This window comes from Equus przewalskii, chromosome 4, assembly GCF_037783145.1.
Source record: "Equus przewalskii isolate Varuska chromosome 4, EquPr2, whole genome shotgun sequence".
Classification (NCBI taxonomy): domain Eukaryota; kingdom Metazoa; phylum Chordata; class Mammalia; order Perissodactyla; family Equidae; genus Equus; species Equus przewalskii.
Window position 1 is genome coordinate 11,093,827 of NC_091834.1, and position 65,492 is coordinate 11,159,318.

Consider the following 65,492-nt stretch of genomic DNA (forward strand, 5'->3'; position numbering starts at 1 on the left):
CAGAAGCCCCCAGCCATCAAGAAGACTTTGGAGTCACTTAGGCCCAAGTACTGTGTCCGGCCCTCAGGGCTCGACAGCCCCTTCAGCTGGTGTGTGAGGTCCCTTGTGAGCAGCGCTTCCTGGCAGGCAGCTCTTGCCTCACGGGTCCTTCAGGTGCTGAGCTGTCAATGGACCATCGGCCCGGTCTCTCCTGCAGCAGCCCTGGGAGGCCACGATGCAAAAAAGGAGGACACGAGCTGCATATTTCAGAAAAGATCTCTGGTGTGCAAGCAAGGAATAGGGTCCCCCAAGGCCCAAATGAAGGAGGTGTCCCCATGTACGGTAGGCGGCGAAGGCTCCTGGCTTCCCCTGGAGCAGCTCCAGACGCTGGCCTGTGAATGGTCGGATGGGCCTGACTCTGCCAAGCAAAGCAAGAGAAAGGGATGCCGGGCATCGGGGGAGCTGGGGGGTGTGCTGGTGCCGGCAGGCGGAGGCTCCCCTTCCTCCCTTCAGTGCAGCCTGCCTCTGTGAGTCTCCTGACAGCTCAGGTGATCACAGTATGCCGCACGTGGCACTGGATACCTTAGCCCCACTTCCTCGCGGTAGCCAGTGACCTCCCTTCTCTGAGCCTCAATCTTGTCCTTTACAACAAGGATTAATTTGGGTAACGTGAGTGGCCCAGCCTGTAGTGGGCCCCCAACAGTTAGTACTTGAGTCCATTTGGGTCTCTAGGTTAGATTGGAATCTTGCAGTGTTGTCTGGAAGTTCTTCCTTGAAGCTAGCCTAAGTCCTAAATATTGTTGCTTTTCCAGAGTGCTCCATTTGGCCAGTTGGAAGGAAGAGTCAGAATTTTTTTTTTTTTTTTTTTTTGGTGAGGAAGATTAGTCCTGAGCTAACATCTGTGCCAGTCTTCCTGTGTTTTGTATGTGGGACACAGCCACAGCACGGCTTGACAAGTGGTGCTAGGTCGGCACCAGGGATCCAAAACCACAAACCCCGGGCCGCTGAAGCTGAGCACATGAACTTAACTGCTACGCCACTGAGCCAGCCCCTAGAATATTTTCACAGCCAGTGACAGAAAACCCAAAGTGGCTTAAACAAGCAAAGAAACAGAGCAGGAGAGAATGATTTATGAACTAAGAAGTCTAAAGTCAGATAGCTTCAGGCAAGGTTGTACCTGGGTGCTCTGTGCCATCAGCAGGAATCATCTCTCTCAGCTTCTTGGCTTGGCTCACTCCCCTCTGTGCTGGTGTCCTTCTGGGGTGGGATTTCCGTCACAGGCTGGTCTCATCACCCCTCAGCAGCCCAACAGACATAGAACCTCTCTTCTCCAGGATTCCAACCCTAACGGCTCCACGTTTCCTTGGTGGGAGATGGCATGGTGCCTGGGAGAGCAGGGCCAAGGGTCCAGCAGCCAGACTCCTTTGGACCTGATTTCCTGGGTGAGCCTGCTCATGTGGGCTTCCCACATGCCACTGTTTCTCTCTACAAAGGCTTCACGGCCACACTTCTTCCCTCCCCGGCCCCCTTTCCAAGCCCCACTTCACTCGTACCCGAGAGGAGTGGGACTTCCTGTGGGAAGACAGGATTTGCAGTCCACTCCCAGCTTCATGGCCTGCCTTTTGCATCCCATTATCATTTATTCAGTCCACAAATGTCCACTGTGCACCTACTGTGTGCTCTCTGAGTTTTCAGGCCTGTTACTTGTTCCAGGTAGTGGGCATCGCCCAGGAGCCTTCCGAAGGAAATGAGTTTTGTCCGAAAGCCAGCTTCTAGTCCCTCTCTGCCCCTCGCTGTGTGACCTGAGGGAACTCCTTCCCCTCTCTGGGCTTCTCCTTTCTCAACTGCAAAGCCAGGTGCTGGGGAAAATGAGGCCCTGGACTCCCTCAGCTCTGACACACTGTGGCTCCATTTTAGAGCGTGTCTCCAGCTGTGAGGCAGCCTGTGAGCCACAGGGACAGTGACCACGACGCTCCAAAGGCGGGCTGGGCTGAGATGAGGCCACAGTCACACAGTTGTGCATCTGAGTCCTTCCCCTTTGTGTCCATCTGGGGTACTCAGGGCAGAGGAGGATCGGGGCTTTCTGAGCCTGTGAGGCCCCTGGGCTCTGAGCTTCTGTGAGCTGCCCAACGTTGCTGCTGCGACAGAAAATCTCTTTTGGGGTGTTGGTGACTCCCAAGCCCACCCAGCTGGGATGGTCAAGCTGTGGACTCTGAAAGGGAAGGGCAGGGAGGCCACGTGGATGGGAGGAGCGGATGATGCAGAGATCCCACAGGACCCATCCATCGTCCGCCTCTTCCTCCCCGCCCACCCCCTCCTTTCTCTGTCTCAGCTGAAACTGGTCATCTCCCTGGAGGAACACAGACCCTGAGGTGTTGGCGGGGGGTCCCTCTGAGCACGCCCAGTGGGGAGGACTTCCTTTTGCTTCTGGTTAATCCAGTTTCTCTTCGTTCTTTGAGCATCTGGGGACATGAATGAATTCCCCTGGTCACTCTGTCACTCATTTGTCAGTTCACTCAGCGCTCATTGCCTTATTAATCCATTTGTTCTCTCCTTTGTTTAGTTCATGCTTTTTTTGGTTGTTTTTTAAGCAAGAGGGGGAGATTTATTAGAATACAGGGAACCCCAGAACAAACAGAATAGGCTCACTGGTCTGCCCAAAGGACCAGAGCCAGCAGCTGGTAAGACGAGAAATCAAGCCTGCTCCGTTCCTTCCCCCACCCTGGGGCCACGTAGCCACTCGTCTCTGCTCCCCTTTGCACATCACTGGATCCTCTTACCTTTTAAACCTGCTGGTTTCTCCCCATTTCCACTGCCATGACCCTAGTCTAAAGGACAGACCTTTTTTTCGGCTTGGAAAATTGAAAGGGCCTCCGAATTTTTCTCCCCAAATCCCCTCTTACCCATTTCCAATCTGTTGTTCTCCTCACGACAGCCAGAGTGACTTGCCACAAATGGAGAATGTATTCGGTGGTTTTCCTTGCTCCTAGGATAGTCAGCAGAATCGTAAGCGAGGTGTGGGCCTGGAGGACGGCTCGCCCACCCTCAGGGCCCTTTTAGTGGCTCCTCCCTCCCTGGAGGATTAGGCGGCCCTGCTTCTTGTTGCTCTCAGGCACAGCAAAGGGGCCGAGGAACAGCAAAGAACTGGCGTGGCTTTTCTTCTAGGTTGCAGAAGTAACCCTCCTGAAACACCGCCTAATCTGTTCTTCTCTTCTGCAGTGGGGCAGCGGAGGAGTTAAGAATTGGAGCTGCGTAATCAAAAGGCCGGCTCCATGGTATACTAGTTATATAATCTTATCCAAGAGATTTAACTTCCCCAGACCTCAGCTTCTCTTCTTCATAATGGGAGCAGCAATGGTACCTACTTCATATGGTATCATTTTTGGCAAGTGAGATAATACATAGTTCATACGTGGCGCAGTGCCCAGCAACATAGCTAGAGAAGCTAAAAGTTAATTGTTCAATTCTTGTTATTATTACATTCTATAAGCAAACTGCACATTTTTTGTAATATAAAAGATTATTTAATGAAATATTCTGTGAAAGTGTTGTGCCTTATTAATTTTCCAGGAATATCTTAAAAACATATTACATACAATAAGCTACTAGAGATTTAAAAATTAATAATGAAATCCTGCAGTAGTAGGATGAAATGAAATCTGATAGTAGTCTTTATTTTTGAAAATCTTTTAAAGTTCTATATATGTGTGAGTTTGTGTATTTGTCATTACAAAATAGCAAGAGAATTTTCAGAAATGAAAACATCCCTGAACCCAGAACCCAGACCAAAATCCAGAACCTGAGGAACATTTCAAGGCTGTCCATGGGCCCCAACACACATTGATGTCCAATATGATAGACAGTTTTGTATGTTTTTAAAAAAACTATATAGAAGTGAAATCACTCCATTTTTATCTTTTTGGGTCTGGATTATTTTGCTCTATAGTATGTATGTGCGATTCCTCCATGCTGTTGCATGTGGTGACAGTTCATTCTCGTGGCTGTGGAGCATCTCAATGAACATACTACAGATTATTTTTCAGATTCCGAGTAATGCTACCCTATCATTTTTCTACAATCTTGGCTGTACGCATTCACTCATTTCTAGTTGATACAAGAGTAGGAATGGAATTTGAGGGCCTGTGTACTAGATACTGCAACCCAGTTTTCCAAAGTTGAATGTCAATTCTGACTCCTACTGTCCACGTGGGAGCTGTAGTCAATCTACATTCAGACAAGTAGGTGATATTAAAATTGGGAATCTTTTTTATCTTTGCTACTCTTTAGATGAGTCATGGTACTGTGGTGAGGTCGTAGTTTTTCATTACCTGCGTACTAATAAAGCATATAACCATTTCTGTGAAGTCTTTTTTAAGTCTGAATGCAGAATGGGAGGCCAGTTACACAAGCTGTGTTTACAAGTATTTCATCTTCCATGACTCACTCTCTAGCTGATGTCATTATTGCCATTGAGGTCAAATCAACCTAAAAACACTGCAATTCTTTTGTATGAAGAACAGTTATTTCTAAAATTATCTCCAATAGTAGGGATAAGGGTACACAGCAGTAGAATCATGGATGTATAGAGAGAGAAGGTTGAAACTGGAAAGGACTTTAGGGATAATCAATTGTGACGCCCTCTTTTATGCAGGAGGGTCTGAGGTCTAGTGAGCAAGAGCGAGTTGATAAATATCATGGAGATTTAGACTTGCTTTGGGTACATGGTTCATAGCATATTTCTGTAGACAAATTTCCGGAGAGGTTAAAGTTGCTGCCTCTGGTTCTATATAGGACTCACACTTATTGCATCGTTGAGCTTTACTATTATTGTACTCTAACAAATGTAGTTATGCAGCCTATCACTAGGATGTATCTGTCTGTTCACTGTGTTACGCATATGCCCAAATCTACCATCGCTATATTATTATTATCTTTAGGGGTTTCAGTGCAAGGCTGAAGGAAAGGAGTCCAGCTACAGAAAAATGCCAATTATATCAACTCACTTCACATGGTCATCGCTAATACCATATTTGGACAATAATATTTTCATCAGTCCCTGATGAATGTGTGAGAAAAGCGTGACATAGAGATACAGACAGGGAAAGAAAATGGTGAGGAATTAATTAAATGAGCTAGAATAGACCAAAGCCTTTTGATGTTTTCCCTATTTCTGTAGAATCCCAATATGAAAGGGTTACTTCACCCATCTTCCCCAAGTTCCTATTTAAGTGATGAAGGTACTGTGCGATATTCCCAGTGAGTGATTTTTCAACTTCTAGTTGCATAAATTCAGAGAGATGAAGCCTACAATTAATCAAATTAGTTTCTTCCATTTTCAGACATACATTTCTTGACCTTATGACACCTCATTTATTAGGTTTAAAAATCCATTTTTTTTTTAAAGATTTTATTATTTCCTTTTTCTCCCCAAGCCCCCCGGTACATAGTTGTATATTCTTCGTTGTGGGTTCTTCTAGTTGTGGCATGTGGGACGCTGCCTCAGCGTGGTCTGATGAGCAGTGCCATGTCCGCGCCCAGGATTCGAACCAATGAAACACTGGGCTGCCTGCAGCAGAGCGCGTGAACTTAACCACTCGGCCACGGGGCCAGCCCCTAAAAATCCCTTTTTTTAAATTCCCTTCTTGGTAGGTTGAACTCATTAGGCGTGGTTAAAGGGGCCCATATGCAGATCAAACCAATCTTTACACAACATTACTGTCATATGTCATATGGAAGGAAGATGGCATGTTTATAACTTCTGACTTAGTGGCAATTCACTGACCCTCCAATTTGTTTGGACTTTAATATATTTCCAACAATGTTTTCTGCCATGTTGCTGCTTTTAAGAAAGATTAGCAAAAGAGTATGGGTAAATTAAGAAAATATGGTACAGGTGGAAACCCTTAAAACTTTTTTCCAAAAAAAAGCATTAACCATTGATTTTTTCCACCAAGACATTTTCCTTTACTCTGTCACGGTATTCCACAAATGTCACCTTGAAAAGCAGAGGAACCTCTTGAGGTTTACTTCCATTCTGAAATTCTTTCACCAAGGATATTTACAATTACTTAAGGGGTACAATTCTAATAGACAATTAAGAACATCATTGAATTTTGTATGGTCCTTCAACTATACAGTCATGTGCACATTTTGTCAACAAGCCACTTCCAATGGTTGACATCAGACAACTGGAGCAGAGCCAGATGAAGCAGAGCACATCAAGAAAGTACGCAGATGAAGGCTTTTTACTCCCCATGTCATTAATATATCATTATAGATTTATTACCTTAGTATCCAAAACCATCTTATGCACTTTCTTAAAAGCTATTAAGTATATATACAAGGCAAATATTATATCCTCATTTAATTATGTTTTGACAGATATCTGATAAACATTCAAAATGTTATGGGGTGTGTGGTTTTTATTATTTGCTTGCTTTTCCATTCTGTATCCCAGATACGATGCAAGCACTGGGATGACAGGAATGAAACGCTCAGTCCCCGAGTAAAGAATGTTCACAGTCTCCTTGGGATCGATGATTCAATCAACAGAGTGAAAGAGAAAATGATGGCTTAAGAACAGCGTCACTCATAAACAACAAGGAAAGGGGTTAGGACTGTGCAGGGGGAAGAAGGGAAGGACATCTCAGTGGAAACAACTGAGCTCAGAATCTGAGCACAAGGATGTACTTTACCAGGAGACTTCTGTTTTGCTCTCTGTCCTTCCCGCGTTGGGCTTCGTATTCTCTAAGAAGGCATTGTCTGCCCACCTCAGGACCCCTCATTCTCTTCCTCTCTGTCTAGAATTCTCGCCTCTCCCCACCATCCACTGTACCCCTATTCATTGTTTATTTCTGAAACTGAATTTCAAAGATTCTTTTCATCTCTGCACTCTAGGTTTACACATTTTGCTTGAACTGAGAGTATCTTGCCTTTTTACTTCAGGGTGATTTGGAGTTTATTATGAATTATCTGTAAGATTAGTTAACTAGTCACGCTCATTTCCATTCATTAGTATACATTCATCAGGAATCATTAGTATACAAACTACTGGATTCACCATGAAATGCAAAGCACCTAGAAGGACAAAAAGGACATTCTAAACTCTAACAGCTCTTAGAATAATGAAATTAATGCATAAAATAAACATCAAACAAACGAAAAGTTGGCACACTAAGATGGAGATTGGAAAGTTTTCCAAAAATAGAGAGAACCTTATTTAAAATGGAGATATACACTGAAATATAGTATATTTAGGAAATTCCAAAATATTGGTACCATTCTGGCTTAGTAAAATACTTATTTTATTAATTAAGGTAGTTGAGATGACTTTGCACTATAATAAACAATCTGAGACACCCAAGAGTATGTTTGTGTGTATACATATATAAACACATATTTGCTTACACTATATACATATTTACTTAAACCAAATCTAGTTTTCAGTTTCTGCAGGGCCGTTTGACATCTTGTTCTGTAGCTATAAATCAGAGGGTTTCATGTGGGAACCACAAGGGTGTAACACAACGAGTTCACTTGTCTTGATCCAGGGTGTAGGAAGGACTTGCCCTGAAATACATGAAGAGTGTAGTTCCTTGGGAAATTGCCACAGCAGTTAAGTGGGAGACGCAGGTAGAGAACACTTTGAGCCTCCCCTCAGCAGTGTGGATCTTCAAGAAGGATAGGATAATACAACAATAGGAGACAAGAACTCCTGAAATGGTACTCAGTTCAGTGAAGCCAATAATGGTGCATATCACTAACTCATTGATCTGTGTATCTGAGTAAGAGAGTGATAGAGGAGGAGAGATATGACAAAAGAAATGGCTCATCTCATTTGACCCAGAGAAACCCAAGCAGAATGTTAATGTGGTGTGTATCAAAGCATCTGCCATTCCCACCAGATAAACCCCAGCCACGAGCAGGAAGCACACTCTGCTGCACATGTTGACTGTACAACAATGGGCTTCTAATGTCCTTGTACCAATCAAAGGCCACCATTGCCAGCAGTAGACACTCAGAATCTGAAAAGATAGGGAAGATAAAAAATTGCAGAGCCAAGCCAAAGAAGGGGACTGACTTGCTCTTGGCAAAGAGGTCCACCAGCATCTTGGGCCCAATTGCTGAGGTATAGCAGAGGTCACAGAAGAGAGGTGACTGAGGAAAAAGTACATCGGTGTGTGCAACTGGGAATCCACTTTAATTAAAACAATCATTTCCAGATTTTCCAGAAGATTAATAAGATAAACAACTAGAAATGTGGTAAATAGGTTCACTTCAGTCTCAGGGTTATTGGTAGTTCCAAAGAGAAAGAATTCGGTCCAGGAGGAGCAATCTTCACTGTCCATCTTTTTTATTCTTGTTGTAAACTCTCACAAAAATGATCAAGACAATGATAGCTCAGCATTGAGGCTTCTGGGATATCCAAAAATATTATCTGTAAGACATAAAATGATTTGTTTCTGTAAATTGTCTTCTTTACCCATAGAAAATAGCCCAAGTGCCACTTTTAAAGAGGCATTATTGTTTTGTGAAAAAACTAAAAATATGAGGGATTGGAAGTTGGTAAACTTTAATTCTAAATCTATTTTTCGCTCCTGAGATATGTGACTCATCTTGGCCTCTGTTGCCCACTGTCAGGCAGTAGATCTGAAGGAACTGAAAGCTCATTCTACATCCAAAATAATAGGAAAGAGACAATAAAGTTAGACAAGGCCAGAAGATACAGGACTAACAGAAGTTTGACACAAAGAACCACATTTATCGCATTATTCAAGAAACATGTTGTGGGGAGGGCCAAATGGTAAAGGGGGTCATTGGCACAGCGATGGATGGAAGCTAGACTTTTGGTGGCAAACACGTTGCAGTCTATACAGAAGTCGATATACCGTGATGGACACCTCAAATCTATATAATGTTATAGACCAATGTTACTGCAACTAAAAAAAAAAAAGAAGAGACGAATTAACAAGTAGCAATGCCTTCTCTGGCAGTAATTCACCATTTTGGCTGTAGATAGAATTAATGGGGACTTTAATAAAAAAACACTAATTCCCAGATCACACCATATGTGCTCTGGGTATATCCCATAAAAAACGCTCTAAAAATCTGTCCAGATGATTCTATTACCCAACTGTTATTTGTAGCCACTGAGATAAAGAAACACAGTGAGCTATTATCAAGCTTCCATATTAGAGGCAGACATTGTAAGCAGTTACTTTTCTATATAAGCCTCAGCACAGGACAGCTTAAAATCTCGTTTTCTAGACTTGAAACTGGAGTTTGGGGAGATTAAGTAACTTTAGCAAGATCACAGACTAGTCAGCAGTAGAATGGGATTTGAGCATATATCACTCTGATTGAGAAGCCCTGAGTGCTTTTCAAATTTACGACACCCTGTCGTGTTGGAGACATTTCAAATATCAGTAAGAGGACCCTTCTTGATTTCTAGTAACCATATCAGATGAGTCAATAATCTTTTCTACTTAGCAGACTCATCGCTCATTTGTTCATTTGGTATCAAATGATATCAAATATTTACCATAAAATAGGAACCAGGAGAGATATTGAAGATGTTCTCCAGAAACTCAAAGCCCTAGAAGGGATTCAGAAGAGCACACAAATATTTTACTAATATATTGTGTGACTTACAATTCTGATTATGACAGAGTTGGCATAGACTCACCCTCACATCCTAAGCAATTATAGAATTTCATCAGGGTCATAAATCAACTGTTCTGAGGCATTAGGCGATGGACAGAATGGGGAGATAATCCTTGAAAGAAAGGGAGCACGTGAGGTGAGTTTCATATTTATATGTCTACCTAGGGACATTCCCCAAATATGCAGAAAGTCAGAGTTCCAACACACAGCTGAAGTTTCACTGCATGGAAGAAACAGCGGAGTTCAGGGCTGTTAAGGTAAGTGCAATCTGCAGGGCAGGGGACCTTAGAGAAAAAGTACCTGAAATTTTCTTGGGGTCACCCCTGTTGCTCTTGACCAACCCCTAAGTGGCACGCGGGCAGGTGAGAATGCACAGGGTCTAGCAGAAAATACACGAGGGGCTGAAAGCTGAACAGAGATTCCAGAGGCTGCAGCGACCTGGGGATGTGTGGGATTTTGAACTAACCAGGGTGAAAATAACTTGAAGGATAACAGGGACATTCAGTTGAGATTCCAGAAAGGCGTCATCCTAGGAATAATGTCCACAACATATTGGTAAAGGCTGTGCCTTAGTAGAAAGGAGAAAACTAATACAGACTTTCCCTAACAAAGCCAAAAACAAATCTCTGACAGGATCAAAATGATCTGCTAATAATCTAACTGCTTTTCTTTAAAAAAAAAAATACAGGCGCACATACACACACACAGTGTAGAGATCTACACAGTCATGCACCACATAATGATGGTCTGGTCGATGACAGACTGTGTATATGATGGCGGCCCCATAAGATTAGTACTTAGTGGACTAATAATAGCCTAAGTGTGTAGTAGGCTATACCATCGAGGTTTGTGTAAGTGCACTCTATGATAGTCACACAATGATGAAATCACCTAATGATGCATTTCTCAGAATGTATCCCCATCCTTGAGTGACACATGACTGTGCAGTATATGTCTGTGTATATATATGCACACACAGATAGATGCATATGCAGTATATGTGTATATATATATACACACAGTGTAGAAGAAAGAATATTTTCAAGATATCATATACAAAATATAACATATAATTTTAAAAAGTAGACATGAACAGTTCTGGGAAAATGTAATCCATAATAGAGAAAAAGTCAATAGCTAAAGATAGATGTATGAGCCAGACAGTGGAATTAGTATACAAGGATTTTAAAATGTTGAAGAATTGAGAAAAATTTAACTAGGTAAACATAAACTTAAAACTAATCAAATGGGAATTCTAAAATTAACGATAAAATACTTGAAATAAAAAATCCATTGGATGGGGCCTGGCCCAGTGGCATAGTGGTTAAGCATGCCCCTTCTGCTTCGGTGGCCCAGGGTTCGCCAGTTCGGATCCCAGGTGTGGACATGGCATCACTTGGAAGCCATGCTGTGGCAGGCGTCCCACATATAAAGTAGAGGAAGATGGGCATGGATGTTAGCTCAGGGCCAGTCTTCCCCAGCAAAAAGAGGAGGATTGGCAGCAGATGTTAGCTTAGGGCTAATCTTCCTCAAAAAAAAAAAAGCCATTGGATGCATTTAAAAGCAGATTATATACAGCAAAGTTGAGATAAGTGAAAGCAAACATGGATCAAAAAACTGATGCAAAGAGAGAGAAAAAAGAACAACAAAATAGAACTGTGGGAAAATATCAATATTCTACCATATATGTAATTGTAGTCACAAAAAAGAAGAGAGAAAACGCAGCAGAGAAAACATATGAAGAGATAATGAGTAAAAATAGTCCACGTTTGATGAAAGACATTAAGCCACAGATTCAGAAATTTTAGAAAGCTGCAAACGGAATAAAGAAAAACAAAACAAAACCTAGTACATCACAGACAAACTGTTGAAATTCAAGGTATTACAAAGATAAAGACACCAAATAACAGATGTAGGTTTGCTTCATCAGAAGACATAAAAATCCAAAATTGTACTCATCCAACAGCATAGATTCAAAATAAATGAAGAAAAATTGGCATACCTTAAAAGAGGAATAAAAACAAGTGGCTATAGTGGGTGGAGAGGAAGGATGAATAGGAAAGCACAGAGGGTTTTTAGGGCAGTGAAAATACTCTGATCCTATTATGATGAATATGTCATTACACATTTGTCCAAACCCATAGAATGTACAATACCAAGAGTGGACGCTAATGTAAATGATAGAATTTGGGTAATTATGATATGTCAAAGTACATTAATCAATTGTAATAAATATACCACTCTGGTGAGAGATGTTGATAATGGGGGAAAGCTATGCATTTGTGGGGGCAGGAGGTATATGGGAAACCTCTGTACCTCCCTCTTAATTTTTCTGTGAACTTTTAAAAAAAATTAAATCTGCAAAAGAAGACAAATGTTGAAGAAATGCAAGATGGTGATCACCTCCACATAACTTACTTCTGGGGTTAATTTTTTTTCTCCTTATTTGTATGTTTTCGCCAATAAAATTGAAAAAGAAAACCAACAGACAAAACTAAGAAACAGATGTGATCAATGTAAGCTAATGCTATCAAAATATCTGTCATTGAATAATGTGTCTAAAGGAGCAAATATTTGGGGGCCGGCCCCACAGCCAAGTGATTTAAGTTCCTCTTGCTCCGCTTCAGCGGCCCAGGGTTCACGGGTTCAGATCCTGGGTGCAGACCTGCTCCACCATCAGCCATGCTGTGGCGGCGACCCACATACAAAGTAGAGGAAGACTAGCACATATATTAGCTCAGGGCTAACCTTTCTCCAACAAAAAAGAGGAGGATTGGCAACAAATGTTGGCTCAGGGTAAAATCTTCCTTACGAAAATTTAAAAAAATAATAAAAGAGCAAATATTTGGAACTCTTGACAAGTGGCCAAGGAATTGGCTTAGAGACTTAAGATACACATTCCAGAATGACACTGATGGAATCAAATAAAAAGGAGCCAGTACTTTCTGAGCTGTTTAAAGTCGATTTTTGCTCCTGCTGCTGTAAACTGGAAGATGGATGAGAATGGAGATGGTGAGAATTTGTCATTTATAATTTTATTCTGGTTTCTTTTTCTTTTTTTTTTTTTTTTTGAGGAAGATTAGCCCTGAGCTAACATCTGCCACCAATCCTCCTCGTTTTGCTGAGGAAGACTGGTTCTGAGCTAACAACCGTGCCCATCTTCCTCTACTTTACATGTGGGACGCCTGCCACAGCATGGCTTGTCAAGCAGTGCCATGTCCGCACCCTGGATCTGAACCAGCTAACCCCAGGCCACTGAAGCAGAACGTGTACACTTAACCGCTGCACCACCAGGCTGGCCCCTGTCATTTGTAATGTAAAACTTTATGAACCATGAAACTTTCTGGAGACTTGGGCCGGTCAATTTATTTACTAGAAATGATGAGACCACCATAATCCATAAACTGTCTATCTTCTTATCACCATGGAACGAAATAGAGGAAAGAAACACACAAATTTCTCATCCCTGTTTTTTTTATGTTGCTTTCCTAAATTACTTCTAAGCTCCCTGAATCAGATTTCTATTATAATGAAGTCTTAGCTTTAAAAAAAAGTTGTTTAGTTAGAACTTCATAAATGGCAATAAAACGTTTAACCAAACTGCCAGCACTCAAATTTGTTAAATGTTTTTTATTTGGATTATGACAAGAGCCTCATGGAGACTTGCACAATTTGATATTAGGAACATAAACTATTAGTAGGGAGATTTGTAAAGTAATTCCAAACAAAACCAAGCAGCATGCATAACTTTTAAAACTGCAAAACACGGACAAAATTCTAAATGTATTTAGATAATACAGTAAATCATAAAATATTATAGTAGCAATGGATTATACAAGTTCTGCTGTCTTTTAATGGGAGAGACAATGTAATTTCTGATGCAAAATCAGCCATTTGTGAAGCATCAGCTATTAAATTAAGAGCTTTCAAGTCTGTAAAGTAAGGGGAAGCTAATGGAAGTCAGAGAGAGTGAGGCATTGGTCAAGGCTACAAGGACACAGTGAACATGTCGACCCCATGTGGGCATGGCCAATGTTATTTGGATCAGGGATGACCATTTTTAAGTTTGAAGTAAATGCAATATAACTCCTGTTTCTTTCCTGTAAATAACCAGTATATTACAACTACACAGACTTGTTGGGGGAGTGCATTTGAGGAAAATTAAGGAAATGGGCTTTTTCCCTCTCTGGGAAGGAAATAAATAAAAGCAGTCAGAGGACAGATACAAGTGAGATTAAAATTTAGCAGAAGCAGTAAATTAGGACAAACTGACTTGAAGAAACAAAGTCCAGTGATTATCAGGAAAAGGCATGAGGAAAAGGAAGGGTTTGAGGTTCTCCCATTACAGGTGGGACATGGGCATTTTTTATGAAAGATCATGTCTTCTCTTGACACTTGAAGGCGAAGAGTGATTTTATAGGACTGGTGAACTTGGGGACATCTCAGTGAAATTATCCATTACAACTTTCTTTTTTCTTTGCTCTTTCACTACAATTTTACATTTGATGAAAAATATTGTACCCAAGCAGACCAATTTGTTAAAGTTCCCTTTGAACTGATCACTTGTACGCTTTATAGTTTTAAAATTGGATTATGATCTTTAGTACCTCTACTGACAATTAGACTTTAAAAGTGTTAGGCAAACAATCTGGCCATGGCCCCCGTCTCTGACTCACCTGATACCTTTCTCCCCATCCGTCACTTTTTCCCAGGCTGGTAGCCACAGCACTCAAATGGGTCCCCACCCCCATGGATACGTTCTTTGACTGTACCTCCTACCTGGAAAGCCCAAATCTCACCTCCTTAGAGAGACCTACCCTGACCAGCCAATCTAAAATAGAGTGGCTGTCTGCCCACCCAGCCATCTGGGCTCTCTTGATCACATGACCCTGCTTTATCACCATCTAAAATGACCTTGATTTTTCCTGGGTTTACTCGCTTATTGCTTGTCTCATCTCCCAGTGCTAGTCTGGAGGCTCCTTTGTGGTGCAGGATCCTAAATTATGCTGTTCAGGACTGTGTCTCCAGCACCCGAAATTGTGAAGAGGGAAAATACGTATTTGCAAAATGAGTAAGTCAGCCAGAGGTATATATTAACAAAGAATTAATCATACATTTTAAAATAGATGTATAGAAAGTACACGTAAAGGCAAAACACCAATTGCATGTATAATCATTACGATCATGTTCACAGCATGACTTGTTTAAAATTTCTTCAGAACAATTAATAGCAAACGAGAGTTAGGTCGAGTATGTTTCTCATGTTTTCTAAGTGGGAGAAGCGTGGAGTAGTCATATTTAACATCTGCCTGTGGTGGGCAGAATGACGCCCTGAAAATGCCCAGGCCCTAATCACTGGAACCTAGGATATGCTACGTTTCACGTCGGAAGGGAGCTTGCCAGTGTAATTAAGATTATGGACTTTAAAATAGGGAGATTATTCTAGATTATCTGAGTGGGCCCAAATTAATCACACGAGCCTTAAAAGCAGATAAGTTTCTCCGGCTGGAGCCAGAGATGTGGTGGAAGAGGAGGCAGGAAAGATGCTATAGAGGTGACAGCAGACAGAGTCCGAGTGAGAAGGGCTCAACACTCCACTGCTGGTTCTGAGACATGAGGGCACACCTGCAGGGACTAGAGAGCAACGTCCGGGAGATAAAGACAACCCACAGCTGCCAGTCAGCAAGGAAACAGGGACCTTTTCCTACAGGTGCAAGGAACTGAATTCTGCCAACAACCTAAACGAGCTTTGAAGTGCCTCCGAGGATCTCCTGCTAGAAAGGAACACAGTCCTGCCAACATCTTGATTTGGTTCTTGGGAGACTGGACCAGAGGAACCAGCTGAGCCACACTGTGCCCAGACTTCTGACCCACGGAAACTCTGAGATCATAAATATTGTTTAGGCTGCTAAGTAGTGATAATTCATTATGACAAAAGAAAACTAAATAATGTCTAATAATAATTATAAGAATAACAAGTAACATGGAAGTCTTACAGTGTGTTAGAAAGTTTGCTAAGGAATCTATGAGCATTTCATTTTATTTTTATGATAATTTATGATGTCGTGTACTTGGCACATTTTGAGAAGTCTATTTAACCCAAACTTCTTGTCTTTGAGAACCGCCCCTCCTTACTCACACACGGGAGCGGGCCTTTGGCAATGATGTTAATATTTTGTGATCCCATTGCTCTGGTCTAAAGAGGACCAATGGTGAACACTTGGCCCAAGATGGTCACATAGATCCTAGTCCCTTGATTTGGAATTGTAACTGAGAGATGTTACTTTCGTGAGCATGGAGAATATGAAATCAGAAATTGTGGAGTGGCATTTACATGGAAAGAAAGATAGAATAATGAAGACGTACAGAGAAAAAATAATGGCCAGAGCTTACTGGGCCAGAGGTGAGAGAGAGAGATGTAAAAAGTGGCTTCTGAGGTTTTAGATGGCTTTCCTGTTTGTCTCTATTGCCTCGTGAGGCCCAGCTGTAATTCTGGGCCACCACTTCATTATGGAAACTTTCTCCACTTAGCTTAGACTAGCTTGAGGAGAGTTTTCTTACTCCCAACCAAGAGGGTGTTAACTAAGGCAGGTAGTATTGTTATACTTTCACTTACAGAGATGCTGTATTCATTAGGGTGGGCTCAGCTGATGTAACAAATAGGTTGGTGAAGTTCAAAGACAATGCACTCAAGTAAAATCAAAGAGACGGCCTCAGTCAGCAGCAGACTCTTCTCCTGGCGATTCAAGGAACCAGGTTTCTTTCAGTTGCTGTTCCGCCATCCCTCAGAGTCTTTGTTGTCATCTGAGTCCAGCCTGTATTAAAAAAGGAGAATGGAGGAACAATATGGCCTTCCTAAAATCCTCAGCACCAAAGTAGCATCTATTGCTTTTCTGTTCCTGTTCCATTGGCAAGAACTGGGCAGACAGCCACAATTAACTGCAAGAAAGATTGGGAGATACAGACCAGCCAGGAACCCAGGGAAAGTAAAAGTAGTTATGATAATCAGCCAGCAACCTCTGCCAAAGGATGTTCAATAGCGTGTAGCTGATATTGGCAGAGGTGGGGATGGGAACACGGATGCCTCAGGAAATCTGGATCTGAACCACTTTTCTCTACAACACTTTTGTTTCAGCTGGTGCCTTCCATCTGTTTTATCAGTTGATTTAAAATTCCACTAAACCTGTTAGGTAGCCACTTCACACATTCTGTGCTTGTTGATTTACTTTTAGTTTAGATAGTATCAGAGAAAAGAAACTCATTACTCGGTGCACTCAGAGAGGGTCAGTGACAAATTACACAAGAACAGCTGAGTCCTCAATTAGACTCCTCACAGCAAAGCTCAGAAATATGAGCACCTGTGGGGCCCGCCCAGTGGTGCAGCGGTTAAGTTCACACGTTCCGATTCTCGGAGGCCTGGGGTTCACCGGTTCGGATCCCAGTTGTGGACGTGGCACCACTTGACAAAAGCCATGTTGTGGTAGGAGTACCATGTACAAAGTAGAGGAAGATGGGCATGGATGTTAGCTCAGGGCCAGTCTTCCTCAGCAAAAAAAAAAAAAAAAAGAAGAAGACGAAGAAGAGGATCGCAGTAGTTAGCTCAGGGCTAATCTTCCTCAAAAAAATAAATAAGTAAAAAGAAATATGAGCACCTGCTACACTATTTTTTTTTTCCTTTTTCTCTCCAAAGTCCCCCCAGTACATAGTTGTATATTCTTAGTTGTGGGTCCTTCTAGTTGTGGCATGTGGGACACTGCCTCAGCGTGGCTTGATGAGCAGTACCATGTCCACGCCCAGGATTCGAACCGACGAAACAGTGGGCCACCTGCAGCAAAGTGTGCAAACTTAACCACTCTGCCATGAGGCAGGCCCCTCCTGCTATACTATTTAATGACAAATGGTAGCCACAAAATTGAAACCTGTAACCTCTTTCGGATGAGTACTTCTGAGAGTTTACTAACAAGAAGTCATTTTTTACTCCATTAGTATGAAACAATTAAGTGGGAGTAGGTAATCAACTTAATTTGAAGTTAATTGGCCTAAAATACAAAAAGTCTCTGAATATATTCTAGCATTCTTAATTTTGCCCTGTTACATTTCAGGGTTCTTTGGTGACGCATTGGTGAGATAACCAGGATTAGGGTCTGGCACTAACCCGTAGATCAGGGGTTGCGTTGAGCATAGAGTGAGAACAGGCGTGGTGATATGGATGGTGTGCTTGAACAGGGAAGTTCTCTTACACACACACACACTGTCCGGGGTGTGGTGGGGTGGGTTCCACAACCTACAATTTATCCACATTCATACTTCAGGTACAAAAATTTACAGAGTTTCCAAGGTGAAGAAATGCAGCAGGAAGAAAAGAATCATGGGTAATCTAGACAGGTGGCTGGAGCTGGGTCTGCCTGCTCACGTCAGTCAACAGTGCGCGTCTCTTCCAACTCCAGTTTCAAACGGGGAGTTTGAAACTGGCCATGGCAGGAATATTTACAGGAAGTGGTATATACTACAAATCATGATGTCCCCTTCTCCCCACACAGAACTAGCTGATTGTTAAGCATTTACATGGTGTATTAGCCAGGGTTCTCCAGAGAAACAGAACCAATATGATGTATAAAGATAAACTTATTATGAGAGATTGGTTCACATGATTACAGAGGCTGAGCAGTCCCATAGTCTGCTCTCTGCAAGCTGGAGGCCTGGGAAAGGCTGTGGCATAATTCTACTCTAAACGCAAAGGCCTGAGAACCAGGAGCTCCAATGTCCTAGGACAGGAGAAGATGATGTGGCAGCTCAATTCGCCCTTCCTCTGCCTTGTTGTTCTACTGAGGCCCTTCATGGATTGGACGCTGCCCATCCACATTGGTGAGGGTGGCCGTCTTTACTCAGTCAACTGATTCAAATGCTAATCTCTTCTGGAAACACTCTCACAGACACACCTAGAAATAGTTTTAGCAGCCATCTGGGCATCCCTTAGCCCACTCAGGTTGACGCGTAAAATTAACCATCACACCTGCACATCACTGGTGGTACCCGTAATCCAGGTGGACTAACGTGATCATCTGAGAAGGTTTTTTTCCCAGGTGACATTGTTACTGCCTGGGGCCAGGCTTCTGAAGCTGACTTGCTGACAGTTGAGCAGGGCCTGACAAAAGCATGTCAGTCTCAGACAGCAGGCTATGAGCATGAGAACTGCCAGTCGGTACAGTAGGAGACACTCTCATCTACCATCTGGGGAAGGAAGACTGCAGAACCCCATTGTCAACAGAGCCCCTCAGTGTCGGGGGCAGAGTGGAGAGTGGTTCATATGGGCTGACTTTACAGGGGTCTCACAGCTTGTGCTAGTCCATTCTCCCAGGGGAATGATAATTTAGTACTAAATTCTACCTTATGTGCTGTTTAGAAAACGTGGGAGAAAGTAAATCCACACAGTGCCTGAACAGAAAGCCTTGTCCTAACTGCAGAGTTGGCTGGGAAACCTTCTAGAAGCTGAGTTAGCACCATCCCCGTTAATTTGGGGGGCCCTTCCATGATATGTAGATGGAACCTCACCACAAATCAGATAAAAGCAGTCCGCCCTGTGTCTTTTCGTCTATCTTTCCATCTTCTTCACTGGTGATTTACAAATCTGCCCAGTTAACGATCTACTGTGTATGCTAGCCTATTGACAGAGAGCTTGCTGGGAACTAGTCTGGGGTCCCATAAAAGTGATCAGTTTTCCTTTTTGATGCAACCTATGAAAAAGGAGAGAACCTGATGGCAGGTAACCTGGAGGAGTCAGAAAATATTTCCAGTCAGCCTGATGAGTGCATCACAGCATCAGGACACTTATTTCCTCTTTTACTGTTAGAAATCATAATCAAAATCCTACCCCAGCATCAGGTCAGGGACTTTTGAACTGTGACCCAGGTGTCTTACTGAGTTGTAGCTCGATACAGAAGTATCAGAGTCAGACAACTCTGTATTTGAGCACTTTGCCAAACCAAAGCAAATCAAAACAAACAAGTCGGGGACTGTGGCAGGGTGTGTAAATGCCTTCAAGTTGGCATTCTGGTGAGTAGAGAGCTGGAGGGCAATTCTAACTAATTCCTTAGCCACTTTCCAGAATGCCAGGGGGAAAAATGTCTTTACAACCTGAAAATCTACGGAATCTGGAGATGAGTTCAAATCTTTTTTGGATCAGTTTCAGGCTCATTCTTTTCCAAGTAAATTGCTCAATCTAAGTGTAAGTAGAGTATGATTGCTCCTCCTCTCCCCACAACTTCTTTTAGCTATTAACACTGAAGGCAAGCCGAGAGAGGGTAAAAAATATCCCAGGAAGGGAAATGATGCTATTTAAGGTCCAATCCCACTAGTGCCAATGAGAATATATCAAAACAGATGTAAGTTTCAATAGTAGTGTTACTTGCCTTTGAACAGCCCAGGGGACATACTTAAGGTGAACACCTTGATCAGTTTTCATGGACCCAGGCAGTGAAGCAGTATGGTGACAGGAAGAAAACTGTGGCCTCTTTGAAAAACATGGGTGACATCTCCAGATTTAGATTTGGCTTTTTTCCCCCTTTCTTTTCTTTCTCTTCTCTTCTCTCCTCCTCTCTCCCTCTCCTTCTCTCTCTTTTTCTTTCTGCTAAGGTTCTGGAGCCTCTTCATATCTAGGTAATGGTATCATTTAATTGGAATTTCCTTCAAAAATAATAGAAGTGTTCAGTAGGTAGATACCACCACACTTATACGCCCAGACAAAGAAAGAGCTCAGAGGTGTAGACATTTCTGATTGCAGTGAATTCCGACACTATTCTTTAAGTGCTGGCTCAACAGTGTCAGCAGCAGGAAGACATCCAACAACTGGACACCCTTCCTTTTCACATCCCGTGTACTAACGCAAGAGAGCAGGACAGAGAAGCTGGTTACTATCTCCCACTTTTTCTCACACCTGGAGCACCTCAAGTATTCCCAATGTCAAAGCTTAAAAACTGACCTGGGAGCCGCTTCAATGTCTTCAGAGTGGAGGGAAAACCTATGGAAGAAACCCCAAACCAGAAGACATGGCTTCTCTTTCCATGGGGAACACAGGATAGAGCTGAAGGAACTCTGGACATTTGGGGAGAACTCTAGGGTTACTGTATTGTCTGAAACAAAGGAGTTGGAGTAGCACATTGAAATCTGCAATTTAGCAGAGGAATCTCCATACCCGGCAGCCTACGTCTTTATATAACCCCTATTGATGTGGTGCAGGAAAAGGAATCAGGCAAAACAGAGCTGCAGTAAAGTGAATGAACACATCACGCCCTGAATTCAAGATGCCTTGGGCTCTTTACTTGAGAACCAGTGGCCAATGTGGGACATAAGTGAGTTTAGCAGACACCCAATGGCTAGTGAGGATGAAGGAGCAAACAAACAAAACCCCCACCACTGCTCCCTACACCACCGCCTCATGAATTTATTCATCTTTTTAATTTTAATTTGGAGATATGCATTTACTCGCAGTCTTGTTATTATTTTATTTAAATAGCAGGATGTTTTCAATAAGATACTAAAAAGCACAGCAAAGCTGTTACAGGTGCTAGCTTCCTCACGGTGTATAGGTTTAAGACGTCTCTGGATAAGTACTGATAACTCCATACTTCTATGTAATATAAGGTTGAGAGTATCTAAGCATTTATTGAGCACCAACCCTGAAAAATATCCATCATCACTGATTGGACTTGACCTACTATTACAGAAATTACAAACATTTGGGGGGTTCATGGCTACTAAGGGAACTTTGAGGATTATAACTTGAACATTAAATGATTCAATGACTTCCCTCACAAGTGTGAAAAGAAGGCCCGGTTGCATCTAAGAAAGAAGATACTGCCTTCCAGACCCGCGGATCTTTTTGAAACTTGGGAATGGACAGAAGATGCTGATAGGCACTTAGGGTACTGGAAATTGTCTTTTGAATGCTCTGGCTTAGCTTCCCTGGGTCTTGCTAACTCACTATTATTACAGACGGCAGTTTTGAGAAGGTAGAGAAGTTGATCTCCATCAAGATGAGGCTGGGAAATGGATTCCATTCGATTTTGCTAATTATGATCAGTCTGAGATTGAGACTCAGTTCTTTACTTGAAAATCAGAACTCTTGGTCCTAATGTGGGCCATTATAGACAGATTGTAGAGTTTTATGAATTGGGCTGCCTTTTGAGAAGTGAACTTATGAACTTAATTTACTTGTAGATAAAAATCTGTGTCATTTCAGATGCTAAGGTTCAGTGACGAATGGCCATAAGAGAAACTTCAATTTCAATATTCACTAGAGGCCACATCTTAGCAAACAAGATTGATATGCCATCTTATCTGTCCCATTTATTTGTGGGAAAGGGGAGTCAGGGTCTATGTATACTCATAACAAGCAGCATACGCACATTCTTATTCTTGGCAAAGAGAAAAAGAGGGACTCAACCCTGGAAGAGACAGGACCAGAAGCAGTCCCCCAATAGATGCCAATTAAGTGGGGAGTGGAAAGATGGACCTTTTACTTCTAGGACCAAGGAGACATTAGATGCTGCCTCAGCACTGAGCTGTCAGTGAGGGAAGACTACCAACCACCCATGGCTACAGAGTGTCTGCTCATCATCTTCTTCCCTTCCTGATTGACATGTAATGTGTGGACCACATCTATCCAATGATGTGGACAAAGTAAGCTCCAGGGACACAGTATGTCTTGGTGAGATTGGAAAGTCTCAACACAACCTGACAAAGCTGACTCAACAGAATCAGGTGGAGGTAGTTGCTCTGTGAGGTAAGGTGCAGTATATACACAGCTCCTGGTACATCCTCCTGAGTTATCACAAGCAATTGTTTTCAAATAAGTGATCGACCCAATTCCAAAATACTCTCCCAAGGTTCAGTTTTATATACCCATTTCTAGTATTGATTTTCTTAGCCTAGATCCTCTAGAAAACAGAGTCTCAAGTAAGGAGTAAGGTATTTGGGAAGCGCAAGCCTGTTTAACCCAAACCTCTGGTCTTTGAGAACCGCCCCTCCTCACTCACACATAGGACTGGGCCTTTGGCAATGATGTTAGCATTTTGTGATCCCATTGCTCTGGCCTCAAGGGGAACAATGTTCATAGAGGAAATAACCCACGTGTCATCAGTAGGAAAGCTGTGGGGCATTCACACAGAACGCTCCTCAGTTATGCTGAGGAGCAAATGCTGCCACACACATCCGGGTGAATCTCATAGATGCGATGCTGAGGGAGGCAGGCTGGACATAAAATAATACATGAATAACATACAGAAAGGAGGCCCTCTTTTCTCTTTTTTCTTTCTTTTAACATAACAGGGGCCTTGAATCAGGCTCTCCATTGGCAATATCACGTCATGAAAGATTAACAGCTGAAGATTCAGGAGACCCATGATCTGGCTGAGCTCTGTTCCCGAGAGCTCCCATATGACAATGGGCAATCTCCGCCTCAATGTCCTAGGTTGGTCCGTCTGATCCATCACACCTCTGGAATATACTAAGTCTACATCTGTTCATTAGTGTGACTCTGTAATTATGACCCATAACTGAGGGCAGTGTACTTATCGTGTCCTGGTGCCTCCTATTTTCTCCTTGTTGGCTTTCAAGATGTTATGGCACATATTGAGCTAGGAATCTTAGTGTAGTACCAGTGACGACTTGTGAACCATTCTCCTGGTGAACATCTTTCCACTGCAGCCACATGGCCTAGAACCTTCTGCTGTGAACCAGATGGTCAATCCTGGAGAAGTTTATTTCCTGCAGATTAGCCGAGTTCTGTGCTGAAGAGCTCTTCTCTCCCCACTATTGCCCCAGACAGGACCTTATGAACCTTCCCCAGTCAACTTTTGCTGTGGAGGGCAGCCGCTGTGAACGTCACCACATTGGCCTTGAACAGAGGGAGTGCCCTGGCTGAGAAGTTAGAGGGAGAGGAAGTCCCTGGTGCTGCCTTCGGGGCTGCGAAGTCTGAACCTCTCCTTCCAGAACGGTCCTGTTCTGTGTGGTGGGCAGGTTCTGGGGTAACAGAGTGCTGTTTCAGTTTCGCTGTGCCCTCACCAATTTCCCAACACTCTGCCAAACATTACTATATGTTTGCAGAACCTCAAAGCATCTCCCTCCAAATATTTATTAAAACATTTTTCTCTTAATTTCTTTAAAAGACCTACGACTATTTAAAGCAAAAGTTTAACACTATATTGTGGGATTAAAACATGAGTAGATGTGAAATTTATGCCGACAATAGCACAAAGGGGAGGAGGTCAACGGACCTGTTCTGTGGCAGGGCTTGTCATTTTAACATTGATGAAAATAGTACACTATTAAGTCTAAGTAGATTGTGATATGTTAAAGATGCAAATATAACATAAGTATGTTAAAGATGCACATTCCTGGAGCAACCGCTAAAACTATGCAAGTGGTTCACTTAAATACTAGTAAAGGAATTAAATAGAATACAAAAAGGTATTTGTACAAGAGTGTTCAGAGAGGAAATAGCCCACGTGCCCATCAGTAGGAAAGTTGTGGGGCACTCACACAGCAGAACGGTCCTCTGCTGTGCCCAGGAGCAAATGCTGACACACACACAGTGGGTGAGTCTCATAAACGTGATGCTGAGGGAGGCAGGCTGGACATAAAATCATCTACGTTGTATGATTTCAGCTTAAACGAATCTACAGTGAAAAAACGAACAGTGGTTGCCTCCGGGAGAGAAAAATTTCATGGGAAGGAACATGTGGGCATTTTCTGGGGATAATGGAAATATTGAATTCTTAAAAGGGGTGAAGCTTATATGGGTATATTTATTTATCAAAACTGTGTGGTTGAGATTTGTACCTTTCAATGTACATACATCTTGCCCAACAAAAAAACTGAAAACACATAAAGTGAGGGGTGGGGAATGGGCTGAAGTAGAGATGAAAGAGAAATGGCAGACAGTTAGTAGCTGTTGAAGCTGAGTGACGGGTCTGTTATGCTATTTTGTTTATTATGTATATGTTCCTAATTTTCTGTAATAAAACACTTCCATAAAAAGAAAACTGACCTACAGTGTTAGCTGGTAAGATGTTGGTTACCTTTGGGAAGGAGGGAGGGAGAAAGCGATTGTCGGGGGCCACGAGCAAAGCTGGTTCTAGATGTTGGTTACACAAGTGCATGCCCTCTGACAATTCATCCAGTTTTACATGAATGATTTCTGCATATATTTCTGTATGCAGGATATACATCAATAAAAAACTTAAATCCTGCCTATTTGTACAAAAATCCTACACTCGATATTTCAGAACAACAGTAGTGTGTTGCTTTGTTTCATTTGAAAGTGGAACACATTCACTCATGGCAACATCCGATGGATTTTAATTTCCAAAGTATCTATTAATGTCCTCACCCTTGCGTGACCCCCTAGGTCTTTCTAGTTTTGACTCAATTTGGTAAGTGGCATGGTTTTGAGTTTTTATGATGCAATTTTTATCCAGCAAAGTCTACCCCCACGGTGATGCTCACCAAGGCCAAGACGCCTAGGACAGTGCCGTGTGCACAGCATGCTCTCAAGACCTGTGGGACTGGGTGGAATCAGGAACAAAATGAGGAGTAGGGGTTGGTCCACGAAAAGGGTGGTGAGTAGGTGATGCAGGTGAGACTGAAAGGCTGTAGCTCAGCGACAAACGTTTCCACATTAATTAGAGAAACCACTTGTAACTCATTCACCAAGATGCTGGCTTAAGGCAGCGGTTCTCAGCAGTGGCGGCACACTGTACTCACCCGGAGAGCTTTAAAAACACTGGTGGCCGGGGCCCACTCCAGGGATTCTGACTTAACTGGTCTGTTGCCACGAGGGTTTGGGGAATTTTAAAAGGCCCCCAGGTGATTCTAATGCGCAGTTAGGGGCAAGAACCACTGACTCGAGGTTGGGGAGGCATGAGCTGTAAGGGTGAGCTACGGAACTTGCCCCCCACCCCGGCCCGCACTGCAGAGCCTCAGTTGGGGTCTTAGGTAGCAGCTTTGCCCTGTTGAAATCAAAGAGCTGCTTCAGGCCTTGCTCAGTTGTCTGGCTAAACTGGAGCAGGAGGAAATGTCTCCTCAGCAGGTCTGTCTTTATGGCTCTTGCTCTCAGAGTAAGAGCTTGTTTCAGGCATGGTGGTTTGATTTAGTCTGAGTTGAAAATCATGAATAGCCTACAAATACCAAAAAGGGTCGAGAAGAATTTGCAAACACGTGGAATGCATTAGATGTGTTTTCAAGTTTCTCCTACGATTATAAATAAAAAGATATAATGTTGAGCTTTGATTTCCTAAACTCAGCCCTCAGCCACTTACCTAAATTATGCCCCATCTTTCCAAAATGCTTCCGCATCCTCTGGCGGGGCTAATTCCCAGCGCTGAAGAGTACTGGATGGACGTGAAGCGCAGAGGAATCCTGCTTCCTGCAGGAGCGTCCCTCCCCAGGACCCGGGAATGACGAGGGCAGCTGCAGGAGTGTGGTCTGGTGGCTGTGCTTGGGCTCCGGAGTCGGGCAGAGTCGACACCGTGTCCCAGCCCAGCCCCTTAGTAGCTGTGGGGCTTTGGACAAGTTACTCGACTTGAGCAGGTATACAAACCTCATCTGCAAGAAAAAGCACAATGACACTGATGGCAAAAATGACAGTGATTTTCCATCCCTCCTGCATCCATGTCCTTTGTGATGTGGTTTTGCAGCTGCTCCCATCAAGAGGCAGAATCTGCTCCCCAAACCTTGCATCTGGGCTCGCCCTATTCGCTCTGGCCAACAGAATGCAGTGGCTATGACAGTGTGCCCATTTCAGGCCTGAGCCCGAAGGTCTTGAATGCGTCTGCTTTTTCCTTCAGAATTCTGCCATCTCCATGAGAACAAGCCCATGTTAGCCTGCTGGAGGATGCGACACCACGGCGAGGAGAACCAAGGGGCTCAGTCAGCACCCAGCTCACACGCAGAGGCAGAGTCCCCCAGGCAGCCAGCAGCCGACCAAAAGGCACGAAGGAGCCCAGCTGAGCCCAGCAGAGTGGCCCAGCTAAGCCCAGCCTAAAGTGCTGACCAGCTCAGCTGAGCTAAGTTTTGGGGTGGGTTGCTAAGCAGCAATAGCTAACTTACAAATAGACCCACTGCACAAAGGATGTCAGATTCAATGCCACGTTGATTCCAAGTTACCCGGCGAGCAGTAGTCCCCCCAGAGGTACTGACTTCCCCTTCTACAGTTTCATCTCTTGAGTTACACAGACATGCTCAGAGACACGTATGCATGTGACTGGTGCTTAAATGGGTTGGAAGGCCAGACACAGGTTCTCCCTAAATTTCTACACCTCACGCTGTGGACTTCCACACACACACTGAGGCCGCCTGACAAGGACTTCCTTCCATGATGATTAGCCTCGCCCCCCTCAGCCCAGCTCCCACCCCGTAAGGTGATAACAGGCCCCCAGGGCCAGGGACTCCAGTAGTTGAGAATTTGGAGATTCATGACCTGAGGCTACCGCATCCCTTTCTTCCTTCCCCTGGTCTGTCCCCAAGCTGTGCTGGCCCTTCTATTCTGCCTTGACTGCTCCCAGCTGTTCATGCCGCCCCACGCAGCTCTCTTCCCTCCCTCCGTCCCTCTCTCCTGCTCTAGCTCTTTCTTTCATTAGTCTTTGTCCCTTTTCCTCAGTAAATTAACTCTTCTTCCACTCTGCTTTATACACACTCACTTGGGAACCAAAAATTCACCCCACAGCTTAGTATTCCCAGTTTTGGAAACATTCTGGACATTCTGGAATGAGAACCCTGCCATCCTCCTCCAGAGAACCTGGAAGCAGCTGATTCGAGAGGAATCTTGCTTTCTCATTTCCTTCTAATTAAACCATTTCTCCTCAAGCACCAGCATTCAAGATAAAATGGTTTAAAACTGTTTGTGGTCATAAAAAGGAACAAAGTCCTGACACGCTACAACTTGGATGGACCTTGAAGACATTACGCTGAGTGAATGAAGCCAATCCCAAAAGCCCAGGTGTTACATGATTCTATTTATACAGTAATAATGTCCAGTACAGGGAAACCCACAGAGACAGAAAGTGGATGAGTGGCTGCTTAGGGCTGGGGATGGTGGGGCGGGGGTGACAGCTAAAGGGTACAGGTTCCTTTTTGAGGTGATAAAAATGTTCTAACATTGACTGTGGTGTTGGTTGCACATACACACGAGTATATGAAAATCCATTGAATTGTACACTTTAAATGAACAAATGGTAATGTATATGGGCTTTACCTCAATAAAGCTGTTTAAAGTTTTAAAAATTACAAACTATTTTATACATACAAAATAATATATATATATATACACAAGGTATGAAGAAAAATAAAATAAACACCCTGTACCTATCACCTTCTTAATAAATAAAACTTCATTAGTACCTTTAAAGCCATCTGCATGGTCCTTCTGAAATATTACCCTTTGCCTCCTCACCAAGGAAAATCATTCATCCGATGTTTAAAAAAATATATTGTTCCTTTGACTTTCATCATAGTTATACTACATATGTATGTACTGTAAACATTGTTTAACTTTATAAAACTTTTGACAAATGTGCTGTATATACACCTGTAACTTGCGTTTTTCACTCAACGTTGTATTTTTGACTGCCTTCCACGTTTTAAACAGTTTCTATTCAATGTATTATTTACTAATTAGCCTCTAAAGTGAAGATACTAAAACCTACCTCAGAGAGAATTCTTGTGAGATAATGAATATAAAGTGCTTATGGCAGTGCTTGACTCAGAGGTGTTCAATTTTTGATATATATTATTATATAATTATTAATATGTTGTTATAATTGCTATATATATTATCATATATATTGAATTATTATATATATAACATATATTATAATTATTGCTATAACATTCTCTGTGAATGTGTGCTATTTCACCAACTGCATTATACATTAATAGTTTTCAAGCCATAGTAAAATCTGAGTTACACAGAACTTTGGGAAGTGCCTCATTCTAGATATTTGAATTTCTGGGTAGCTAAGGTTTAAATTTTGTATGTGCCAAATTCATTTCTAAATGTATATTTTCCAATTTAAACAAACTAAAGGGATGAACTTCATAAAAAGTTTCAGCCATTTCCACATTGTCTTGCAAGCCCGTTATGAATGTATGCGGCAGAGCTCTCATCCGACGGCACAAACCGTTCCGTGTTCTGCTTTAAAAGTTCTCCTTCATTTGTGCACTTCCACAGCCCGACACAGCCCACAGAGCTGCCGTTTTTCATGACTGTGCGCTTCCCCGACTTCCACACAGTCAGAGGGAGAACAGCTGAGGGGAGAGGACACAAGGCAGCCAGGCTCTGAGCCCCGACCAGGAGAACGGTGGGACCCCGAGCCCTCCCAAGGGGGGATCAGAGATTCTCCTGGGGCCATCAAGTTTTCCACGGCGGCTGCTGGTGCCAGTTTCCAAGCTGCCGCCATCGGAGGGCAGTTTGATCCTGTCCAGCAGCACAGGTCCATCTGTGGGGGCTGCCTAGACGCCTTCACTGGAAAGGACTGTGAGGTCAAGTTCAAGCTCTGCAGAGTGAGGCCTCGCATTTATTACCAGCGTCTGCAGTTACAGTTCCCAGCACAGCCTTCACCTGCTCCCGCTTGTCATGAGATGTTAAATGACCCCAGGGCGGTCCTAGGGCTCTGATGAACATTACCCTGTCCTCTAGGAGCTTCTGGGTCAGAGAGTGCTCTCCTTCACTCCCACTGCACATGTCTGGATGTATCAGCAAGCATGTGTGTTTATAGGTACTGTAACTGTGTTCTGGATATGAATCCTGACCCAGGCATTAATTTATTTAAAACAATGTTGTAACATTTTCAAAATGTTGGACATCTTACATTCTCTATTTCTGTTATTTCTAATTTTATTACATTATGGCCCAGAAATGTAAAGTGTAAAATTTTTGTCATTTTATATTTACTAAGTATAGCATTTTGTTTCCAGGTTTTGGTCAAAGGTATTTCTATTTCTTTGCAAGTCTGTTGACTCTTTTTTTTTTTAAATTTGTTACTACATTCTTTTGAGTATCTTCATACAGATCAGTTACATTTTCACTGTTTCTTCTGCTTAAAAAATTTCTGGCCCTTCATTCTGTCATGGACTTTTCCTTCCATGCCTTATGCTCTAGATTCTATGATCTAATATCTGCCTGTGAGTTAAGATCGCTTTCAGTTCTAGACACCAGAAAAGCTGACACACAAGAGTATGAACAAGCAAGGGAGGAGCAGGCTGAAGAGGTAGGAGGGGCCAGGTTGTCTGAGCTCTTGCAATGAGAAGCAGTAGAGTGTTTAAATTTTTTTTTTTTAAAGATTTTATTTTTTTCCTTTTTCTTCCCAACGGCCCCCGGTACATAGCTGTATATTCTTAGTTGTGGGTCCTTCTAGTTGTGGCATGTGGGATGCCACCTCAGCGTGGTTTGATGAGCGGTGCCATGTCCGGGTCCAGGATTCGAACTGACGAAACACTGGGCCGCCTACCACGGGGCCAGCCCCAGCAATAGAGAGTTTAAATGGGGGAGGTGGGTGGAGCATAACATGGTTCTTCCCCTTTTCAAGAGATCACTCTGGATGCTGAGCAGAGAATGGCTGTAGAAGGGCAAGCGAGGAAGTAGAGACAGTTGGGAGGCTGTCCTTGGCAGTAGACCAGTAAGAGAGGAAGGTGGCTGGCCCCGCCAGAGAAATGGAGACAGCAAGAAGCTGCACTCAGGATGCATGTGACAGGCAGGGCCAACAGGACTTGCTGTGAGATTGCATGGGGGGTGAGAAGGGCAGAGTCAAGGATGACTCCCGGGTGCTCTCCTCAGGGAAGAGGACCCAGGCCTGGGGGTGATCAGCAGATGGTATTCAAAGCTGGGAGACTGGGTGGGATCTGAGCAGAGAGGGCACACAGCAAAGAGAAGGAGGCTGAGGATTACTAGAAATCTGGTGGGGGGAGGAGGAGCGGAAGGAGGAAGATAGAGTGAGGGGGAAGGGGCTAGGAAATCCAGAGGAAAGTGTTTCGAGGAGGAGGAAACAGGGGCCAGGGGGCCAGCGGTTAAGTTTGCACGCTCTGCTTCAGTGGCCCAGGGTTTCAACGGTTTGGATCCTGGGTGCAGACCCAGCACCGCTCATCAAGCCACGCTGAGTCGGCGTCCCACATAGCAGAACTAGAAGGACTTATGACTAGAATACACAACTCTGTACTGGGGGGCTTTGGGGAGAAGAAGAAAAAGAAGAGGAGGAAGTCTGGCAACAGATGTTAGCTCACGGCCAATCCTTAGGGGAAAAAAAGGGAGGAAGTGCTCAATTGTATCATCTGTGTCAAACGCAGCAGAAAAGGTGAATGAGATAACAAACCTTAAAAACTTAGCCTTGTATTTAGCAAAATGGAAATCATTGGTGACCTGTATAAAAGCCACTTCAGTGAAGTGCAGTGGAGAAAGCTGGAACAGAATCAGTTCAGGAGAGAACGTGAGGAGAGGCTGCTTGAGTTGAGCAGAGAAGCAGAACGGTACATGGAGAGGAATCTGGGCTCAAGGGAAATCTGTTTCTTTAATGCACAACCTTCAGGCATGTTTGTACACAGATGTTGGCAAAGAATCATCAGAGACACAGAACTCTGGACGTACCCTGAACGGGCTTCTCAGCCCAAGTTTGCTCAAAGCTACAACTTTAATCTTTAAAATAAATGGAATTTTTGCCATCTTTTTCATAATACAGGTATACCCCACAGAATATATCCCCAGTTAGTGTTTTTCTGGAAAAAGACATGTGAGTCTCTAATACTTAAACTGCACAGCAGCCACTTATTACTCAGTACATTTTTCAGCTGATATTTATATAAACTCTACATTGAGTCCTCAAAAAGAACATTTTAAACTAAATGGTTTGCAAGAAAAGCTTCATGTTGCTTCCAAATTCAATTGGTAGATCATCAATCATGCTGGTCACTCTGCAAAGCTTTGGAGTGTCAACAAGCTGTCCAATATCTGATGTTCCTGGTCAAGGAGATGCCACTGCTACTGCACAAAGCAACTGTGCGGTAACAACCACATTAAATGCGGGGTGACCAAGAAACAATATCTTAAGCATTTTCCATCCTAACACCGTATTTGTAACTTCTATCTAGGTGCCATATAGTGATTTAGGAAATTGGTAGGGTTTTTCCAGGACTTGCAATGTCTTATAATTTTTGCTATTGAAGATAATGGGAAATAGGTTCTCCTTAGTATTTTCTCAGAGAAAGTCTGACATTTCAGGCACAAATCACTGACACATATTAATGGTGGATGACTTCCCAGTCTTGTTTCACTTTTAAATTTTTAATTACTTAGGTCGGAAATTACTTAACTTCATTTCTTCCAAATCTTGTAGTAAAACTGATGCTCCAGAAAGCCATAGCACAGATATTCTGCTGTTTTGCATCCTCTTTACATAGAATTGGGGCTGCCAAGACTCATTGGAGAAGCAGGTAGTAATGCAGAACTTGGAATTAATCAGAGGAACTAAAAGGGGAACTGACTTAAGAGAATTATCAGTGTAACCCCCACCAGCAATAAATTATTAAAAGTGGTTCCAAATGTATATTTAAAAAGGGATGTTAAATGTGGTTACAAAGAAACCATACTGTAGGGCAGAAAGGCTGAGTTGTGTATTACCTTCCTACACAAACTTCCCCAAGATTTTGGGAGGACCACCGGGAACTTCTGGTCCTGTTGCCTGTGTTAATTAGGCCAAGAGGTCCACACTGGGATAAGGAAACGGTGAACCAGCCTGTGTGGGGCATCAAAGAAGGGGTGTGGGTGTTGTCCCCCAAAGCAGCTTAGGGAGTCACTCACCTGTGCGCGTGAGTGTCCTGTCTGCATAATGCACGAATGAGGGCTGCTCACTGTGATGTTTTCTCTTTTTCACAACATGGCTGAGTTAGTTTCAAGAGGCCAGACCAAGACGTGGACCGTTCAGTCAGGCAGGGTCCACGGGGCGCTCTGGGCGGGCCTGACCACGGGGTCCAGAGGGAGGATCGTCGCAGCCGGAGGGATACAGGGGATGGCGAGAAAGGCGGCGTTGAAAAGGCAACTTCCAGCTTCCGAGTTCCCCAGCATTTCCATTCTAGCCAGCGAATTCATGGTTTCAAAGGCGGGCCAGGGAGCTTCCCTTCGGGGTCCAGGTAGTCTCAGCACCCGCCGGCTGCTCAGCCACACGCCCACCTGGGTACCAGCCTCAACAAGCGGGGCCTGCCCCATTGCGCATGCCAACCGGGGCGGGGTGCGGAAAGTGGGCGAGGCATGGAGTGGCGGGAGAGGGCGTGGGGCGCTGGTAGGGAGGGCGTGGTCTGGCAGAAGGCGTGGCGTGGCGGAAGGCGGTGGGGGCGTGATGGAGGGCGGTGGGGGCTTGGGGGGCGTGGTGGAGGGCGGTGGGGTGTTGCAGGAGGTGGGGCGTGGTTAGGGAGGGTGTGGTGGCGGAGGGGAGGGCGGGAGACGGCGCAGGCGCTCCGAGGTCCTGGAGGGCAGATTGTCCCCGTGCCCCCTCCTGCAAGCTGCAAGAGGCGCTGGGCACTCGCTGGTCTGCGAGAAGTCCAAGTTCCGCCGCGACAAGTCGCCCCAGCGGCATCTTGTGGAGATGCAGGACCACGATAACAAGGAGAGTCCAGCCGCTCTGGGCCCGGCGGACCACGCCGGTCGCCCTGCATGGGTTTGGGTAGTTCCGCGCTCCGCTGGGCGTGCTGGAACCGCCCTCGGCGCGTGGAGGGGCGGGGTGGGAGTCCGGGCCCCTCGCTATGCCTGCCGGGAGCTGTAGTCTCTTAACCGCTCCCAGCGGCATCTTGCGGGAGGCGGGGAAGGGAGGTGCAGGACTACAATTCCCACAATGCAGCTCGCCCTGCTCTTCGGAAAGGGTCAGGGTGGTGTGTGCCTCCCCGCCTCCGACTGGCTGCGGCAAGTGGTTCTGGTCCGCCTCCTGCCGACCGAGTCCGGAGGGATGTGAGGGGACGACCCGGACTAGAGAAGAGGGTGTGACGGCTGCGAAATGCAGTAGTGGGCTTGCTGCGTGCAGCTCGCTTTTGCCGGAATAGAGTCCGGACTCGGCCTCCTCCTTACTGTCGCCGTCGCCTGCACCCGCAGCTCGCTTCCCTTTCCCACCTGCATGCCGGTGGGTCTTTCCAGAGCGTCACCGTAGTCCAGGCCAGGGAAGCTACTTGCGTTTCTAACTGCTTTGGGAACTGGCTTGACGTCCCAGTAACTTTCCACTTTGCCTGCTGTCCTCTGCTTTCTCCAGCCAACGTGCCCCATTTCCGCGGCTCTTGGGAGAAATTCCCCTGTGGCCCCGGTGGAAAGCACAGCTTAAGGAGTTTACAGGGGTGGTAACACTGGCTGTTGCTTCCTGAAAATGTCAACCCCACAGCACGCGTTTTTCGCAGATGTGGAAGTTGAGGCATTGGTGAGGCTGCCCGTTGGTTTCCCCAGGATCTGCCGAGAGCAGAGAACAACCATGATCCCAGGCAAGTGTCTAGGGGGCCATTTTCAGCAACCCATTCAAGTGCAGAGGCCTCAGAAAAACTCAGCGTACGTTGATGAGCCTAATCTCAACTCAGGCCCTGCTGGCCAGTGTCTCAGAGGCACAGTGGTGACCCTGATCCCTCAGGAGCAGACAGACTGTTCCAGCCTTGGAGAGCGATGTTCAAGGTCCGGAGCATCTGGGCAGCATTTGAAACCTGTCAGGTTTAACGTCTCTGCTTTGGAGGAAAGCCCATCACAGACAGCAGTCAGCGATGTGACCTTGACGTGCCTGGTCTGATCTGTTGGATTTTTTTGTCTGGGAATGGAAATATCCAGGAGCACTTTTCCTTCCATTTATCCTCTTAATAATCGATGTTCGTAAATTCCTTATGCCCTAAGGGACAGTTCCTTTGATTGCAGGGTAGTACCCAGATAAACGCATCTAGGGATATTCAGTTATACCATATTTCCTTAAAAATTAGTTAGAATAGTGAAAGGAACAGGACATAAACTCTGCTGCTCTATTGCAAAAGATAAAAGGGAAGCAAGACGTTCCAATTAAAATGTGTCTGGTCATTCTCTTCCCTATACTGTGCATTTGAATGCAAACACAACAGACTTGAATTGTCAAATTTCTCTTGCCCTGAGATTGGTAAGTTAACTTAGGAGTTTTAGTGTTTTGTTGAAATCTGTGGAGAAGAGTTAGCAGCCATCATGATTTATCTCGTCCCAAAAACCCTGTTGTTGATGAAATAAGACCTTGTTTATATTACACATTCTAACAGGTTGCTTGTCTGATTCCTGAGTGTGGGGTATGATCACAGGGACTGAAAAACCTGGTCACGGGAACCAGATCCTCTTACTTTGTGAAGAATTTCCCTCTTCATGAATTAATGACATGCGAATTTGTCAACACCTTTGTAAAGAAAGGAAGAAGAGCGGCATGGTGTCTGTGCATGTGGCAAGATGGCGGAGTCTAGTAAGACCACATCACAGTCCTGGTTTCTTCTCTTGTGATACACAGGGCCTGGGTGATAGTCTGTGTGGTCAGGCGCAGCCCCGCTCCCTCATCCCTCAGTGTTCTCATCCTGCCCTGTCCTGTGCCCTCTTTAGGGGCTTTCTGATTACACATCCACTAGCGTCGGCTGGGGATGAGGGTGTCTGTCATCCTCAAACAAGGATTGCTGGAGAGGGAAGTCTCGGGATCTCTCTGTTCAGATACGCTGCTGTTGGGTGTGTGACTGTGACGACCCTGTGCTCCCGACGGTCCCCACAATGGTCATCTCTAAGCATTGGTCTCCTGATGTAACCACGGCAGCTCTTCACAGAGCCGAGCCTTCATTGTGGTTCTGTGTCTTCTGTGAGATTCTGTGGCCCTGACCCTCCCTCCCCTGCTCACCCCATTCCCATTCCTATCGGCTGGGTCTATTGCTTTGCCCTGCTCACCATGACTTCCTGGGGACCGTTTGTGTGTAACTGTTTTTTGGGGTCTTTAGGGATCCACCCTCACTCCACAAGTCACTGTACGACAGGCACTCCTGGTCTTGTTGTAGCCGTGTGTTCCTGCTCTCCAGTGGAGCTATCAACAGCCCTAGGTGCTCATAGCTCCTCTCATTCTCTTGCTGCTGGGGCCGCTTACAGAGCTGGCATCTCGTCTTTGGTCTCATCGACATTATTGTTTCCTTTGGTTTTGAAGCCTGGCCCTACCTTGTTAGTAACGTGGACACTGGTTGTTGCAGGCACTGTTACGTATCTTACCCAACAGCTCTATGAAGTAGGCCTGTGGTCGCCGTTTTACAGGGCAGGAAACTGAGGCTCAGAGAAGTCCAGTAGCTTTCTTAATTTTGCACAAGTTCCTGGTGCATTTTGAATCTCCACCTGGCACCCTGCCTCTCAGGCGTGGACACTTACCGAGTGTTCCACTTTGTGCCTCTCTGCCACGTCCCCAAAGGCACACGCCCCATCCTGAGTCCATTTTCTGCTTGATGTAGCCGACCTGCACAAACAGGCCCTGGGTGGGGGGTGGACTCGTGGGGCGTGGCCTTCTGTGTCCTCAGGCTTCCTCTGGGCGGGTCTTAGGTTTCCTGCAAGAGCTGGAGCAGTGGGAGATACTGGAAAGTTTGTTATGTAAAAATACCCCACTGACTTTTTTGCAGGTGTCGTCTCTTTGTCCTCCTTTCTCCTCTGGGCTCTCTCCTGCAGGTTCTTGCTGTGCACTGACATGCAGTACAAATATTGATGAAGATAATACTGTCGCCCTGCTGCCAAATGGCAACAACAATCATTATTTCTTCTTTTGCTAGTTATAAAAGAAATATATACTGTAAAAGAAGTCAAATTATACAGATACAGAGAGAGTAGAGTGAAAGTGTCCCCTCTCATCTCCTTCCCTCAGATTCACTCCCCTTCTTAGAAGGAACTATTGTCAACTGGTGTGTGGGGTTTACGCTTCTGGACATTTTCTATGAGTTAATAAATACACATAAAATATTTTTAACATAATTTTCATCAACAATTGTTTTGCAGTTTACTGTTTCCCATACTATAGACCATGGGTGTCTTGCCTTATCAGTGCGCATAATTCTAACTTGCTATTTTTACTCCAAAGAATGGGCATGCCCTGGTTTAACTATTTCCTCTTAGGTAGAATTTAAGACTATTTCTAGTTTCACTCTTATAAACCATGCTGCTGTAAGAGCCATGTGCAGAATTTATTCCACTGATAACTGCCTAGTTGGCCTTGCTTTCTTTTAGCCAGAGAGCATGTCATATTTTTAACCTTTCTTTAATGAGAATTGTTATTTGTTTTATAGTAAAATTACTTTTGTCACTGGAAAAAGACACTTAGGAAGAAACTGGACTTCCTGTTCATCCATCTCAGTGTTCTGGCAGAAAAATCATGAAACTTAGTAGGTATTATGCTTGCTCCCTCACTTCCTAACAAGTCAGTAATCTTCCCACAGCAATTTAGATTTAAATGTTTCAGTTGCCTCTACTCTCTTTGTTCATCTTATATAAGATACAGAAGGACAAGCTCTTCTAATAGTAGAATTAGGGAAAAATGAGATTTTGCGATGCAAAGTCTTATGCAAATGTAACCTCCCACTTTCTGTGGGTTAGGAAACCCGGAGCTTAATTGCACTGAGTGGCTCTGGCTCAGGGTCTCTCCTGGGGTTACAGTTGAGAGGTCAGCTGGACCTGTCGTCATCTGAAGACATGTCTGGGGCTGGAGGACCTGCTTCCCACGAGGCTCCCTCACATGGCTGTTAGCTCCAGGCCTCAGTTCCTTGCCAAGTGGACCTCTCCTTACCATGTGCAGCTGACTTCTCCCAGAACAAGTGATCCAAGAGAGAAGCAGGCAACACAGAATCTGCAGGGCCTTTTTATGACCCAGCCTCCAAAGCCACACCCACCACTGGCACTTTATTCCCTTGAAGCCAGCCACTAAGTCCAGCCCACACCCGAGGCAGGGGGAACAGGTTCCGTCTCTTGAAGGGAGGCATTCCAAGTATTTGTGGACACTTTTTAAAACCACCAGATGATCTAATGTTCAGTCGGTACTTTAGACATCAATAAATGATCACATTAACATATTTAGGGCTGAGGAATATTTTCTCTGTGAGCTTGGAGCTTTTTACTCCCCTCTGAGCAATAACCACTAGGATGAGGTAGATAAAATCAATAATGTCAAAGCATTATCACAATCTGTTGTCTGTGTCCACATTCACTCTAATAATAGCTGTATTACCTGCTTCCCTCCCAAACCCACCCGCAACCTACTCCAGTTCTTGCAGAAAACCCTTATCCATTCATTTCTTAGGAGCATAGGAAATGCTATATCACACAGCAGGGCTTTCCATCCATAGCAAAACGTTTTTGATATGGCCCTTGTCAAAAGGTGTGGGAAGTTCAAGTAAGTTCATACTTGCGATGATGACTTTTACGTCTGTTTTTCGACACCCACTCCCTCCTCCACACCTCAAGCCCTTGTTCACCACCAGCAGCCCTGGCTCACTCGGCACTGGCTGCAGACTGTCCACACTGAGGTGAGCCCTCCTCTTTGTCTGGACTTAGGAGGTGTAGTAAGGTGTGGGCTGGTCGGCCTGGCCTGGCCCAGACTAGGGTGGGCAAGCAAGGTCCCGAGGGTGCAAAATTTGTTTCAGGAGGTGCTCACACTCAGGTGCTAGCCCTATACTTGCAAAACCCTGCGAGGGAGCACTCCTTAAAACATTGTACCTAGGTCCTTGCTTACCTCTTGCTATTCCCGGCCCTGGTGCCAGTCCTGGGCACTGCCCTCTCTAGGGCATCCTGAGTCCAATCAGACAGTCAGACTTGCAAGACCTGAATGGGCCAGACGTGACGTCAATTCCCCTAGAAGGATGTTGACAGGAAACAGCATGCCAGCGGGGCAGCACTGGGACTTTCTTTTTTGCCAGAACCCTCTCAGCAGTCGAAGGGCTATTCTTCTGTGCTTCCTCATAACCGTCCACGTACAAGGAAATGAAACCTCAATGGATAGGTGCCAAAGCTACCCTGGGTTAGATGTTCCACGTTCCCAAGGACTCTTGTAACAGTGCTGCCCAGTGAACAGGTTCACCACACATCCAAGGAAGCCCAAAGCTATAGCTTCCTGCCGAATGTTGATGTCTGTTTATGCTCCTCCCAGAAAAGATGCAGGTCATCAACCAGGGGCCGTTTTCATCATAAGCAGCATCACCAGGCCACACAACTGACACTGCACCTTTATCAAGAATCTAGGAGGCCCCAGGCTAGAAGCAACTTAGCTCAAGGTCACTTCCATCCTGCTAAGGTGCAAGGGCCGCTCCATTTCTCCCCGATCATGCTCTCTGGCACTGCAGCCTGCTGGATCCCCAGGTTGGCCCTTCAGGCCTTGTTTCTCCTGCTGCCCCAGAGAGCTGGTAATGCAAGAGGCAGGTGGACAGTGGGTGGGGGTCTCTGCTATGCAGTGTCTCATGTTCAGAGGTTCAGGCCCCAATATTGTGTTGGATCAGCTTTCTGAGAGCTGGTAAGTCTCTGTTCAGAGCTGCCGTTTAGTCTCACTAGAGACTGTGGCTGCTCTGTAAAAAATTGTTTAATTAAGCAATTAATTAATGAGCTGTTAGAATGAACCTGGCCCCAGAATTGGGATTTTACGTCGGTCATTTCTGAATCCTGTCACATTCCAAAAAAGTGGTTCCAGCATTCTTCACACTGCAAAGATGGCAGAACTGAGTCACAGGAACTTATGTGGATTATCCAACTAGTGACAGAGCTAAAGTTTGAACCGATGGTCGCCTGACTTTAAATATCCACTCCCGTCCTTTGTGGCTTGAAGATGCCCCTTCTCTTGTGAGCAGCTCATGCCTGGACTAGGAGAACAGATAAGCAGTCATCCACGTACAAATCGGCTGATAAAAGGATGTCCAACCAGAGATACCTCTCTGTCCTGTCCCCATACACCTGTCCTTCACAGGCCTGAAAAGGGTGGAGCAGCCACTGGAGTTGATGCCGTCTGCACCCACCATCCTGACCCTGTGAACCTTATGCTGGACACAGAGCAGCTCTACTGAGAGCCGAGCCCCCAGACCCATGGTGTCACCCAGCTTGGTTTCTACATCTAGGACAGGGACTGTCTCTGTGGTGAGCATCTGGTGGTGACAGGGGTCTCCTCCTGTACTCCAGGTGGATTCTTCTCTTGGTGCTCTGAGCCCTGGCCAGAGCACACATTCATGCCTTCTTCTAGATTTCTCTCTCCTCACTCTTCTTTTCCTTGGGAGGTCCCCCTTCCCCACCAAGGGCTACCTCCCCCACAGAGAAAGAAACAGAAAGTCAGAGAAAAGTTATAGGAGGCACTGCCCACTGTCTGGAATGGACATGAACTGATGACATCTATTCTTCCACCAATGGTCCAGCCCCTCCCTCCTTTCCTTAACCCTTTCAAACATCTCACCTCACTCTTACTCACTCTCTACCGTTACCCCAGACCAGCCTTGACTTCCATCCCCAGTGGTAAGCGTTCAAACCCTCGATGGCCCCGTGACCCTGCAATGCCTTGAGGAGGCAGCTGGTCCCTCCTCCCAAAGTCCTGGGCCTCATGGAGGAAGGAAGCCTTAGGGCCCTGGTTACCCACCTACCCCTACCTCCACGTCCTGTGACTCAGGCTGGGCATCGAGGCCCCACCTCTGGCATCTCCAAGGTGATAAGGCTGCACCATTCTCATTTCTGATGCTTCCTCCTCAGGTTCTGTGACTTCTGCACCCTCGTTGAGAACCCGAGAGGCTCCAGTCTCCTCCACCTCTACAGATAGAGCCTTCCCTCTGTGTCTCCTTCCTTCCCACCTCCATGCTTAGCGATGTGAAGGACCAGAGAGTACACACAGGCAAGTCAAGGCTCGGGGACAGAGTGGGAGGATGAATCTTTGGGTCCACACCCTCACCACAGACCAGTCTAGCTCCCTCCCTGGGTTTGGAGAGCTCTGTGACTCCAGGTTCTCAGTCCCAGACTGAAGCAGTGGCTCCTTTTAATCCACCCTTTGCTTTCTGCAAGGTTTTGTATCAGTTAGTTTTGCTGCATAACAAGCGACCCCCACATTTGCTGGATTAAAACAACAACCATTGATTACTGCTCACTAGTAGATAGGTCACCTGGGCAGTGCCTCTGGTTTGAACTAGGCTTCCTTATGTGTCTGCGGTCACCTGCAGGTGAGCTAGATTACTCTGCTTCTGGAGGATCCCTGACTGACGGTGAGGTTGCCTCCTCCATGTGGCCTCTCAGCATCCAGCAGACCAGCCCTGGCTCATCCATGTGGTGCTCCCAGAGCACCCAGAGGGCCAGCCTCAGTGCACAAGTGCTTCTCTAGCCTCTGCTCTCAGCACGTTTCTCTTGTCCCTTTGAGCAAAGCAAGTCCTGGCCAAGCCCGAGTCCAGGGGTGGAGATAGACTCCCCCTCTTAATGGAGGGGCTGCAGCACGACACTGAAGGGTGTCGATGTGGGAAGGTGAAGAAGTTGTGGCCATTTTTATGATCTGCCCCAGGTGAGCTGCCAAGGACCAACTTGTGGCCATGTGGGTCTTAGGGGACTCGGAAGGGTCAGTTAGTGAGACCAGACGCAGTGGTGCATTCTGGATCAATTCCCAAAGCTTCCCCTTCTGCCAGAATGGAAGGGACATGGTCAAGGGCAAAGCCAGGACTAATTCCCAAGGGGCAGAGGCTGAAGGGGTCAGCAGAGACAGCAGCCACAATAACAACAACAGTGGCAGCAAAGCAATGACAGCAGCCTTCACTGACTGTCACGTAATGGTGACCCTGCTTTACATGTATGAGCCTCAGCCCCTGCAGGTAGACACTGCTGTTTCTCTGTTTAAGAGAGGCATAGGCTGGTTCTTGGGAGCTCAGTGATTTTCTGAGGTCACACAGCCAGCAGATGCACAGGACTCAACTCTAAGTCGTTCCAACTCTAGAGTCTGAGCTTCTGCCCTAAAATAGCTGCGTGGCCTCCCTGAAACTCATTGTCATCCTCTGTCAGTTGCCAGTAAGTAACAGGACTCGCCTCCGGGGGTCTCGTGAGGAATACGTGAGATCCTGGATGGGAAGTGCTTAGCACAGAGTGTAGCAAGGAGTAAGCTCCTAGCAAACACCATCTGTTAGTATTCCTGCTATTTTTATTGTCATTATTATTATCATTACTATTAACAGAATGATAAAATAAAGTTTCCCATTCTGGGAGGAGACATTCTGAGCTCTTGCATCAGATGTGAATACACTGGGCAATGAGGATGTGGGTCCAGACTCTCCCCCATGACCCCTAACTCTAGCCCAGGCAGTGACTTGGGGTGTGACTTCTCTCCCACCCTCACTGCAGTCTCTGGCCGTGCTCTGCCCATTCACCCTTAAGGTCACCATCACCAACCTGTGCTACATGGACAACATGGAGCCTCCGGGCTCAGTGAAGTTCAACAAAAAAAAATAAACAAATGGGACTACATCAAACTAAAAAGCTTTTGCACAGCAAAGGAAACCATCAACAAAATGAAAAGACAGCCTAACAATTGGAAGAAGATATTTGCAAACCATATATCAGATAAGGGGTTAATATCCAAAATATATAAAGAACTCATACATCTCAACAACAAAGAAAACAACAACCTGATTAAAAAATGGGCAAAGATCTGAACAGAGATTTCTCCAAAGAAGATATACAGATGGCCAACAGGCATATGAAAACATGTTCGACATCATTAGCTATCACGGAGATGCAAATCAAAACTACAATGAGGTATCACCTCACCCCTGTCAGAATGGCTATAATTAACATGACTGGAAACAATAAGTGTTGCAGAAGATGTGGAGAGAAGGGAACTCTCATACACTGCTGGTGGGAGAGCAAACTGGTGCAACCACTATGGAAAACAGTGTGGAGATTCCTCAGAATTAAGAATAGATCTACCATATGATCCAGCTATGCCATTGCTGGGTGTTTCTCCAAAAGACTTGAAAACACAAACTCATAAGGATACATGCACCCCTATGTTCATTGCAGCATTATTCACAACAGCCAAGACTTGGAAGCAACCTAGGTGACCATCAAGGGACAAATGGATAAAGGAGATGTGGTATTTGTATACAATGGAATACTACTCAGCTATAAGAAATGATGAAATCCAGCCATGTGTGACAACATGGATGGACCTTGAGGGTATTATGCTGAGTGAATTGAGTCAGAGGGAGAAAGTCAAATACCATATGATCTCACTCATAAGTAGAAGATAAAAACAACGACAAACAAACATAGCAACAGAGATTGGATTGATGGTAACCAGAGGGGAAAGGGGAGGGAGGAGGGCGAAAGGGGTGATTAGGCACACGTGTGTGGTGATGGATGGTAATCAGTCTTTGGGTGGTGAACATGATGTAATCTACACAGAATTCGAAATATATTATGATGTACATAGGAAAGTTATATAATGTTATAACCCAATGTTACTGCTATAAAAACAAAAATAAAACAAACAAAAAACGTTTTGCAGCCCCTGGTGAAAGCCCCGCCCACCTCATTCCTGCCCTACCCACTGAGCCATCCTCGCCCCCTCTCCACGCCCAGCTCCCCTCTCCCTGCCTCCCACCTGATGCTCTCGCCCTGCTCAGCTCATCCCAACCCTGCCCCTGTCCTGGTCAGTCCTCCTACTCACCCCCGTCTCCTTCAACAGCTCAGACCCTTGTTCAAGAATGCCAGTGTCAGCCCATCTCCTCTGGCTGCAGACTGACCTCGCTCAGGCGAGACCTCCAGGGAAGATGGCCCAGTGAGGCCCAATGGAGACTCTTACCCATAGTCCTTTGGGGCTGGGTCCTCCCTCTGGCCCCAGCCCTTTCCAGCTCCCCACCTGTGACAGCCACTGTCCCTCGGGCTCTTGGCCCCCCATTCTCTGCTCCGGACTTTGCCATCCCCCTGAGCCTCAAACCTCCCACATAATGTTTACTGGGAACAAAATGACAAAACGTAGCAACTGAGAAGTGTGCACCAGATTCCTTCATAAAGGACGCACCCTCGATCCTTCACAAAGGATAGACCCACAGCCTCCCCCGCCTCCAACCCACTCCTCACGTGAACACTTCTGAAGGCACTTAGTTTGTGTCAGACATTGGGGTTCTCGACACACGGTCACAGCTGACACTCTGGGCCAGATAAATCTAGCGGTGGGAGGTTGTCCTCCGCACTCTAGGATATTGATCAGTGTCTCGGTCTGTACCCACTAGATGCTTTATTACCTCAACCCCCCAAAGCTGTGACATCATCAGCATTAATATCCTCATTTTACTGTGAGCCAGCAAGGCCCAGAGATGTTAAGGGACTTTCCCAGAGCCAACAGCTGCCCAGCAGTGGAGCCGGGAGGCAAGCCCGGTCTCCACATCAGTGTTGCACAGCTGTTGGATTTTCAGCGAGCATGTATTGAACCCGGCCACCTTCCCGCACCATGCTGTTACATCCTGGGTTAGTGTGCTCGGGCTGTCATAACAAAATACCACAGACTGGCAGCTCAAACAACAGGAACTTATTTCTCACAGCCTGGAGGCTGCGAGTCCAAGATCAAGGTGCAGGCTGGGTGAGTTTCCTCCGAGGCAGCTCCTTGACTTGCAGATGGCTGCTCTCTTGCTGCCTCTTCCCACAGTTGTCCCTCTCTTGTCACATGTGTTCCTGGTGTCTCTCTGTGGGCCCTAATCTCCTCTTCTCCAGAAGTCAAATTGGATTCATGCCCACCCCGTGGCCTCACTATAACTTAACTACCTCTAAAGGCCCCTTCTCCAAGTGCAGTCACATTCTAAGGTCCTGGGGTTGAGGACCTCAACATATGACTTTGGACGGGAGGGTGGGGAACACAATTCATCCCCAAACACATACACTCTGTCCTTTAATTGTCAGTACAGCCATCTAACTTAGCTTCATTTTACAGATGAGGAAGCTCAGGCTCAGAGAGGCTGCCAAGCCACACAGCCAATAAATGATAGAACCAGAGTTCCTATCACTCCAAGACTCCTGGTCTCACTCTCTGTGCTAGTCACCCTCAGTTAATTTATTCCAAAAGACATGCTGATTTGTTTTTTGAAGAAGAAGATTAGCCCTGAATTAACATCCACTGCCAATCCTCTTTTTGCAGAGGAAGACTGGACCTGAGCTAACATCTGTGCCCATCTTCCTCTATTTTACATGTGGGACGCCTGCCACAGCATGGCTTGATAAGAGGTGCATAGGTCCATGCCCGGCATCCAAACCAGCAAGCCCCGGGCCGCCGAAGCAGAGTGCACAAACCCAACTGCTACGCCACTGGGCCAGCCCCACTGCATCCATTTTTTTATATTATGTTATTAACTTTTAAAATTGTGATAAAGACATAACATTAGCCATTTTAACCATTTTTAAGTGTACAATTCAGTGGCATCACTGACATGCACAATGTTTTCACCCATCACCACCATCTAGTTCCAAAGCTTTTTCATCACTCCGAGGAGAAATTGTACTCTTTGGGCAATTACTCTGTGGCCTCGGGCTCAGGTTGCGTTCTGTTGGTTTTTATGAAGCGCTTCTCCATTCTTATTTTCATTTAACTGATGCTGATAGTACAGCTCCTCTGAGGCAGGTGGTGGGTCCCACAGTGACAACACAGGCACTGCCACTGTCCTCATCTAGTTGAGAAAACAGATATTAAGCACAAGAATAAATATCAAAGTAAAGTGATTTCAAATGCAGTGAGGTAATGCAGAGTATAAATAAATAGAGAGTGATGGAAAAGCAGCTTTACCCAGGGGACAGGGCAGCCTCTCTGTGGAGGTGACTTCTGAGCTGTGTCCCACTTGGCAAGAAGAAGTTGGCCATGAAAATTTCCAGGCAGGGGGAACAGCCTGTGCAAAGGTCCTGAGGTGGGAATGAGCTTGGCATGTTCAGTGAACAGCAAGGAGGTCAGTGTGGCTGAAGGAGAGAAAGAGCAAGGAAAGGAGAGAGGAGAGGAGATAAGAGATATCAGCAAGGTCTACATCATGTAGAGTCTGGGAGGAAATGGGTTTTTTTAATTGTGGTAAAACACAAATAACATCAAATTTACCATCTGAAAATGTTTTCTGTTTTGGTGAGGAAGATTGGCCCTGAGCTAACATCTGTTGCCAATCTTCCTCTTTTTTCTTTTGCTTGAGGAAGATTAGCCTTGAGCCACTCTGCGTGTGGGTCACTGCCGCAGCATGGCCAACAAGTGGTGTAGGTCTGTGCCCAGGATCCAAACCTGTGAGCCTGGGCTGCCAAAGCAGAGCATGCCAAACCCAACAGCTATGCCATGGTACTGGTCCCGCATCTGAAACTTTTTCTTTTTTTTTTTGGTGAGGAAGATTGGCCATGAGCTGAGCTAACATCTGTTGCCAATATTCCTCTTTTTGCTTAGGGAAGATTATTGTTGAGCTAACATCTGTGCCAATCTTCCTGTATTTTATGTGTGGGACGTGGCCACAGCATGGCTTGATGAGCAGTGTGCAGGTCCATGCCAGGGATCCAAACCAGAGAAATGTGGGCCACTGAAGCGGAACGCATAAACTTAATCGCTGCACCACTGGCCCCTGAACCATTTTTAAGTGTACGGTTCAGTGGTGTTAAGTATATTCACACTGTTGTGCAGCCAATCTCTGGAACTTGCAGAACTGAAACTCTGTGCCCATTAAACAACTCCTCCCAATCTGCCTGGCCCCAGATCTCAGCAGCCACAATTCTCCTTTCTGTCTCTGTGAATCTGATCCCTCTGGGTACCTCAGACAAGTGAAGTCATATGATAATTGTCTTTTTCTGTCTGGCTTATTTCACTTGGCATCGTGTCCTCGGGGTTCATCCATGTTGTAGCATGTGTCGGAGTTTCTTTCCTTTTTAAGGCTGAATAATATTCCACTGTGTGTCTATATCATCTCTTGTTTATCCATCGTCAGGACTCTGGTTTTTACATGGAGCAGGTGATGTGCTAAGTGCTGGGAGTTCAACATGACAAGAGTGAACTAGACTGTTCCATTCCCTGACCTCAAGGAGGTCACCCTCTGGAGGGAACAGGGACAAATAACATATGCTCACATAGAGGGTGACCAGGGATGTGATGGGAAGCAAGGGGCATTGGGGGAACCAGAAGAGGTCCCTGACCCAGCCTGGGAATGTTCCTGGAAGAGGAGGAGCTGTCTAAGCTGAGACCTGAAGGATGACTGGGAAATTACCCAGGGAGGAGAGACGGGGAGAGACTTCCCGACAGAAGCCACTGCATGAGCAAAGATCCTGAGGTGAGAGAGTATGGCCAGGTGGAGACAACTGGTCAACCCAGGGACCCGGGGACCCAGGGACCTAGAGCCCAGAGCTTGGGAACCCAGGAGCCATGAGACCCTGGGACACTCGGGACAGACATCTGGTTGACCAGAGCATTGGGAGACGGGCCAAGTTTGGGATGCACAGCTGGTTGACCCAGGTCCCAGGGGCCTAGAGCCCGGGGCCTGGTACCTTGGGAGCCCTGAGGCCCTGGGATGCTCAGAATAGACATCTGGGGACCTGGGGGCAAGTCTAGGATGGACAGCTGGTTGACCCAAGGAATTGGGAACCCAGGGACCTGTGGACTGGGGACCCAGGGATCCAGGGGCCTGGAGACCTAAGCTGGGAACCCAGGAGCCCCGAGGCCCTGGGATACATGGGACGGACATCTGGTCCACCCATCATCTGAGGACCCAGGGCCAAATCTGAGACAAGTCTGAGATAAGCAGCTGGTTGACCCAGGGACCAGGAACCCAAGGACCCAGCTAGCTGGGTACCCAGAGCTCAGAGCTTTGGAGCCCAGGAGCCCCAGAGCCCTGGGACAATTGAGACAGACATCTGTTCAACCCAACCATCAGGGAACTTGGGGCCTAGTCTAGGACAGACGTCTGGTCAACCCAGGGACCTGGGGCCCACAGCCCAGAGCTTTGGAGTTCTGTAGCCCAAGGTCTTAGTACACTCGGGATGGATATCTGGTTGAACCCAACATCTAAGGACCTGGGGCCAAGTCCAGGATGGACACATGCACGACCCAGGAGCAAGGGACCCAAGGACCCACATTCCCAGTGGCCCGGAGCTCAGAGCTCGGGAGCACGGGAGCCCTGAGACCCAGGGATCCTCAGAATGGACATGTTTTTATGTTAAGCAAAACAACATGGAATCATCATCATTTGAGAGCCTTAAGGATCATCAAGTTCGCCTTAGTTTACAGCCAATTGAGCCCCTGGGAGGCTAAGTGATTTCCCAAGGTCGCACAGTTCTTCAATCACCTAAAAAGCATTTCTTGATCCTCTACTTCATGTAAGTCTCTGTGCTGGGTAGTGCAGGGGCCAGGTTGGAACCCTCGGCTCCAGATGCCTGGTCTCCTGCTTTTTCCTGCCTAAAATGCTGTTTCATCTCACATGCTCCTATCATCCGCCTCTGAACAGCAGGCACGATTTGCCTTTTTCACTGTGTTGACTGGTGGTGAGGAGCTTTGGTGGGAAATCCGAGGATGCCTCAGCACTAATCAAGGTCGTGGCGCCAAACTGTACAAGTATTCATGCATCCTTCATCTCCACACACTGGCAGTTTTTTAAAAGCCAGTATCATTTAAGAACATTCTTGATAAAGCAGTAAAAAGTCTTCAATTTTATCAAATCTTGATCATCGCATACACATCTTTTTAATACCCTGTGTATGAAATAAGTACGTGTAAAGCACTTTGGCTGCATACGAAGTACAATGGTGGTCCAAGAAAAGCACCTGAACTGTTGTTTGAGTTGCAGACTGAACTAGCTGTATTTTTCATGGAACACCATTTTTACTTTCTGAAAGAACACCTAACAGAGTTAGATTTATTCACACTTGAGTATTTGGCAGGCATTTCCTCGAAAAGGAATGAAGTAAGCCTGCTGCTTTAAGGAAAACAACTGACAGTATTTGTTGCCAATGATAAAACTTGAGCTTTCAAGTAAAAACTGGAATTTTGGAAAACTTGTACCTACCACCATGATCTTGACAGTTTCCCAATACTTAAAGACCTTTCTGATAAGATCTATAATCATATTAACGAAGGTGATTTTTTTGGTATTACATAATGAAATGTGTCACCTTTTGTAAGATTTGCCTAACTCAATCAGTATTTTCCAAGTGATCAATGCACGATGTTAAAAAACCATGCATGGGTGAATTCTGATCTGTCCTGGTTATCAGTCATAATTCTAATTATTAGTTTAAGGTGTTGTATATCACAGGAATAATAAGTTTCTCTGTCAATTGCCATTTTTTAAGTCTTGTTATTTACAGTCAGTTGTTTTACTCTGATGCTTTTTGCTTTTGCAAATATGTCTCATCTTCAGAGGAATTCATGGAAAGGACCCTGACACTTACTCTGGATACAGGTTTCTGACAAACTTTCAGATCATAGGACTGAACTCTGGGTAAGAAATTACAGAAATCTAATGGAGAAACTGATGACCTCATAAAACTGCTAACAGAAAATTAAGATCAAGAACCGGTTATACAGGACTGAATGAACTGAGGATGATTATAATATTTTTACGACTTTTGTTTGAAATATTGTTTTTGATGTGTTGCTTTGTTTTCTCAGATTTAAGGAAATCTTTTCTCTTATGTTAACCATGTCTTATAGCAATTAGTGAAATTATATCTTTATGAGCAAAACTGAAACATTTATCTTTTTCTCCCTACCTGATCCCTCCAGAATTTGGAAACTCTTTGTGAGTGAGTATGGTTATTTCGTGGCAATATAGTTGTTTGCATAAGTTCAATAAGAATCTGTTCTCCTTATAACAGGACATTTGTTATCTTACCAAAACTTTGACTGGAATGTCATGTTTGAGAGAAACATATAGACTCAGATATGACAATACTGCCTTTGAGGAATAAGGTTGATTTTCTGGAAATAAAGCCACTTGGAAATATGGGCCTGGTACCTTGCTTTACGGAGAGAAATTTCAGCAATCTTACCTGGTAGGTAAGGAAGCTTGCTTATCTGGCAGGTGTAAGGAACCTCGGAATATTCTGGGGAATCTCAGGAAAGGAGAGAAATTCACCGAAATCTAAGGTATTGCAGGAAAGGCCTGATGGCACAAATCCTTGGCTTGGCTTTTCTGGCCTCGAGAAGTCTTTAAGGTTCAATCTGAGATTCCTCATAAAAATTCCAGCAAAGCAGATTTAAGAGCCTATATGATCAATTACTATTCTTGCTGCACTTATGTAAATAATTGGGCCAAGTTTATTAAAACTAAACTTATATTGTAAACCAATTAGTCTTAATTTGACTATCTTTGGTAAAAATGAGGGTGATTTTAGAGAGAAGAACTATGTTTCAGTGAAAAACTATAATACGCATTTGTGGATATTAGATCCTAGTTCTGTTAATTGTCTTTGAGGCTTTTTCTACCTGTGAACTGAACTGGATCCTGAATTCTTCTACTGAAATATCTGGTTACAAACCTCCAAACTAATGTTTTCAATTTTTACCTCATTTTCATTTGGAATCATTGAGAATTGAAGATGCTTTTTCCTGAAACCTTGCAAATTGAAGCTGAACGACTTGATAGAAACTTAAGAGAGATTCCTACCTGTTGCTGTGTAAGCTGTAAGCCACTCAAAAAGATACCTGAATGCCCGATGACATCATCAGAGACATTTCAAGCTACAAAAGATGCTTTGACTCTGACATCTAGAAGTCTTCTTGACTGCCTGCCCCCTGGATGCAGGAACTGATTTATAATTTGCTCCAACCATTAACCTTGTTACCTTGCTTCCAATATCACAAGGGAGAGAAGACCACGACTGCATTCTATTGTTTAATTTGGTTTACAAATGAGTCTTACTTAAATGATAAGTGAGGATATTACACTGTCTAGCCTCAAGAATGCCTGCTACTTTCTGTTAACTCTGTTAACCCAGTAAAAGATTTCCTTCTACAGCCTCAAGAAATTGCCACGGAACAAGAGAAACAGATATGGCAGTCAAAAGGGGGAATTTCTGACACCCCCTCGCGGATGTGGTTCAGGCCCAATAAGAAACCTATAGTACCTATTGGAGCACAATTGCCACTGCTCCAGCATATACACCAGTTAACCCATTGGGCACCTGAAAAGATGATTTTATGGGGAAAACAATACTTTTGGAAACTTTCTCCCATGGTGGTTCATAAAGCCTATGCTCGTTGTGCTATATGCCCAAAGTATAATCCAGGGAAACCACTCCATGGGTCACAAGGCCACTTTCCCCTTCCTAAGGGACACTTTGAGGTATGGCAATTGGGCTTTGTCCAAATGCCACCATCTCAAGGATATAAATACATCTTGGTAATGATATGCATGTTTTCACATTGGATTGAAGCCTTTCCTTGCAGAAGAGCAACGGCTTTAACAGCAGAGCTCCCAGAACTTAAGGATCATGGACTATAACCTGAAGAATTTATTTATTGAAAGAGACATCAAATAAGACTCTATACTGCCCAGTTGGAAAAGGACCATACCAGGAGGAGAAGAAGATGACATCTGTTGTAGACAGCTGTCCCAAGACTCTGGACCAGGCCTGTATTCCCAACCTTATATCTCCTCATTTAAACATTTGTTATGCTTAAACTGCATACCTATTTTATAATTTTTTTGAAATGCTATCATACTTAAAGTGATTAATTTGGAACAGACTGGTCTTGAAGGCCAGGAATTTATCGAGTGACTCCTAATGGAACTCAATGGTTATGTGGAACAAATCTTTGGCCTTGGCTACTGCCTGGGTGGCTAAAACACTTCACCCTGAGTTTCCTTTAAAAGCAGGAAAGGAGTCAGGCTGAGTTAAAACCTGTTACCAATCTCCCTCTCTTTAAGGCCGGATGAGCTTGTTCAGTGTTCCACTGGTATGGCTATATTTGCAGCTATATTTGCTCCTTCTTTGGAGCTAAAAGATGGCATTATTACATATGGAATCTCTGACTAAATTTACTCAAGAAGCCCTTAATGATAGTCAAGCAGGAATGGCCTTATTAAATACTGAAATGTCTTTAATGAGAAGGGCTGCCCTTCAAAACAAAATGGCTTTAGATATTCTTACTGCATCCCAAGGTGGTACATATACAATCATTCAGACTGGATGCTGTGCTTTTATACGTGATGAATCTTCCAATGTGTCATCTCTGCTAAAACACATGAAGAAGCAAGTGGATGCCTTATGCGATCGGACACCCAGTCTTGAATTGTTTAGTTAGCTCCCTTCCGGTATCAGTTCCCTTTTCCAATCCAGATTGGAATTCCTGTTTCTACTACTTCTTGGAATTCTTGTACTAGTCATAATATTCAAACTAATTGTTGTTTTCTTTACTCAGTGTTGTAAGAGTAGCATACAACCTAGAGTGATGATTGCTCAACGGCTTGAGATGGTTGATCTGTCTTATAACCCTGGACAAATTTCCTTTTCTGATAGGGACTATGACTAAGAATTCATTTCAGACTAATCCTTTTAAAAATGCTGAGTTATTATCGTTACTGTACTTGTTCTAGAATCATATACAATGTAAATGTGAAGTGTCATAGAGAAGCACATATACAATGTTTGCGCAACAATCTAAAATTAATTGGAAATTACATGACATATGACACGCTTCCTCTGTTAATATATATATAAGTCTATGCTTGTCCACTATTTCCCCCAACGTGGATGACTAGGCAAATAAATGAAATAAAAGCCTAGCACCGAGGGACATGATGGACCCAGGGCAGGCAGCAACCACCCTGGCACCGAGGGACAATATTTTGATCATCAATGCTTTCTATCAAAAGATTAGAGATCAAAAGGGGGAAATGACAAATAAAAATGGCAAGTAATAGGATATATTGGAGTATATGAGGAAGCCATTTTGTGTAAACCTAATTCGGCCTGACCTTGTCCTTCCAAAACGGCCTGACCGAGGCCGTTGAGCATGCATTGTGTATCCGCTTTAGAGATTCCCTATGGCAAGAGCAAAGGCCCTTGAGATAAAGGTGCAACTTCTCTCTCCCTCCCAACATTGGCGGCTCCTTAAGGATTAAGTATCTTTCCTCAGGCTAGAAACTGATTGCTGCGCTCACCTGTGACCGCCCAGCTTGAGACAATAGACTTGCCTCCTGCTATGCCCACCAAGATAGCAGACCCACTGCCTGCTGTGTCCATCAAGTGCTGTGCCGACAGGGCAATCTTGTGACTATTGTGGGAGGAACATTTCAATCATATGTGAAACACCCTCTTTGAGGGTATATAACCACCCTGTGTACCCCCACTTCTTTGGAGTGCTCTGTTCCTCTGTGGAAAGACTCTCCCGGGCTATAATCCTAAGATTTAAGCTCAGAATAAACTCACCCAAATTTAAAAAAAAAAAAAAAAACAACCATGCATGGGTGAAAGATCCACTCAAAGGGCAAGATGGATTTTAACGGAGCAGAGCATGAAAGGTTCACTGGCATGGTTTCAAATTCCACATTGCAACTTAGGAAACTACCACCTGTCAAGTTTTGGAGCAGTATCAAAAATACCCACAATGAGGGGCCGGCCCAGTGGCACAGTGGTTAAGTTCGCACGTTTGCTTCGGGGGCCCGGAGTTCGATGGTTCGGATCCCGAGTGCGGACATGGCACCGCTTGGCAAGCCATGCTGTGGCAGGCGTCCCACATATAAAGTAGAGGAAGATGGGCACAGATGTTAGCTCAGGGCCAGTCTTCCTCAGCAAAAAGAGGATTGGCAGCAGATGTTAGCTCAGGGCTAATCTTCCTGAAAAAAAAAAATAGCCACAATGATCTGAAGATGCTATTAAAGTATTCTTCCTTTTTCCAACTAGACAACAGTGAGGAGAAATTTTCTTCAAACACTTTAAGCAGAACAACGCATTGCAACAGACTGAAGGAAGTAGACATGAGAATCACACTGTCTTCTACTAAGCTAGGCATTAAGCAGATTTTCAAAAAATGCTACAAATGCCATTCTTCTCAGCAAATGTTTTCCTGTTTTTAAAAATAGCTATTTTTTATTAAGGCTTTTTTTTTTTACTTCACATGTAATGGGTTCATTATTGTTATTGTTGAGACTACTCCATGGAAGTATATGGAGCCCATGTCCAAAATTTGGCTCAGCTGAGACTGATACACCATACGCATTAAGAGGGTACGAAGACATTTATTACTTACATAATGAGACTTTCTGGGAAGAGGAGGGCAGGCTCCCAAGAAGGTCCATAAATGGCTTGAGACAGCAGGGAGAGGTGACTAGTGCGGAGTTTCTTGGCTGTTAGGGGGTCGGGGTGGAGGGAGGGTGGCTCATTTGGAGCAGATCTTATGTGATCTGAACTTTCTGTTGGCACCAAGGGAGGGAGCTCGTGAGCTTTCTTACTGCCGGCCCAGGTGTGGGGCAAGAGGGAAAGCTCAGGAGTAGAGGCTGAAAGATGTCAGCACTCAAATCACAAAAATGGAGTCAGACTCAGTATTAGAATTCACCCCTCAGATTTGACTGATGATTGAAATGTGTCCTGTTTCATTTAATTGAACTTCAACTTGTGATAGAAAAGCCTTTATGGGGCTTTATGAAACCTGTAGCCTGAGGCCGGTTAGGGAGTCCTGTCGAATGCCTGTTTTCAACAGCCCAGCATCGCATATTTCACAAAATGAAATGTGTGCCTTGGTTACTATCAGTAATGTTTAGAACTGCAAAGAAGATAAGGAGAGTCTTGATGAGGCCTCATATTGTGGTTTTAGGATGTGCAGAGATATGTGTGGCCTTGGTAGATATTTTGGGTATCCGTGAGGCAGCAGATTCCCAGAGTTCTTTACCCATGAGGATGCGACCTTGGATAAGGAATTGTTGCTGCCCTTGGCTGGACCAGACGGCAGACTACTGACAACGAATGGCCCAAGGATGTGTAAAAATGGGGCCAATTGTTGGCCAGGGACTCGCGCTAAAGTGACTGCCTGTAGTCCAGCTAATTGTGCTAACCCTGGGTCCCATCCTTAATTAGGGACGTCTCAGTAAAGGGACAAAAAGCAGCAGCTCCTTGGTGAGCTCCATCGTGTGTAATGGCGGCAGTGCTGTCTGTGAAATGTTCAGACTCCCATTGCTATTCACGCTATCAGTCCTTGAGGGCTCCCCAGGTGGCCAGAGGGCCCGGGGAGGGGCGACTTCCCCCATCATGGTAGCGTCTGGCAAAGGCTGAGTCATATGCCCCAGGGCTACTTTAAAGAGGGCCTCCATCCCATTCTCCAGGCCCTAAACACCCATTCTTGAAACTTTCAACTTAGGTTGGTTACATCTGTAACAGGCTTGGTAGGACACAGCAAACGCAGCGCCAAGGGGCACACTTCAAAGTGCCAGCTCCCAGCTGGCAGCAGCATCACTCAGGGAGCACACCCTGGCCCCAGGCAGAGGCTCAGAACACACGCTCGGCAGCAGGTCACAGCGCCACCCAGCAAGCCAAGGCCAGAGAAGAAAGGCCCCCAGTGGTGGTCACCACCAGACACACTGCTCGTTGTGCCAGCTGCTGGGTTCTTGCTGTCCCCTTGGGGTGACCACAACAGTTCTTAATACGAAAGTTAATAAATAAATATATTTTTAAATTCTTGGGTTTCATTTCCAATACAGTAAATACCAGTAGATATATCCCACATAAACAGGAGCTTTTGGGGGTCCTCTATATTTTTTAAGGGTATGAAGAGATCCTGAGAGAGTTTGAGAATGACTGGCATATGTATTTATAAAACTGAAACTCAAGTCTCATAGAACAATGGTCATCCTTATAACTATCATATCTCGATGTTTTCTTCTCTGTCCTATTCTATTTCATCCTTTAAAAAATGCTAGTCGTGCCCACGAATGGTTCACTAGCTACAGCTTTAAAACCTTGAAGTAAAGCGTGAGGATACATAATGTAATTTTCTGGGGGACACTTTTTATTTCAATTAAATGCGGTTATTGCTGGAGAAAGAAGCGTCTAAGGTCACATTGCCCCTTAGGATCATGTTCTCACTTCTGAGCAGAGCTGAATTTACCAGGAAGTTAATAAAGCTCAGGCCTTAAGGTCCCCCCTACCCGACACAGGCCTCTTCTAGGGTCCCTGTACCTACTTTTTATGGGTAGTTGCCCATTCTTTTCCTAAGTGGCCACCCAATCTGTATAAGCTGCAGGCCTCACAAAACCTAGATCCATGCCTGCTTCAGAACCATTTTTTTCCCCAATGTATAAGCTGGAGTGTTTTAAAATAACAAAAGTTTCACTTTCCCAATTAGGAACAATGGTGGTAATTAGAAACAGCTGCTGTTTGCATTAGGTTCCTTTAAAGAAATCCACATGAGTTAGTGATCTCGAGGAAAAGGGAGTTGACTCCAAGGATGCATGTGTACTGGGACTAGAGAACCATCTGGAACAAGTCTGTCCCTTTCTCCCTTAGCAGCCACACCATCTCTCACTCATGGCCTCTCTGCTTCTTTCTGGAGAGTCTGTCTCCTCTGTCCTCCTCTCTCTGCAACTGGGCTTTTTCATCCCCTCGCCTGTGGTCCACAGTGAGCCCTTAGCTCTCATAGCTGAGTGACCCAGTCTGAGATGGGTCACCCCTGAATCAAGAGCCCAGAAAGCCACAGCTGGGGGTATGGGGACACGGTTGTGAGATGCACACCTTAGCCAGTGAGGCCATAGAATCTGTAGACAGGGCCTTAGCCCTTAGAAGGGACTAGTCAGCAGCAAGCTCAGCACACAGATGTTATTCTGATCATTCAAACTTTGAGTTTTTGCTCCATGTTCTTTTTTTTTGGAGGAAGATTAGCCCTGAGCTAACATCTGCTGCCAGTCCTCCTCATTTTGCTGAGGAAGACTGGCCCTGAGCTAACATCTGGGCCCATCTTCCTCTACTTTATACATGGGACGCCTACCACCGCATGGCGTGCCAAGCGGTGCCATGTCCATACCTGGGATCCAAACCAGTGAACTCCGGGCCGCCGAAGCGGAACGTGCGAACTTAACCCCTGCACTACCAGGCCAGCCCCCGCTCCATGTTCTTAATTAGCTTTTAGTTCAATATTAATTTGTATATTTTTGAAGTGCCATTTCCAAATGCGTGTGTGTGTGTGTGTGTGTGTTTCACCTCACTTTTCACTGTTTAATTTTGGAACACAAGGGAGACATTATTTTTGGTATTTTCCATTTTAAAAAACATATTTCTTTTGGAGCATATTGATCTTCCAATTGCCTGCCTTCTGGGTTTTTTGCTAATCATTGGAAATTTGGTGAAAGTAAATGATTTCAAAGAAATGTATGCTGATCAGTTCTGTTTAGATGTCACTCTAAAAGAATGGTTAAGACAAAAGAATCAATATTATCTGTAAATAGGAAGTTTAACTATGATATTCTTAGTTGCTGGAGAATTTGTTTCATCTTGGCCTTTAACTTGTGGAAAAGATACACAAACTCACTGTGTGATGTGTGAGTCAATTCCAAAATGTCTCCACTTTCCTTTGGGGGGGGTCTCTTTGGTGGCACCCTAGCATTCTCTGAATGCTTGGTATGCTGTATGCCACTCCATGTGATTGCTTTGTTTGTTGTTAACGGCAAAATATGTCTCTATGACTTTTGGTTTTTTTCAATCTGGAATTGGAGGCATCACATGGAACATGTTTACAGATTTTAAGCCCTTTAGGATAGTTGCAGGAAAAGAGGCAGGAGAGGAAGGGAATTCATGCATAAGTCTACAATGGTTTTTTACTTTATAGCTGGTCTTGGGTACAACCCCATTTGAAGGTCAGGCAACAGAAGATGCCAGATGCCACCCCTCCTCTGTAGCAGACAACCCTGGAGGGCAGCAGTTTTCCAAGTGGGGTCCTGGGAGCAGCAGCGTCAGCATCACCTGGGAGCTTACTAGGAAAGAACATTGTCAGGCTTGTCCCCAGACCAACTGAATCAGAATCCGTAGGGGTGGGGGTGGAGTAATTGGTGGAACAAGCCCTCCAGGTGATTGTGATGCAGGCTAGAATTTGACAACCACTGTTTAGAGGCTTGTGTTTCAGGGTATAAGGACATGCAACACAGACACACCCACACACACCTGCACGCACACACACACACTTGGAACAGGATCGCAAAGGTCTGTAATCCACAACATGCTACTCTCCCACTTTCAGGCCTTTATTCACGTTATTCCTCCAACTAGAATATTCTTTCTCCCTCCTTGTCCATGCCCATCTGTTGGAAGCTTGTCCGTTTTTCAAAGCCAAACCAGTTCAAAACCTGCTTCCTCTAAGAAGTCTCTCCAGATCCATCCAGCTCTGAGTGGTACCTGCCTTCTACAGGGAGTCCAATATAGAACAAATTTTGGCCCTGAAGATGCTTAAAGTTAGAAGCTTGGTGTATCCACATGAAAATAATTTGGATTGAACGCGGGGGCTCTCTTCCATGGTGATACTAATCGATGCCTCTGGGTGGACCTTTCCTTTGCTTTCTGTCATCAAGTCAGTCATGCGTGCTCCTGCTTCGGGGTCTAATTGTTCCCTCTCCTGATATGTGTTTACTTGAGATCAAGGTCAGAGATCAGCGGTCAGCAAACATAACCCAGAGCCTATTTTTGTACGGCCTCTGAGCTGAGAATGTTTTTTCCATTTTAAAATGGTTAGAAAAAAAATCAAAAGAAGAATAATATTTAGTGATACATGAAAAGTACATGAAATTCAAATTTCACTGTCCATAAATAACGGGTTAGTGGACAACAGCCTCACCCATTCATTTATGTTGTCTATGGTTGCTTTTCTGCCCAAAGGGCAAAGTCGAGTAGTTGCAACACAGATCATATGGCCTGCAAAGCCAAAAATATTTACTGTCTAGCCCCTTACAGGAAAAGTTTGCAAACCCCTGCTCTAGATAACCCCGTGTGTCTCTCCCTCACTTCATTCAGGTCTCAGCTCAAACATCACCTTATCGGAGAGGCCTTCCTGGCTCACCCTACCTAAACGGAACTCACGCCCCCACTGGCTCTTTGCATCCTTATGATGCTTTATTTTTCTTTGTAGCACTCATCTTCAGCGGATGTCATATATTTATTTGTTTATTGCAGGCCTCTCCTCATTAGAATCCAGCTTCATGAGAACAGAGCCTTTGTTTTGGTTCCTTGCGACAGCCCAGATGCTCTTAATAAACATTTAAATGAATGAATAAATGTTCTCTAACAAGGATCCCTCCTAAGTCATTTCCCGGTGGTTGAATTATTTTGCTTCTATTTTGGGAGGGACAAGGGGTCAATTAAGCACAGACTCCAGACTCAGTGACAGTAACTGAGAAAATGGGAGATATTGTTTGCCTTATAAAATAACAAACATACATTGTGGAATATTTCTTAATTAAAGGACCTGGAGGCAAAGCCTTTAGACATGGAGGCTATTTATCAAGGCAGTTCCTCTGGTTTGTAATGAAAACATCCAGAATTGCTGACTGGAATTCTAGAAATCGATTCTGACCACTTGTTTTTTTAAAGAGGTTTGAGGGATTACTTTGTCCCATTCTGTTTCTGTTTTATTTCAAAACTCTTCCACATTTTAATCCAATTTTACTGAGAGAATGTAGGCAAAAAATGGGTTCCAAGACAATTGCTGTTTACCTCGGGGTAAGGAATTTTCTGGCAAAGTAGCCAGCATCACTCAAGACCTCCAATGATCTTCCCATGCCCCCCAGTTCAAAGTCAGATCAGTTGCTTTTAAAGAAATAATTCATCTGCCTGTCCGTCCTTTTCCGAAGGTTTGTCTTCCGTAGTTTGTCTGCACAAGACTTGAATAAATGGCCTCAGGTTCACCTTGTGCTGGGTGAAGACAGCGTGTTCACTGGCAATGTGCCTCTTCCCTTCCCCACTCGAATGGAATAGAGGTTTCCATCTGAAAGCACCGATTTTATCGTTATATTAGAGAAATTTATACGAGTGACTTCTCTCTGCAAAATCTGAATTATGGGTTTACGAAATTATAGTGGTTCTCTCAGGAAGATTCTATGGTTGCTTTTAGGAGAATTGTGACTTTTGTATTAAATCCTGGAGAATTTTTCTTGCCTATCGTAGTCTAACCCCCAGAAAGTATAAGTGACTTGGCTGTGACCACACAGCTAGATTAGGACCCGGGCATCCTGCCTCCATCTCCGAGGGCTCATGCCTTTTCCCCACATCCTTCAACGCCTCCCTAAAACACTTTCCTGCCTTTCCCCCCTTTAAGCTGACATGAAGGGAAAGATGCACGCAGGCCGTCTCTGGGTTTTCTTTATTTAATATTTGTCTAACTGTTGATTAAGAATGGAGAGAGACTGGTTTAAACTGGATTCTTTTTTTAGGCATTCTGGTCTCTGTTGAGAGGAAACTAAAAAGTTACTCGTGGAAAATAAAAAAGAGTATAGTCCCACATCAAGGAATGGTAGGACTTTTTGAGGTTTAATAACTAGAGGAATAAAACGTGTGTGCTTCAAAGCACACTAAGCACTTTTTAGGTTCAGAAAATTTTCCCAAATACTCTTTGGATCTATAATAAGGCATCAGTTTGTTCCAGTATAGATACATCTAGGAGGGTTAATGCTCCTGGGCTTAAAGGAACTGACCCTGGACAGTGCCGAGAGCAGAGCATGACTAGCCTAAGATCTGTTATGATGGCAAGTGATCATTTAGAAGCTTCATAATCAAAAGAAAAACGAGCTTGAGAAGAAATGTAGAACAGTAACAAATCATCACCCAACACTGATAGCCCTCCGGTTTCTGTGAAAGATGAAAACTCTCCGTCATTTGAAAAGGCAGAAAAATAAACATTTATGTGTGTGTGTAAGGAAGACTGGGCCGGAGCTAAAATCTGTTGCCAATCTTCCTCTTTTTGCTTGAGGGAGATTGTCCTTGAGCTGACATCTGTACCCATCTTCCTCTATTTGTATGTGAGATGTCGCCGCAGCATGGCTTGATGAGCAGTGTGCATATCTGCACCCGGGATCTGAACCCATGAACCCTGGGCCACTGAAGCAGAGCGCGCAAACTTAACCACTACACCACCCAGCTGGCCCCAGAAAAATAAACATTTTAATAGTGAAAGTTCTTAAAAAAATGTTTTTGAGAAACTGAGAGGAAAATAGCACCTAAGTTCTTTTAGAAGGATCATAATTTCAGAAGAAAACAAAAAAAACTGGGATTAAGTTTATTTACTTGAGTAACATTTAGTGAAATTATTTCAAGTACATACATAACTTTTATTTTTCAGTACATACTTTCAAAAATAGAACAAATATGCAATTTCCGGCTCCTACCTAGAGTTGTTGTGAGAATTAATTAAACTGAAAAACAAAACAAAATAAAACAGAGGCAGTAGATAGACCAAATTTCTCTCTTAGAGTGTGCTATGAATAAAAGAAGAGAGGTTAAAATATTTACTGCATGAAGATGAAAAATTAGGTTGGAGTCTACCTGTGCTCTAGTTTTGATGTATCTGTCTTTCTCTTGCCAAGCACGGTAGGCATTTGTTATTTTGGTGTATATGCGTATGTTGGGTGTCCATTAAGGCAAGAATGTCTTGGATATTTGTTGTTGCTGCTGCTGTTTTCACTCAGCTCTAGCCTGCAGAAACAGTACCCCAATCCTGCTTTGAGGAATCACCCCTTCCCCATTCTGAGTCCTGTGCTTCAGGCGAACCTGAATCTACCCATGGGCTCCAAGGGAGTAGTACGTGACCTGGGCTAAGCTAGTCAGCACAGCCCATTTCCCCCGACAATTATATTTGGTTCAGGGAAGAACACATTACCCAAATCAGACCAATCAGGCATAAAAGACTCAGTTCCAAGAAACAGAGTTCATTGGTAAGTGACCGGGACCCATTCTTTCTCACTGGATGTGAATAAGAATAGAATTACCGCTACAATACATTACTGTGGGAACGCACAACGTTACAGCCTCATGGAGCAGAATTTAGCAATATCTAAAGAGCCTGACAACAGAATGCAATTCCTAACTTTTTTCCTATAAAAGACGTTATTAGGACATGGGACCGGCCCAGTGGCACAGTGGTTAAGTTTGCACGTTCTGCTTCTCGGTGGCCCAGGGTTTGCCGGTTTGGATCTCAGGTGCGGACATGGCACCGCTTGGCAAAAAGCCATGCTGTGGTAGGCATCCGATGTATAAAGTAGAGGAAGATGGGAATAGATGTTAGCTCAGGGCCAGTCGTTCTCAGCGAGAAGAGGAGGATTGGCGGTAGTTAGCTCAGGGCTAATCTTCCTCAAAAAAATAAAAATAATAATAAAAGACGTTATCAGGACAATTAATGAAATTTGAATAAGGTCTGTAGATTAGCTATATTATATCAAGTTTAATATCTTGATTTTGATCGTTGTATTTTGATAATTGTATTGTGGTTGATATTCTTATTTTTAGGTAATACACACTGAAGTATTTAGACATAGAGTATCATCACATCTGCAACTCCTTCACCCATGGTTCAGAAAAAATTATACACACATATACTCTCATGCACACAGATAATATAGGTATAAAGTTGGGGACAAGAAAAAGAGTAATAAAGCGAATGGGATAAAAAGTTCGCCACTGGGGAACCTGGTTAAAGAAATATATTTGGTCTTTGTCCATGGTTCCTGGCACAGAGCTCCTGCAACCCTTGGCATTCCCTGAGTGATAGGAGTGTCTTTTGTCAGTCATAAGGAGCCCCTTACTAGAACACGTGAGTTTATGCTAATGAGGCGACTAAGGCTGGGCCCCAAGATAGCCTCAGGATAAAGCTGGTCACCAGGAAGACCAAGTGATTAGAAGGTTGGAAATTTCAGCCACACCCACCAACCTCTGGGAAGATGGAGAGGATGGATATTCAGATCTATAAAAACTCTTAAGCAACAAGATTTGATGAGCTTCCAGGTTAGCGAAAGCATCTGCATCCTGGGAGGATGGTGAACCCCAGTTCTGTGGGGACAGAAGCTCCTGTCTTCAGGAGCCTTCCAGACTTCACCCTGTATACCTCTTCATCTGGCTGTTCATCAAGTTTACTGAGGAAGAGGAGCAGGAGGGGGAGAAAGAAGTGACAAAGGAGGAGGAGGAAAAAGAAGAAAGTTGCTGCTGGCAGCCATCTTAGAACCACACTGAAAAAGGCCATCTCAGAATGGAACAGACCCAGAGGAAGCAGAGCTGAGGTGGACCCACAGGAGTCTGTTGGAGCCCTATGTTAAGCTTTAAATTAGTTAATCAGCTATCCCTGTACTTTTCAGCTTACCTGAGTCAAATAATTCCTTTTCACAAGATTCGCTTGTGAAATATATAATAATTCACCAGATTCCAGTTGGAAGCTACTATATTTCTTTTGCTTTTTTTCGCTCTTTTTTAGTTTTTTAGTGGTTTGTTTTCAATCCCAAACGGCTACTGAAACTATAGAACAGAGTTCTAAGAAGCTACATACTTTGCTGACAAAACAGAAAAAATTAGAAGGAGGGAGAGGACAGAAAGGACTTAGAGAAACACAACCATCAAGGGTTACATGGACAACTCAACAACAAAAAAACAAACAACCTGTTTCAAAAATAGGCAAGGGACTTGAGTAGACATTTCTCCAAAGAAGACACATAAATGGCCAACAGATTGCTGAAAAGATGTTCAGTTTCACTAATCATTAGGGAAATGCCCATCAAAACCATAATCAGATACTACCTCACACCTATTAGGATGGCTACCATTAAAAAAAACTAAAACAGAAAATAATAAGTGTTGGTGAGGATGCAAAGAAATTAGAACTCCTATGGACTATTGGTGGGAATGTAAAATGGTGCAGGCACTGGGAAAAAGTATGGCAGTTCCTCAGAAACTTAAACATAGAATTACCATATAATCTAGTATATACTCGAAATAATTGAATGCAGCATCTCAAAGAGATATTTATACATTCATGTTCATAATAGCATTATTTGCAATAGCCCAAAGGTGGAAGCAACCTGAGTGTCCATCAATGGATGAAGAGATAAACAAAATGTAGTGTATACATACACTGGAATATTATTCAGCCTTGAAAAAGGGAAATCCTGGCACATGCTACAACGTGGACGAACCTTGAGGACACTATGCTAAGTGAAACAAGCCAATCACAAAAGGACAAATATTGTGTGATTCCATTTATATGAGGTCATAGATTAGTCAAATTCATAGAGACAGAAAGTAGAATGGTGGTTGCCAGCAGCTGAGGGGAGGGACGAATGCGTAGTTATTGTTTAACAGGTAGAGGTTTCAGTTTTCCAAGATGAAAGGAGTTCTGAGGGTGGATGGTGGTAATGGTAGGACAACAATGGGAATAAACTTAGGGACACTGAACTGTACATTGAAAGGATTATTAAGGTGGTAAACTTTATGTAATGTATATTTTACCACAATTAAAAAATAAAAGAATTACAAGGACGAAGAACTTGCTGTAGGATAGACTGAATGACTTACATAGTTTGTCCCGAGAACAGCTAGAGTAGAAAAATAGATCACCTAAAGGAGGTGAAAGTTCCTGAGGAAAAATAAAACGTGTTGTAAAACCCTAAGACAAATCTGTGTAGAAAATATAGCAGAAAATCAGGAAAACTTTAACTAGAAGGGTCTTTTACCCTGACACTTTGGTGTTATAAGACTATAAACAAAGTATTGCTGAATATGATCATTAGACATGGGCTGTCCCTATTATTCTAGAAGTTGTAAGAAAGATTACCTCTCCCTACATACTCCTCCAACCTTCTCATTGATGCCTTAAATTTCAATCTCTGAGGTTTATTATTTGGCTTAAGGCTTTTCTTGTATCCTAACCTTGATCCTGATGTTACCGAACACAAGCACACGTTCGTTTACCCACCGTGCAGGAGGGCCAATAACTGGAACTCCAGGCTTATGGGGAGAAAAGGGGTTTATTATTGAAAGGCAGCCAGGCAAGGAGATGGGAATTAAAACTCAGGTCCACCTCCTCGAAGGAAAACAGGTAGGAGTTTTTGTCTGGGGTTTTAGGAAGGCAGGTGGGGCCTGTGGCCGTGCTGGTTGGCGCCTTCCCACCAGCCCATGTTTGGCCGAAGACTGAATTTCTTTTCCCTTGACTGTCTGGACTTTTCCGGTTAGTTCTCACCTTCAGTCTGCATTTGGCCTCGTGAGGCTGAATCTTGATGTCCAGACCTTGACTTCCTGGGAAAGACAGCTCACTAATGTACTGAGGGACAGAAAGAGCTGGTTAGTTTTAAACAGTTGATTCTGCTGAGTACGCACAGCTGCAGTTAGGAAAGCTTATCTCAAAGTTTTTGTTCTTTAACTTTTTTGTTTAACTTTTTTGTTCTCGGTTTCACTAAGTTTCAGTACTACATTACAAAAGCCTATTAAACATTCTCCACCAGTTCCTCAAACCAATATGTCCAAATGTATTATCTTATCTCGCTCCTTTAGATCTTAGCATTTCTGCCAGTCACTCCCCCATTTTCCCCCAAAGCTTGGAGTAATTTTCTTTCCTCCAGCTCCCTTGCCTTTATATCCACTCGGTGATTCGGTCCTGGCATGTTTCCTTCCTGACTATCATTTCTGTCTCTTCTTTCCATCCCCCCATCGCCCGTACCCTTTGGCTATTCCTTCCTGGATTGTTGTAACAGAATCCAAACTGGTTCTCCTCTTCCAGCCTCTCCCTTGCTCTATGGTAGGAAGACTAAACACACATTTATGGCACAAGGAAAGCGGGAAAGATGGAAGAAAAGAAAGGAGGAAGGGAAACAATATTGGAAAAATTTCAATAGCTTGAAAATAAAATCAAAAGACTCACCAAGAGAAAAACATAAAAGCTACC

General features: G+C 44.4%; 1 long non-coding RNA gene across 2 annotated transcripts; it reads right to left on the bottom strand.

Annotated features, from left to right (window-relative positions):
• Positions 1-6,236: 6,236 nt before the first annotated feature.
• LOC103563479 (uncharacterized) lies at positions 6,237-33,377 on the bottom strand. Of its 2 annotated transcripts, XR_011538964.1 has the most exons (4): positions 32,486-33,377; positions 25,959-26,244; positions 14,557-16,457; positions 6,237-8,416 (listed from the first exon to the last, which is right to left on the bottom strand). It is a non-coding gene; the product is annotated as an uncharacterized lncRNA (long non-coding RNA). The 2 variants fall into 2 exon arrangements; XR_011538963.1 differs by having other exon boundaries at positions 6,237-16,457.
• Between the last annotated feature and the right edge of the window lie 32,115 nt (positions 33,378-65,492).